Source organism: Lathamus discolor, chromosome 8 (assembly GCF_037157495.1).
Source record: "Lathamus discolor isolate bLatDis1 chromosome 8, bLatDis1.hap1, whole genome shotgun sequence".
Lineage (NCBI taxonomy): Eukaryota > Metazoa > Chordata > Aves > Psittaciformes > Psittacidae > Lathamus > Lathamus discolor.
Window position 1 is genome coordinate 5,691,435 of NC_088891.1, and position 72,089 is coordinate 5,763,523.

At 40.4% G+C, this 72,089-nt stretch overlaps 2 long non-coding RNA genes across 2 annotated transcripts; one reads left to right on the forward strand and one right to left on the reverse strand.

The window, feature by feature from the left end:
- Positions 1–8,955: 8,955 nt before the first annotated feature.
- LOC136019106 (uncharacterized) lies at positions 8,956–15,458 on the forward strand. Its single transcript, XR_010614746.1, has 4 exons — positions 8,956–9,131; positions 10,244–10,339; positions 15,114–15,148; positions 15,375–15,458. It is a non-coding gene; the product is annotated as an uncharacterized LOC136019106 (long non-coding RNA).
- An 11,387-nt stretch (positions 15,459–26,845) lies between these two features.
- Positions 26,846–32,545, reverse strand: LOC136018934 (uncharacterized). Its single transcript, XR_010614665.1, has 3 exons — positions 32,397–32,545; positions 31,201–31,272; positions 26,846–27,057 (listed from the first exon to the last, which is right to left on the reverse strand). It is a non-coding gene; the product is annotated as an uncharacterized LOC136018934 (long non-coding RNA).
- Positions 32,546–72,089: the final 39,544 nt, after the last annotated feature.

Here is a 72,089-nt window from a genome sequence, read left to right on the forward strand (position 1 = left end):
TAATTGTACTGAAACATAATCTCTGCAGGGCAAATCTGTTGGTCAGTGCAAACTTCAGGCCATGCTGTGCTGTATGGGTCCGACGCTTTGCTGCTTTCCAGGCTGAGCCTGGCGTTGATAGCTCGTGGCTGTGCGGTCTTGCATTCCTTTTTGGACTATAATGTGCATGTGTGTGTGTGTGTACATATGCATGTGTGTATGTGTAATAAGCAACATAGGGTAATCCCTTTCTGATGACAGAAGCTTCAAGTGGTTACAAGTAGCAGACCTGTTCTTAGATGCCTGAGGTAACTGTCTGTAAGGTGCAAGGTAAAGAAATAATTAATTACACTTACTGGTTAAAATGGATGAAATGATATATGATAGCGTGCTTCTATTGCAAGTGCTTTGATTCAACACCAGGCAGGGGTTTTGGTGAAAGAAGTGTCAAGACATGGAGTATTTTTCTGCAGTCAAAGGTTGAATTTAAGTAATCACCCAGTGCAATTTTACCCGTATCAGATGTTCACAACTGCAGTGCATACAGGGGGGAGGAAGAGAAGTGAAAGATGGAAACAGGGAGGAAAAACAACCCCTAAATTCTGAACGTGTAGTCTTGCTGAGTAACCACATTCATAACAGTGTGGGAGTGATTTGTTCTGACAACAGAAGTCTACTAATTTTGCTGAATTAACAGCACAACTAGCAGTGGGTGGAGGGGAAGAGGAGAAAAAAGAGAGGTTTGTTATGGACATTCTCAGGATTATTAATGACAAGGTGATATAAGAGATATGTGGTCTACAGTATCACAAAAAGTTCAGTTGCATCCTCCTGGTGTGTTGCTTGAGCAACTGAAAATCTGGAGCAACACGCCTGAAAGAATAAGATGCACATTTGTATTCTAAATTTAAAGCAGGCTTACATTCACTAGTGAAAGGAAAAAGCTTAGAAAAATCATCTTGGATTCCTTCTTCGCTCTAAAGCAGAGGGCATGTCACTAAGGGTCCTTAATTTAATGTAAACTCTTTTTTATTCCTCACATGTGGAAAGACATGAGTCTAAAATTATTCTCTACTGAAAAGATTAATATTTTCAGTGCAAACTTTGGAATCCACTTGGATAACCCAGAGCTTCCAGCTGTTGTTTATGCTATTAGTTAGAAAATCCCAGCGCCATTCTTTTAAAACAAAATTAATAATAATAAAAAAAGGCTCTATTGAGTTAATTTTGTGGAATTATGTTAATAAGCACAATTTGCACCATGCAGGTTTACTTTGTGGTCTGTGGTGAGTTTGTAGAGGTTTTGTGAGCAAACCCAAATGTGGTGACAGCAAAACCTTCCCAAAGCACAGACTTTTATGCTCTAAGCACAGAATTTCCTTTTGCGGTCATATGTGACGTGGTTTTTGGATAATAAATGTCTGTAATAAGGTTTCCTTAGGTTGGCTCAAAGGGCCTGTGCCTCTGTTTTTAATGGCTGTCTTTGGAGGCGTTTCAGTTATATATATTTTCTTAGAACTTGAGCACTTCTTAGATTTAATAACCTAGAGGCTGATCCAGATAATGTGTTGCTCACTCACCATTTCATACTATGAGTGTGGACAATATATCTCTGTATTACCTTGCCTCTCTATTAGGGGACACTTTTATCCAACAGGGGCAACTGAGAGAGGTAGCTGAACAACATCCTTGGCTTGAATGCCAATTGCATGTGCAGGTAAGAGCAAATCTGAACCTCTCTAACTTTTCCTCATCAATACCAGAGGTCCCTAAAAAGGTGGAAGGAGCTGGAGCTGCTCCGCTCTCCGCCAGGATGGCAATGCAATGGGAGTACAGCCACCATCACTCAGGCATTCTGCACCAGGAGCATATGTACAACAGAAGTTTTCCAACTTCATATTTCATAATTCCATCCTCCTCAAATCTAAACTGGTGAAAGAAGAAATATCCCCCTCCTGACAGTCTGGATCGTCTAAACGGATACTATTTTTGTGGTGGAAGGGAGGGCAGAGGAAGGAACCACATTTGGTATAAAAAATGGTTTCTATTCCTACATAATGAAAAAGCAGATGAGGTACTGATTTAAAAGAGAGAAAAAAAAAGCAAGCTGAAAGGGGAACCGACATGTTGCCAAATTCAAACCTACCGAAAAACCCCAACAAAAAGCCCAACCACTGAAAAAACATGCCTTTTGTAAGGCACTCTTTGTCACAAATCAGTAAAAGTTGATTCCTGTAATGAATTAAAATATTCCAAAAGCTTAAAGCTTCTATCACAGTTGACCTTTAAGGCATGTAGCAGCAAAGAAGTTAATACACTTTGCACATGTTGCAGAGCAACAGGTGGTAGAAAAACCCATGCGGGCTCCTTGCATTCCTTACTTTTCAAACTGGTGGCCCCTGGTATTCTGGGATTTACACTACCTCCCCCAGGCTCTGACTGACAAGCTAATCGGTGTGCTGGGAAGCCCTGAGCTATTGATTCCACTGTAACAGAACACCTCCCCGTCAATGAAACTGCAATGAAATGCTTCAACAACGAAGAAAGGGAGGCATTAGGCTGTTGAGCAACTGGAAGAAATTTGCTTGTAGGTAGTGCGGCAGAAATGAAAAGGCTCTCGGGGGCACAAGCTTGAAAAGCCAGGTTATTAAAAAAGCCACAAAGCTGGAGTCTGGCTGAGTGGAGAAAAATAGTTATGGCTCAGTTAGGCGTATCTAAAAGGAGGAGGGAGGGGAACGCAGCTTTCAAAATTGCGTTAATCCCCCGTGTACTTAATTTCTTTTCTTTTATGGCAGCTTGTAGTATAGCAACAAGTATTCAAGCAGTTAATAATTTTAAACAGTTTAGCTTTCCGTAGGCAATATATCTTTAGCCTTAATTAAAGTTTTATTTTAGTAAGGGGAAAATATTAAAGTGACATTCTGATCATCCTCTAAGATGGGAAATATATGATAATATGAATATTTTATTAGACAAACTATTATTAAGCAGCTGGTGCAAAATTGTAGTCACTGATTAGTTTGGTTTGTTTGAAATGCAGGCCACTACTTCCTAATAATGGCCCAGCAGCTTTCCACTCATAGTAACGACTGCTGACACACCAACTGCAAACACAAAGGTCTTAATATCTTGTATGAGAATCCTAATATCCCCAAACCAGAATCAGATTCCCATAGGGTCAGTCCTGTGGAGGGTTCCCGTTTTGGAGTAAAATGCATGCCCAGCACATTGCCTAGGCATGTCTGTCAGGTGGTGGGTCTGTACTTGAATTAAGTGACCATGCTTTTTGCTTCAGGAGAGCTGAAGGGATGGGGATCAGAAGGTGAATGGTCTTGGTCATTTTAATTGGGGTAGGAGTCAAAGAGGAGCTGTCAGAGCTGAGCTTTCTGGCTGGAATTTGGATCTGCTGTTAATTCAGGAGCCAGAGTTTGCTGACCTTCAGGCAATGTGCATGTCCTATCTATTTACTCAGTCTTTTCCTGAGTGAGCTGTCAGGTTTTCTTTTGGAAAGTTCTCTCCCTGCTGTGTGGGTTGTGGAGTACAATAAAAAATGTGAAGGCCTTGATTGCAAAACGGTGCCTTGCTTAGGTGGACGGATTAATTTCTCAATGACAATAAAATGGCTGACGTTGTACATAAAGTGAAAATGGCAAAAGTGGCCTTTCCGGTAATTTCCTGTCCCATCAATTATTGCCCGTTGTAGGTTCAAGAATTTTGCCTTGAACAAACAATGGAGATGGCTTTTCTGCACGCTGTTCTTTTGTTGATGGCGGTAGTGCCATCTATCTGAGTCTACCTATGAATATAAATGTATATAGGGGCTGTCTTCTGTCTTCGTGTAAAGGAGTGCTCTGTGTGGATGGGATGGGGAAGATGGATGTTAAATGTTAGGCTCAGTTTACTTGGTATCTTAACCCATGTTTTAAGTATATGTGTCCCAGGTCTTCCACCCTTTGCCCACAGCAGCTGTGCTTGAGTGAGTACTGAGCATCTCATGACTTAGAAGGGCAGAGCTGGGGGGGCAATGCCTGGCTGGCTCCAGAGTCACAGTAACACGAACAACATCCATGAAGTAAAAAAGGGAGTCAAGGAGGCAGAGAAAGTATTTAAAGAAAATAACCCTAAAAATTTAAAATCACAGAAACCAAGCTTCTACCCCTACTGAAGCCAATCAGAATATTGACTTTTGTTTCAGTTTGACCAGAATGGGGAAAAAAAAAATAAAATCCTTCTTTTATTAAATATATTCTGCCTATCTGTGCACATGCACAGATAACGGGTCTTTCCTAAAGCTGACCCGTATCTGTTTGCCTTAATTCTCTTCTTGTCCTTGGATAAAATTCCTCTGAGGTTGACGGACATTCACCAAAACCTTGGATTTGTGTCAGCAAGATTAATTAAGCCGAATCCAGAGATATGCAGCCCAACACAGAGGAGTTCTGTTTTACATTTGTGCAGTCTGGGCCAAACTCTCATGGACTTTCCACTCATCAAAATCAAATGCTCCTGCCATGAAATGTATATGAGCAATATACAGCTCAGCTGAATAGCAGGCCAACAGCTGTAGACCTAACTAATAAATTCCCTGAATACCACGTTATCAATGTTTGGGATGTTCTTCTAACCCCAGATATTCTTACTAGTGGTATTTTTTTAGATTAATTCGTTTTGGTCTGATAGATTTTAAATTTTAGAGACTTAAGCAGTTATCTGACGATGTGAAAAAAACAATTAAGAACATAGAATGTCCATTTTTAATGTGGGAATTTTGCAGACGTTTTACAGCATTTGTGTTTTATGCTGGGAATGTTACCTAATAGAAAAAATAATTTTAAACTCTTTCGTTTCACCAGTTAGACACTTGTGTTTTACAAGTAATTTCCCATCGAAAAAATTTTAGTCTTGATCTTCTTTTAAGGGTCCGTAAATCATGTTTCTTCTTGATGTTCAAGAAATTGAAACATTAACAGCTTTGAGTCTTTTTCCAATCTATAAGCTATGAGTTTATGCAGACTCTAAACTGGACAACACATGTCTAGCTCATACCAGTTACTGATATGGAATCTAATTTCTTTCTACTACTTTGCTTTAATATGAATTTATTTTACAGATTATCATGAACAGGAGCGGTAGAGGGTGGAGGTGTGGAGATAGGGAGCTCTTTTCAACTATTCACACAGAGAAATAAAAAGAAAATAATTTCCCCAAATTATCTAAGTCAGGAAGTTTAAAAATAACCAGAGATGGCTGGAACACCTTGGAGAAGAAAATCAGATCTGTTTATTCCAGATGATTCTTAATATCCTTGTAATTATTGACTATTATTAGTGAAAATATAAAAAGCAACTAATAGAAGGTAAAAGCCTCAGAAATGTAATGCAAATGAGGTTGGTTTCTCTTCAGTCAATGGGCTTTTAAGCTTCCTTCAGGCTTTAGAATTGCAGAGAAGTCAGTACTGGCATGGCTTATAGCGGCTGTTAATGCAACACATGCCTATCATTTGCTGTTGACAGGCATTAATAAAAAACTAATCTGAGGAAATTTTGACAAACCTACATATTATGCAATCTGGTTTATGTTTTGGCATGTGGCAGGCATTGGTCTAATACAAAGGAAACCATCATGTATAAACTTTACTGTCATTGTTTCCACTGTAAAGGCTATTATTAAAATGTATTTATTTATTTGTAAATGTTTGATCTTTCATTGCTTCAGTACTCAGATAGGTTTGCTTTGTGGTACCATGGGTGCTACTTTAAATAGTTCTTTTACAGAAGCAAGAATCCTGACCAGCAGTTACTGACTCCAGGTAAGCTATAGGGAAATTCAGCTCTGATACATCCTTTTTCTATCCAACACTTGCTCTTCTTTTTCCCAAATGCTGGTTTCTCTGCCACGCTTTGAGTAGTCCCATTCTTTTAGACCTGAAATCTTTGAGGAAACCTCTCCTTTTTTCCCCTCTCCCTTCTCATTAGGGAATGAAGCTTTTCAATAACATGAGCAGAAAAACCTACCACTCCTGTAGGGTAAGTTTTGGCTTTCTCTCCTCTCTTTTTGAGGTGCTTCTCTGGTGTTGATGTTGATAATCCACATTTGGTTTTGTGCAATTACACCTTCTGCTGAGTTTATCTGGAGCTGCTGGGAATACACTGGTTTTCCCTGCCTCCCTGCAGACACGTTAAACCTTATTTACTAGTTTCACCCCATACAACAGAAAACATGTGTTATCTCTTAAGACACCATAAAGTTCAGTTATACTTGTAATTTGGGCTGTGATAAATTCTTTCTTGCTAGCTTCTCTCTTTCTCCTTTCATTTTTGTCATTGCCTGAAGTATTGTACTACTAAACTCTTTAAAATACCTAAAATATGAATGTGTAACGGAACTTTAAAAGGCACAAAGGACAATCAATAATATGTGGGTGAGAAAAGGGGTAAAAGAATTCTATAGATATTCAGGCTGGAATGTGAGTGCTAAGAAGTCTTTGGATAAATTCAACACAGATTTGGCCTGCAGCTCTAAACTGGCAATTCCAGTAGAAGAGCAGACCTCTACCCTGTGGTAAAAGAGGTACAGAATAATGCCTCTTTGAATTAGTTTCAAAATGTAGCTGTGATGCAGATGAATTGCTCCTAGGTGCCGAAGTGCAGTGCACCAACATAATAGCATATTGTTAAGTCACACTGCCATTAAAGGATATGGTTATTAATCAAATTAAGTCAAAACACAAAGCAAGTACAAATTAGTATCAGATGACATGTCTCACTGTGAGCACAGAAGAAGGAATGGAGGGAACCTGCCATTTTAAAAGAACACAATCTTTCATAAAACAAAAACAGAAGGTGAGGGAATATCCTATCACATAGAAACTGGCAGCTGGTATGTGCTATCTGGACAGTATTTGTCTTTAAATTCACATGACAGTCCTAGAGTGCTGCAGTGTAATCGGTCTCTTTCAGAAGCTTGGGCTAAACTTTGAATAGTGTTTGTATTTGGAGATGTGGAAAATGTTTACCCAGGACGATGAAACTGCTTGAAACTTAAGGGGTCTAATATTTAGTCACTTTTTCCATCCCGTACGCATCTTGCCAGTGTAATTTCCTGATCTCCAGAAGCAATGTTTCAGTTCTCATTGAAAGATGGTTTGGGGGTGGAGGGAAATTTTATTTGCCATTTCAGTACATTCTGTAGAAACCTGTCTTTTGGGGGTTGTGAAATTGATCCAAATATTGTGATTTGTGCATGTTTGTCTAGATAGCCTTTCACAGCGGCAAACAATTCACTCGTTTTGTGTGACTCTGACAACTGATCACACATGAATACATGGATTTACCTATTGTTACAGGGATATAAGTCTGTGTATCTGTTCACAAGTACCATAATATTAGCTTCAGCACTCCAAATTCTTCCAGTTATGGTTAAAATTTGTGAGTAGTTTATTGAAAACAGTGATACTTATAGTGCCTAAAGGTAAGGTAACGACATTCAGCAGTGTTGTAGGATTAGGATTCTGCATTATGATGTGCACCCTTGCAGTAAATTTAGTTTCTTTATGGATCATCAGAAACAGACATAAAATGGAAGCACAGCCTTCCACACAAGAAGGAAAGAAGACTTTTCCTTCTCTGTTTTGAAGCCATTGTGTCTGCTCAGGCATTTTTTACATGGCTATCACAGGATAATCTAACTTTAAAATGATTCTAAATTCTGCTTACAGATAAGTTTGCACTGTTCATGAGTGTTGCTTCAATTTGGAACATATCTGGTAGGTGGCTTTGTGGGTTACCTGTCAACATTCAAATGTGTTTACTTCATTAATGGTTCCTGAGTGTGAAAGTTTGTTTCCCTTCTGCTTTTGCTTCCGGAGTCTATGGTTTCCTCATCATCATGACATTGCCAAGCATGGTGCTAATGTACTACTTCTGCACAACAGAATGTCATCACATGGGATTACAGCCTCAAACAAAAGTCACAACAGCAAGGCACTCAATCTCAGGTGAATTGCTTAAACAGTGCATGTTTGTATTAGCTCAAATGTTAATATAGACTGCTCTCTGCCATTTTGTATTTGTTATGGGCAACACCACCTGGAGAATATAACTTTCAGAACTGTACAAAGAATAAACATGAGTCTGACTCAATTCCTCACTAATAAATGCACTGAGATGCCACATAGTTTGTTATTAGTCTACTTTAAGGTATCACTATTTAGATGAAGGGGATACCTACAGAAGCTGAAAATAGGGACACAGAAGAAAGTTCTGGAGGGGTATCTGTAGATCAGAACTATCCCACTGAGCTTAGTTGAATTAGCTGAATTGCTAATGAATGCCAAATCATCTTCTTCAATAATCATTGCTTTTTGGTGATAAAAAGCTTAAAGGATATCTCAAGGATGTATGTGTATGTATAGTGATGAATAGAAACAAAGAGGATGGCATTTCAGGGAGGTTCTGCTTGAAATCTTGGAAAGACACAATCCTAATAAGCTAAGCTCTAGTAATCTTTGACCCACGTAGGTGCTTTATGTTCTTCGAAGGTTAAATCCTCATTTGCTTATACTCTGGCTAAAATACAGTATGTTGAGCAGGGCTGGAAAAGCTTTTTAAGGATGGTATGTTAGGTAATAGTAAAGATTTGGAAATCTGAAGAAACAAAGGGCGAAAGACTCCTGACAGATAAATGCAGGTCTCTGCACGTAGAGAGGCTGCAGCTTTAAAACAGACTAAAACCTAACATGTGTACTTCACTTAATAGGAATGGGCTTAAAAAACACCTAAAATTCTTTCCTCGTTTGAGGCCTGAATGGGAGGGTAATACAGCAATCATTATAGGGTGTTAAAAACAAATCAGCCCTTGTGTAATTGGGTACAGCTTCCCTGAAGCAAGTAGAGTTTGCACCTGTTTGAACCAGGGCTTCATCTGGTCTGCTGAAGGTGAGTTTGAGGCCCACCAACACCTTTCAGATGGATCTACCATAAGTCAACAACTGATGATAACAACCTCCAACCCCAACAGCAAACAATCCTCATTCCAGAAGAAGTGTTCTTAGCCACAGGGGAATACTGGGAAATAGAGCTATTTTGAGAAAGAATGGGCTTTCTGCAAATAGCTGTGATTAGTTCTGAATGCACACTCCACCAGTGACCAAGGTATGGCAGCCATCTTTTTCTATTGTATCTATAGAGATAAAGGGGAGATACAGGAAGATTATACAAATTAAGGAGGATGCTTGTATCGTCACATATTAAGGCGGTAATAGATTTGAAGAGCTATTCCTGACTGTGTCTAGATTAAGCAATTCTGATGATGAACCTTAGTTAAAAACAGTTATCGAGATACAATCAGCTTTACACATTACATATTCCAACCCCAAAAAGGAAACAAAACAGAATCAAAGCTTCTAATCAGTTTATGATCCAGAGATTTTGCCAGCCAAACTTATTGGAAGAAGTAATGTAAACAGAAAGATGCAAGCAAAGTCAGTTAAGTGGAATTTAAGCTGTCAAGCTACAGTGTAGAACTCCATTACCATATCTCCTCATGTTGGGTTTTTTTTTTAATAGTATTCTCTGAAAAGCACTAGATGTAATAAAGTCAATTTAAAATTTGTTCTACCAATCTTTTGCATCTGTAATTTTCCCATTAAATGTAAATGCCCATGAGGCATGCTATTTGCATTACATTGCATTTACAGTCTTTAAAACAAACTATAAATCCCCTCCTTGTTTCATGTGATTGATGCTGTGTGTATAAATACCACCATAAACCTCAAAGGGGGCTAACAGTGACAGTAAATTAAAGTTTTCAAGTCTGGCAGCATCTCAGCACTTCAGCCCTTGATCTTAAGCAGCGTTGTTAACCCCCGCCTCATTGCCCTCCTGAACTCACCGTCCCCCTGCCTCCCCCTTTTCTTCTTTTCCCTCTTTCCTTATTCTATCCTTACTCTGATTTCCTTGGGAAACACCTTTCCATCCATAGAAACTGAACCAAGGCAGGAATATGCTGTTAATTAAAAAGCGGATGCAGCCTTTTGCCGGATAGGACCAGGTCTTTGCTGTCTTGGTCTACCCGAGTTCAAAACTCTCAGGCCATCTTGGCTTTGTAAACAATAGTCAGCCACAGCTTTTTTGATTATCCGGCACCACTCCAAGAATCGAATGGCTTTGAGGGCATGTATTCTTTCTATGTTGGGTTTGGGTTTTTTTTCTCCTATTTTTACTTCCCTTCTCTTTTTGATTGCCTTTCTCTGATTTACTTTCAGGCCATATGCAGAAGAAAGAAATTGAGAATTGAGAGAAACCTCCTCCAAGATATAGGCATGCATCATTGTGTCATCATTAAATGTTCCAGTTAATAGGTAACTTCAATTTTCTTTATCAAGTTTTGTTATAAAATCAACATCCGCTTGATCCTATTGAATCTTGGCTTTAGAAGATAACAGTTTCTCCTGTGATGTCTGCCACTGTTTAAGTAGGAGACACGATTTATGCTAAAATTATCCAAAGGATTGCTCTGTGGGCCAAACACAACCTCCTCATAGGTGAAGTGTAACACAGGCAGTGGGGTAATCCTCACTTGCCACCACTAAGAGTCTAGTTCTCTATTTTTCACATGAGAACCAAGCACCAGCAGCTCAGCACTACATCCTGCAGTCAGGCAGAAATAATTAATGTTTTTCTGTTTTCTTAGAGAAAATTATTAATGAGAGAATATTGATGCTATCATATAAAATCTGTGGGGCAGAGGGAATTCTTTTCAGATCAGGGAATGATCTCAGGGGGAGAGAAGGCTGTGGCAGCTCTCCTATCACTTTTTTCTTCCATCCTTCATACTCAAGGGGTTCTCCTGTCTGGGAATGAAATTTCTATCTTCACTATGGCTTTGCAAGTTGCTATCTTATGTAAACCTCTCTGATATAACCTTTAGAAGTCAGTGATATCCAAAGTCCTATCAGCCTTCTTCATGTCAGGAGGAACATTACAATCAAAATGCTTTTCCTGCAGAATTTCTGAAGAGTGTCAGGTTTTGGTAAAAATTAGGAATGGGCACGATCATTTGTTTCCTTAAAATGGCTGGGGTACATACGAATATAAAAGGAATGGAAATAAACTAGAAGTTTTGTCAACGAATTTGAGTCCTGAAATAAAGTGATGCCATTCAAGCTGGGTTACCTTTAAAACCAATTTAACAGCTACAGAGGGTGTAAGTCATTAGCATTTTTTTCCTGGGGACAAGTATGTTATGTGTGTCTTTGCTGAACATCGATAATGTTATTCAGCAATCTGCATCAAAGTATGCAGCATGACGACTCAACAGGTGAATGCTGATGGCTGTTTAACTTCCTATAACAAGGCTCCCTATGGGTTTTATCTTGGAATGCAGTTACCCATAAGTCTCATGGTAGCCAAAGAAAACCACAGTATTTCATTTCTTTTGACAAAGAGGTTTAGAGGTGCCTAGAGCACGTATAGCCAGGCCCAGGTTTATTTGTGCATTTGACGGATATTGAGTAACATTTCACTGAACCTTGCCAAGTTTGGATTTTATAATGAGCCACCAAGCTAATCCTAGCTGCTGCAACTTAGGTTTGAGTGCCATATCTCCTTATTGTCTTAGGTCTCTGGTCTGTAAGGCTGATGATTAAGTGTTTTGGCTTCTCCATGCTTTTGCTGTGAAAGAATTCCAATTAGCAGTCTCATCAGCTATGGGGTGCCAGGAACTCTGCACATAGTGATGGCTAGTAGCATGGACACAGAGAGAGGTATCAGCCTAAGAGGCATTTTACATATAAACTTTGAAAAGGATGGTGGTATGGAAGCATTTTCTGATCAAGTCTCATTATCAAAAGAAGGTTAAACTAATGCTCAGATAATGAAAACTGTTAGAAACCTCACCGTTTTCATTCTGAAGCACCCCCTTCCTAGCCCTTTATTACCCATCCCTCTGCTCCCTCTCTTTTGCTCTTTAATGTTCTTTTGAGTTACTTGGACACCCTGCTCTTTCAAAGTTGTTATAACAGTTTGACTGCAGTCAGCTGCATGACGCTTTCAGCAGTGGTCTGGGGACATGGTCCCTAATCTTATGAAGAAGTCGCTGAATGGCTCTTTTAAGCATCCCTCAATTTCCTTATTAGAGGGAGTTCACTCAAAATCAGAAGCTCAATGTGTGTCTTGCAGGTCAGAGAAATAACTCAGGACCTTCCTTCTCTTAGAAATGAATCTCTTGAGAGTTACTTTTACTGCAATCAGACTCAAATTTACAAAGCAAAATGAATAAAACACAATTCTGATAGTACTAATATATATACACATGTGCATCTATATATTTTAAATACACTTAAATTTCATTAGCAATGATTGTTTAGAGAAACATCATTACATTCCTGGGCTTGGGAGCCTTCTCCAGGGTTGTGAACAATCAAAGATTTATTTGAGCCTTCTGCACACTGGGAAATGAAGACACAGAATCTCATTATCATGTCTATTAAAAGGCAGAATCTGGGGTACATCTAAGAAAAGATGTATTACTTTTTAAACTGCACTGCAAACTGTGAAGTACTACAGGGACTTGAACTATTTAAAAATACTCTGGGCTTATGAGTAAGAAAAAATAGGGTCTCTTTACCAAACAGTATAAAAATATCACACCATTAAGTTCTGCTGTTATTGCAGTCTTGGAAATATGATTGTATCTACTTTTCCTTGAAGCTGGTTGATCCCTGAGTTTGATACTGGGGTCGAAGGACCATGGAGGGCTACCAGAGTGAGTTACTTAGGGGACAATGCAACGGGGGGTATGAACAATGACCAGTTAAATTCTAGTTAACCCCAATTATAAACCTTCACCTTTGTTAATTAGATTAATTCATCAGCAGGCACTATGCTTACGGTGTGGTGGAGGTGTGCGATCCAACGTTTTCACCATTTATTAAAAGTTAAAATCTTTTATGTCATCGGTCCGTTGCTCACAAATGGCCATGCAATATATTACAGTAAAGGTAAAATCAGGTTAAGTTTACCTATAAATTAGAAGGTAACATTTTTTCCAAGGATCTTTCTTAGAAGTGAAAAATTTGCCTTGCAAGCACTTTCTGCAGTTATTAAAGTTCTCCAAGCTATGAATCTGAGAGCTTAATTAAAAGCAACAGAGACATGTCCAAGGAAGGAAAGGAAAGGGCTGAATGTCACTATAAGCAATTTTCTTAGATTTTCAACATCTCATTCTTCCATTGATCTGTGTCCAAAATTTTCCGTGCATTGTTGCAATGTCTTAACACACTGACCTCTGGAGATCAGAGTCCATTCAAGGTCTGTTTAAGGCAATGGGTGATGGCTAATGTGTTGCCTTCCGGAGCAGAAAGGTTGGTTATACTTTTTGGTGTCCTGGTGGTCATATATCCATGTGGACTTCCCATCAGAGAAGAAAAGGTCATTTTACTGCAGGTGTGGAAAGCAAAGGGCAATCTTGAACAGCACCTGTTTGGTCTGTGTTGGCTTGATAAATCTTTTTCACAAATGTGAGAACCACTGACCATTTTTCACGCTAGCAAAACCCATGCAATTAGCTTGCGTAAACAGAGACGAGTTTTGATCTCGGTCCCATATGCGCAATAAATTTATACTGATCACACTAAATTCAATGAGGGTAATTCCTAATTTATATTTGCAAGAGAGCTGCATTTTGCCCATGAAACACTTTTGACAAAACAACTCAAAGTCATTTGTAAGTCCTGACAAGCTCTATAACATCCCTTTGAAACAGATGAATGCTGTACAAATGAAGCATATTTATGTATCTGCAACTTGCAGTTGTGTAAACTGAGGCAGGAAAGCCCAGCTCCTGTTGATGTTATAGTAAAATTTCCCATTTAAGTGAAAGATCTGTACTGATGATATTCAAAGGGGCCTGCAAGAAAAGTGTTTACTAAAATCAGATATTTTTTAACCTATAAAAATGCTTCTATAAGAAATGGCTACAAAAGGAAAGAAAACATGAGCTATGAGAGTGCTGTTTCACTCTCCATCAGTGTCCAAACACCTTCCTGTGCCTGCGAAGCAGGATTTTCTTTTAACCCTGGTTCTTTTCTAATTGTGTGTGTCAACACTGGATGAAGGTTTGCATTCTGGGGAAGATCTTCTGTTGGTTAAACACCTGTGTAAAACAGTGCAGAAACCTTTTCGAGATTTGTTGAAGAAGCCACATTTTGGCTTTGGAAGAAGGCATTAAATGTAAAATCATCTGGGATTTGCCTCTGAAAATGTGTGTTTGCTTAAGAGATTGCTGCAGTAGATTTCTGGCTCTTTATATGTTTCAACATGCCTCTAGTTTGAGAGGATCTGGACTAAAGAGATACTTAAAGGTGAGCATATCGTCTTCACAGCACCAAAAAGGCAGGGAGCAGCTGAACTGGAATAAATGCAGCAATAACATCTTCTTAAAGCTGTTACTCAAGGTAAATAGGAAATGGGTTTAGTGGTAATTAAGACTTTGTAACTGCTGCAATTATTCTGTACCAAAGATCCAGAAAACTGTCCCTTTTTCCATCCTCTACATAGTGATACTGTTACGTTTGGGTGAAAACCCAAAGATTTTATGCGGCAAGTAAACAAAAATTCCAGATTATGGAAATTAATGACAGCACACAATGCTGCCTTTCTCAGTGCTCAGACTCAACTAATTAGGGATTAGATTATTCAAGAGCAGCAGATCAATTAGGATTGCTTTCTGGAAAACAAAACCCCACAGTGAAATATAGTTACCTGTTGAAAAGTGGAAGAAATCATGCCCAAGTACAATGGATGGATCAAAGCACAATACTGCACATTGACAAAATAAATTATGAAAACAATAATCATGTTTATCCAATCTCTTTGTGTAAAACTGTTATTTTGATTCCAGTGCCAGCTGTCTGAAACTTTAATTTAAGTGCTTGCTTGAGGCAAGACATTTGGGATACTAGTTTAGAATGTTTTATAGCCTAAGCAATATGTTTTACTAACCTCAAATACTATGATGATGATTTTAATGGTAACTATAATATGTTCAAGGGGGTTCCAGGGTGATCTTTGATTTTGCCAGAATGCTTGTGTGCTTAATGAACCCTGAAATTTTTTGGTTCTATTTGCTGCCAGCTCCCCAGGAGCGATGGGAGACTTCTCTGCAGGAGGTGAGTACTTTGTGTTTTAAAGGGAGACATACTAAGTAACGTACTGCACTACCGGTGTCAAACATGTGTGTGTAATCTGGGGAAACAGTTAAAAAACTATCTCTACATTTCAGTAATACAAAAATGCTGAGAAAAATAGATGGTTCATAATTCACTGAACTGTTAGCTTCAGTGGTTGGTGCTTGTTTGCATGCTGAATTAAAACACAGTATCTCTTTACTTGTAGTGTGAGACTCTTCTCCAGAAATCTGAGGTCCTTGGTGTTTGCTCCAGAAGCGATCAAGACTGCATGGCAAGGGAGAATCCGGCTGAATCTGATGGATAAGTAGGCTTCAATTATACGTGCTGGGAGTGAAATGGCTTTGCTCTTGAAACTGTGGCTCTCTTGTTGCCCCCACACAGCCTCTTGTCTTTGTGCCTCAGTTTCCAGCAACACAACAAGGCTAATGACACTTGCAGGGGACCAGAGAATCTCCTCAATCTCTGTGTTCATTTCTAGCACTAAATGCACACCATAAGGTTTGGTGTGAATAAAAGTTTTAGAAGGATTCTTCTTATGCCCAGTGAGTTTTCTGAACCCACTGAAGTGCATGATAGAAACGTATTCAGTGTTTTTGTCTACTGGCTTCTAAAATACAACGTTGGATAAAAACCATTAATGAGTATCTTTTAACTACAGGAATTCCAAATGAGTGCTATAAGGATTTCTTCAGGCTAAGGGTAAGGTTCTTTTTTTTCTCTCTTTTTTTTTTTTTTTTTTGCTAATTTTATTTGTTTTGAATGAAATATATAATCCTTTTCAATGTGGCTTTTGGCACTTCAACACATGGGCTAACCCAGGAATTAATGGCTTATTGAAATAACAACTTTGAAAGGGATTTTTTTCAAAGAATGAGAAGGATTTCATTTGCTGCATGCTGGCACACTGATTCATTCATGCTTTATCAGGGCAAAATGAATGTTTGCCCTAATGTATATATAATATATATAACTATACTACATAATTATGTTTTCCAGCAGGTTACCTGATTTCACTGTTTCAAAGGTAAAACTAATTCATTGAAAATAATCAGTCCTGCCTTTTTCATTTCTAATTTTGAAATTAGTATTCATTTTGAAAAACTATGCTCTTAAATCATTTTAAATACAAAGCAATTCTTGTTCAAGTATTAATAAAAGGAAAATCTGGGCCTGGATCTCATGGGTCTAATGCATTAACTGCACATGTAGCCTTCACAAAGCCATTAAGCCCTAAACTAATCCCGTGTTCCCCAACCTACACCCTCTGGGCCATTTGCAATACTCCAGGATGATTTTTTCTGGCCCACGACTTGCACTCTCCCTCAGTTTTTCCTGACAGCTCCTCATGGCTCAGCTCAGAGCTATGTGTGTTGTTTGATACGATTAGCAATCAGATCTCTGTTCCTACCTAGCAGCCTTTTCTCTGTTTAACTTGTGGTCTCAGTTTTCTAAGTTTTTATTTGCCAGTTCCTCTCTATTACTGTATTTGAAATGAATTTTGCACTCCGAAGAATGTTTGTCTTCCTTGTCTTCTACATATACAGTATTTGGTGAGTTATTTACCCATTGCATATTCTTTTTACCAGGGGACATTCTCCAGGAAAGAAATCAAAACACGAACTTTATAGTGTAGGTTATGCAACTGCAATAGAATAATTGTAATTCTGAGTTAATTCATATAACTTTTTTTACTGATATTTTTCCCCTTTCTGAGTATAAGCAATGAACCTGAAACATGCTTACATAGTTGGATGATTTCATTTGGAGAAATTTGGGAAAGTGTTTTTGTATTCTTTTATTTATTCAGTTTTACTGCTGGTGACAATGTATAACCAAATGAGAGGTTATTTCATTCAGCCAATTTGTTTTCTCTGATGCAGACTGAATGTTTCTAAGTCATCCTGAACTCCACTGAGTTTGACGTCCGTCAGACAACTTGGGTCATTTTTATTCCATTAGCATGAGTTTCCATTGCAACAAATCCTTTCCCTGCTCAAATTTATGTCAGAGATAATCATCCAGATCTTGTCAGTTTTTGCTATTAACAGGCTGAATGAGTTCTGATATTAGTAAACATTTTATTTTCTTGTACATAACACAAAGAAATACTTTATTCTATTTCCATCTAAGGCTAGCAGATGCAAAGTGGTTTTGTATATTTAGTTTAAATGGATTGACATGGCTTTTACAGCTGTAAGTCCTGATTCATGATCTGTGGTGTGGAGTAAATCTATGAGGTCATCAGAATATCACTGTGGTCTAGATTTTTTCCACTTCTAAGGCAGGAATGCTGCACACCAAGAGCAGACAACAGAGACATGTTCACAGAACATTTTCAATATGCAGAGTGATATGCAAGTAGAAAGTGTCAGTATCTTTTTCCCAAAAAGCAATTTCAATAAATTATATCAAATTCCAGTACTCAGTAGATCACTTGCAGCCTTAGTCCCATGTGCAAACATCCAGTTCTGTGTACAAACAGGTGACCTCTCAAATAGTTGACTATATTGACTGAGGTGCTGGAGCATGTCCAAAGAAGAGCACATGGAGCACAAGAGTTCTGGAGCACATCTTATGAGGAGTGGCTGAGGGAACTGGGGTTGTTTGGACTGCAGAAAAGGAGGCTCAGGAGAGACCTTATCACTCTGTACAACGACCTGAAAGTAGATTGTAATGAGGTGGGGATCAGTCTCTTCGCCCAAGTAACAATAAATACGACAAGAGGAAATGGCCCCAAGTTACACCAGGGAAGGTTTGGATATGAGGAAAAAATTCTTCACTGTAAGGGTTGTCAAGTATTGGGACAAGCTTGGACAGTGCAGTGCTTGAGTCACCATCCCTGGAGGTATTTAAAAGACATGTGGATGTGCTGTTTAGGGACATATGCTAGTGGTGGACTTGGCAGTGCTGGGGTAATGGTTGAACTTGATGATCTTACAGGTCTTTTCCAACCTAAATGATTCCATGATTCTCTGATTCTGTACATTTTGAGACAGAGCAAAGAAATTTAACATAGAATGTAAAAGCTGTGCTTGAAAAGACCTGTCAAATGAGAAAAAAATAATCAGTCTGGATGAGATGCATAGGAGCTTAGACCCAAATGTACCAGCTCAGACCAGAAATATGTCTAGTTCCAAGTGTGTTGTCTTCTACAGAAGCCAATGAGAGGAGAGTTAGAAACATGGCCCGTGCAAGTCTCGGAGATTATGGTTTGAAATAGTAAACATTCTGGAAACGCAGAATGTCCAAATAAAATAAATTCATCACTTTGATTCTAATCCCCTCTAGAGACAAAGGGAATTAATTGCTCCATCTATATTCCACTTTGGACAGATTCCTTGTAATGTTTGGGTTATTATGTGCGTCTGTAAGTATGAACTTTTCCCTTTGTGTGGAAAAAAGCAGAGAAGTCCCATCACAATGGAAATCAGGTAAAGTATGCAGTGAAAAGAAACCGGTAACATTAGACTCAATGCTGCAAGTCTACAGCATTGATTGGACAGTCTTATTTGGCCTTGAACTGACAACTCCCATTTAAAGCAGTAAAAAAGCCTTGAACATTGTATTTATTCATTAGGAAAACTCCAGTTATGAGCCTCTTGGTAAAGACAAAAGGAAAGTGTAATTTTAGAAGATACCTCATATTCAAATCCGATTCAATATATATTAAATCTATGGGAGTCTATGACACAGCAGGAACTAATTGAGATTCTGCAATATGCAAGAAAAGAAGTTCCATTGCATTTTTATATAGTTTTCACTGTGTGAAGAGGATTTTGAACATTGAATTCTGGCTGGGAAAGCCTCTCAGCGCAGACATTAATAATAATGCTGAAATCCACATATAGTATTTCCTGTTGCATCTCAATGACTAGGTTTAATTAGTACTAAGTAGCCACGAAAAGAACAGCAGTAACATTCAACATACAGTAAGGTGTGTATACAGTGGGAAACCCTCATAGTCTAATTGTGATATGAGAGGTAAGACCACCCATGAGCACTGGAGTATTACATCCATCAGTATGGTACAGGTTCCTTGTTATCCAATAAGAGTCCTTCTTTTTATCCTACTCTTATAGATTCAATAATTTTGCCTTTACAGTTTGTTTCATTGAACAATGAAAATAGATGAGTTGATTGTTGCAAAAAACATGTATCTTAATACGCATTTTATTCTTGTGCCTATATATTTCTGCAGAAAATCCGTTACAGATCATAAAAAACATTTCTTAAATAAAAACACATCTTAAATGCACCCTGTGAGTGCAATTAGAAACATTTCCCATCATAGAGCAAAGATAATGTTTCCTAAACGCTCTTAATTTCATACATCTGTTATGCTCTGTCATGAATTTTTTTCTCATCCAAGACAATTTTTGAAGGTTTCTGCCAATGTAATTCAACTTAAAGCTTTTAATGTCAGCTCAATGGGTCATGCCACTTTCTCCACATTTGTATTAGGCTTAGGGAAGGCAGAAATATGATGAACACTTTTCAGCAGTAGCTTATATTCATGACAAATGGCCATTGCATTTTTTCTCCATTATTTGTTGACCATATTTTGCAATCACTGGTAATTTTTTTGTCTCTTTAACGTATACACACGCATGCATACAGGCATGTACACTTCTATTCAGAATCATTTTATGCGGCATTTTCTTAGGCCACAAGTCATCTGTACTGCTTTTAAAACTACAAGGTGTCTTCCTCATTCACTTGTTTTCAAAACAGGTCTGTAATGATTTTTGGGCTGATTGCTTAACAATAACTATAGATTAATTTTTGACATTGCCTAGAAACTATGTTCAAAGGATCTGACTTGACACTACTATTCGTTTTTGAAAGCTACCAGTTCTACTGGCTGAACAATCCTCAAGTTCTGGAGTAAGTTATATTTGTCAGAAAACCATAATATCCTGGATATGACTACATTTGTTCTGTTTTTAATGCAGTGTTACTGTGGAATTTGAGCTCATTTGTTGTGCATTAGCTGCTACATCTGAATAATCACATTTTGACTGAATACCAGGAAAATACCCCGAAGCCCTAGAATATTCTGTGCTTGGGGAACAAAAATTTGGCATGAAGAGATGGTGATTCAGGATTCCCTGTTGCTAAGAAGCCAGGTTTCCTCAGTGTTTGCTAGTGGCTACTGAGAGAAGAGAACTCCAGGACTGCTCCACTGGAAGCTCTTTGCAGCCTTTGCCCATTGAAATTACAGAGCTTTGCTTTCCTAAGCCATCTAATTACAGTGAACCGTCACCATTATCCTCACTCAGAGACAGTCTGTCTCATTCATAATATCACATCTTCCTATATCACACTGCTCTCTTGACCGTGGTGATAAATGCTGAGAGTCCAGATTCACTACCAGTAACTCCTGGGAGCATATTTCAGTCATACTGACACACTGCCTCACTTTTGCTGGAGTGCTGCATTTGAAAAAGCTTTCCAAAATAAGGGTGGATGTTTTTAACAAAGGCCATGACTGTGTACATCTTCCATTACACCAGCTTTGGTAGGTGCATCACAGTCTCATGAATGTAGGCTTATCCTCAAAAGCAGGTTCACAGACCTCTTGGGAACTAGCTATCAGCTTCTCAGTTGGGTTTTATTTCCATTAATTCTCAAATGACTTTGCAGTTGTCATAGTTCTGAAGTAACAACGTACTGCACCAATGGAGGACTGAGTTAACAGAACTGATTTATGGAGCCAAGGTCTATGTTTCAACATGTTCTTTCATCCTCAGATGGGGTGTAGAGTCCTTGTTTCCTCAACAGCAGTTTGAAAAGTTGTGGAAATATTTTGTTTATGCGTTTTCAATTGAAAGGAAACATTTTGACATTTTTGAAACAGAATTTCCTAGTTTGCCTTGAGTGAGATGGCCCCAGCCGCTTCGTTTTGTGACAGCAAAATCCTGCAATGCTGTTTTCCCTGTTGGTAAATTGCCTCCTAGGATTTGTAAGTGGGAAGCCTGAGGCTCCATTTGTTCCAAAGAAAGCAAAATGAGAGAAGAACATCTCCTGCGGAGTCTCTGTGTTGTGTGACACCCATAACGGGCTGTGAGATGGCTCAGTGGGAAGTCTAAACAGTATTAGTGCTCTAGGATAATTCAAATGGCTAAATACTCTGAGTGGACCAAGAGATGCATAGAGGTTTACTTTCAAAAACCTTCTCTGCCCCCATCCCATCAATGTATCCTCCCACCCACACATGCTTTGATTTTCTTGAGAGAAGAAAGTGATTTTCCAAAAGGGAATTCCAACACAGGTCTTGCTATAAATTGCTTCACTGTCACCCTTCCTGGTCTGAGGAGGATGAAACACATCAAGATCTGCTAGCAAAATAAACAGTGACTGTTTTCCCAAGGGAATTAGTGGGCAGGGAAATAAAACCAAGGGGATGTTTTACACTTTCAAACACCGGGGGGAAAAGAGTCTCAGAAACAGTTAATACCATTAGCAGAGCCTGGCCTTATAGCCAAGGGAGACGGTCCTTTGCCTCATGACTGCACACCAGCTCTAACACTGCTACAATTGATCAGGAAAGCAGGTTTAAACTATCAGTCTCAGGCTTTTCTAATTATCTTAAAATAATCGTTTAACCGCTTGAAATGAACACAGTCACAAAGCAAACCTTCCAGACTGCTCACCACGCACTAACAGACAGAGTAATGACCCTAGAGAGCAAGCCAGATCTTCTGATGCAGCATCATCTGCTCTCAAAGACTAAAGTGACGTGTCCTCTGCTCTCCACGTGTTCCGCGGACCGGGAATGAAGCCACATCACTTCTAACACAAGCCCAAAATGACACCTGTTCAGCACAGGCGCCACAGAGGGACTCTCAGAGCCAGTCCCTTGCAGCTATGCAATCAAAGATCAGTTTTCAATGAAATATTACTTACTTGAATCAATGTTGTCTTGATTCTTCGTGAAGGGTGCAGCAGGCATAAAATGCGATATTGATTTCTGAGATGTAGCCTGGTCCTCTCTTCATGGCCATTTCAAAAAATGCAAAGTATTTCTTTTCTTTCACACCACAGATCACGTCATCTTTACAAACTGGAGGTCAAGGCCCTTTTATGTTGCCTCATATTTATCTCCTGTCCTTTTTTTCCCCTGTCCTCCTCTCTTCATCTCGCAGTTTTTCTTTCTCCTCCTTGAGTTTTTATTGCCTCTTCGGCTCTCCTCTTAGCTCCTGTTCTAATTTCTGCCTTTTCCCCTGCTCTCCTGAGTGCTTTTAGATTCTGATCTAATTTCTCATGTCTTCTCCCAGTGCTGCTCTCTCTCCTTTCAATCTTTCTGACCCTCACCTGTTCTCCTTTCTGCATCTCTGACTCCAACTCCGCTGCTTCCCTTACGATGCTCTAGCTCTGGATTTTCCTCCTTGTCATTTCCCACATTGCTCTTGGGCTGTTTTTAGCAGTCATTTCAATAAAGTTTTCCCTGCAGTACACACAAATACAACGTCCCAGCCTCTCGTAATAATACATCTTTTTTTCTAGGTTGCCTCCCATTTCCACTATTAGCGTGCATATCTTTTTAATGAAACAACCAGGAACAAGGCTTCCAAAATCTGTAATCTGTTGCTGCAGCCTCCCGTGATAGACAAGGGTTACTTCTTTTTTTCTTCTGAAGCCAGTGTGAATTTAAGTCTATCCCACTGGTTTGGTTTAATTCATTTAGGAGCTAGAGAAGGGTCCAGATTAGAAATCATGACGGCAAAACTGTCTCTGAGCAGTCTATGGCATGCAGTAGGGAAGAATTAATATATTTTGCAGTTATATTTTGAAGCAGCAATTTTACATAGAAAAACTACCATTTCCTGCATACACCACTGGCTAGGTTACCAAAATGAATATTTTAACTGTGAAAGTGCCATGGAGGCTTGAGCAACAGTTAACAGGGGCTGTGTGGGAAACAGACTCTAGTGCCAGCACTTTCCTGATGCTCTACATGGGTCTCAGAGGAAGGCACATTATATCCTGAGTATCCCAATGATGTTACTAAGCAGCTCATCTGTTTTGCCAAGATTTGCAAACAATTCTTGCTTGGTTTGTGAGAGCTGAAAAGATTGCAGTGCATAATGACACCTACAGATTTTCTGGCTGATATGTTGTCTGTCATCCCACACCCTTTGAGCTGACCGTATATATGGTAACAACTTGATATCATAATTGGATGAACCCAAAGCTTAGACTTAGGTCTATGCTACAAATGTTTGTGGTTACAAGCCTGAAATTCTCTTTCAATTACTTTGCAGTTTATTTACTTAAAACATACCCTGAAAATACTTACTGGCAAATTCATTCATTAAGGTCAACATAAAGAAGACACGTACACACTGTCAACATTATTATTTTCAGATTAGAAAATAAGCAAATAACAAATGGCAACATCTCATGTACTGTTTTGTATATAGTTATAGATATTTACATACAGGTCCCTTAAAAATTATATTAACCAATTTTCATTTCATCCCTGTTTAAGTTCAAGGATCCTATTTATACCCCTTTGTGTGACACCCGCTCCATCCAGCATGGTCCAAGGAGTTCTGACATCTCTATTTTGTATTCTGACTCCTTCTTGGTTATGATAGCAGAAAGCAGTATTTTCTACCAGTGTACAGGGAAAAACACCATTACCTTTGTGTTATTCAGGTGTAGTTAAGACTGTGGACATGAGTCTTTTGTGCGGAGCAAAAGCCCTCATGCAGAGAGTAATCCAGGGTACCCTCATTGGAGAATGTGATCCAAAGCCAGTTAAAAGTGCCATCTAGGGTCCGATTACTTTCAGCTTGGCTTTGACCCAGGAACATGCCCTTCTTCTGAACAGGAAATCAAATTTTGGAAACAAATAAGAAAAGGATGACAAATGATTATAGCCTGTGCTAATTTCCATTTCATGCAAGTGCTATGGAAATCAATGGAGCAACCCCTAATCTCAGTGGCAAAACTTCAGATCTCACACAGCTCTCCTGAAGTTATCTGGGTTTAGAGCAATGTGGCCTGGCGATTTGGTTTATTTTTTTGTTTTATTAAGTCACAGCAGTATTTAGCCCAAATTAGTATATCCTGCAAGATGAAATGTGAAACTATGGCACAACACACATTTCTCTTTCAAAGCTGTGTTTGGAAGAACTTAAGAACTTTGAACACTTTAAAGCTATTAAGTAGTTAGCTTTTGAGTTAAACATGCCTCAGTAGTGACGCTGACATCATAGGAATGCAAGTCTTTACTACAAGTCCTGTGCTAAGGCTTTCCCCCTGTTCTCCCATGATGTGCATGTCCAGTGTATGATTTCTTGTGATAGGCTAGGTAGGAATTCACCCAGCCCTGTGTCACTAAACTGGAAGTTGTCTTCAGGAGGGTTCTGCTGAAAGCAATGTCACTTTTCAGAGAGTCTTTTCTGGAAAATACTTTATTTCACTATAAATGCCTTGAAGGAAGAATTTAAATTCAGTAGAATCTAATATAACATGTCATTTTATATTCCACCATTCCAGCAGGCAGAGGTAACACAGTTCAGCGAAAGAACATGTTCCTTCCAACATGCTGCTTAGCTGAAATGGTGTGTACGTTTTATGTATTTTCTCTTTGGTTTTGTCTTTAAAAGATTCTTTCAATTTACAAGCTTTAATTTTTCATTAATGTAACCACTTTTGCTTGGCAAATAGAAGGCTGAACAAAATTTGCTGCAAGTGTATTCCTAACTGATTCAGAGCCAGTTGAATGGCTCGGGAAAATAGTTTTGGAGCTTTTGCTATTTGGGCTAATTGGTGGGATTAGTCGTTAATATCAGCTTGATAATAATGTGTACCTTAGACACCTGAAGTTATTTCTCTACTATGGTAGGTTACCTGAGATTTTTGAAACTAATACATACCTGTAGACACCTTCAATTTAAGATAACATTGGAAATTATTCCAGGTCTCAGGTGCAAGTATACCTGGATCAGATGGTTCCTATGTGTTTAGTCAAAATAAATTCCTGGGTCTGTACAAACTCAGACTAAAAGAAGTCTGGAGATAGGCCGTACATAAATACTTTATAGAGTATTGTGTACACTAATTAATAAATACAATTTTCTAAGAGCTTTCTGAACCTTGAATAAATATTGCTTAAACAAACGGATGCAAATTATTAATAGAAACTGTAATCTCCCTCTCTATCTATTATTCTTATTTGGCCCTAACTACTTTGATAGCAGAAGATTAGAAGAATAAAACAGGTTAGCTTTGCCAAATAAAGTGTTCAAAGCACCAAAGAAATAATTTTAAGACTGAAGCCCTGTACAAATCAAAGGATAACTAATCTTCCACTGCCCAAACCTTGTTGTTTAACTTCTTATAGTAAAATCTGTGCCTCCCACTGTTAGATATTCTTGCGGGACTGCAATGTTGTTTTATGTATGCGAACCAACCTTGCAATATAAGGTGACAAACAAAAAAGATGGAAAAATATATAAAATGGAAGAAGAAAAAAAAAAAGGTCTACTTGCCACCTCAGGCTTTAAAACTCTTCTTACACACTTCAGCATAAAGTCTATTAAAGCGGAATATAGTGGAAATACAATATACAGCAATGAATGTCTCCAAACCAGCAATTTAGCGCTAAAGCTGAGGGCAGTTCTTATGCACCGACTTTTAATACCGAGACGATTTGTGGTCTCACAAAGTTCCTGCCTTGGGCAAGAATTGTGCTGTGCTCTAATAGGTCTAGTTTGTTGACTGTCAGAATAATGGAGAAATTGGTAGCAGAGGGCCTGAGCGCTGTAAACAGCTGAGATAATTAGAAGGTCTGTCAGGAGGAGAATAAGGCTAAAGTAGTTTATGTTCTGTCACCGGGCGAAAGTATTCATTCAGGAGGCTGCTGGAACAATGCAGGATATGTTGTGTTATGTCCTAGCAAGCTTGTCCGGAGGTGGGAAAAGAGTGCTTCTCATCAACTTAGCTTCCTCTACTGTCTTTCCCACTGCAGGTTTGCAAGAGTTTATATTTCTTATTAATAAAATAACATGCCTCTCAAGCAAAATGCTGAACTGCGTTTTTTAAGCCAAGCTGCTGGGTTAATAGCAAGCTTAGAGTCAAACAGGGCAGCACAGTGGGGCTGAGGAAGCTGCAAGGGCTGAAGAAAGAAGTGCCTTTTCCCAAGCAAAAATAAAGAATGCCACCACCTTAACAGGGGATGCTCCTGTATTGATGGAACAGTGCTCCAGAAGCTGTTAACATGAGAGGTCTGATGCCTTAGCCAAGAAACTAGACAGCAGGGAGTCAAGCAATCTAGAAATTGCTGTGACTAAGCCATTTCTAGGCAACAACATGCCTTGGGATGAAGCAAGCCAAAATTTTCAAGGCTGGTTTGTGGTTTTGTGTCTTAGTTTAGGTTCTAACTTCTGGAAAAATGGAGGGCAGCTCACTTCTGCATAGAAAGACTTGAATGAGTTCAGAAACTGGGGAGTCAGAGGTGATTGCTTGAAATGGCTGCTATTTCAACAAATACCAAAATAGCGTGAGTTCAGGAATTGGTAGGCTGTGAAGTTATGCTAAGATTAAGATATGTTAATGCTTAATAACAAGCAAATATTAATAAGTTTTGAGTTATAGAGAAACAGGGGGGGAGAGGTGGAACAGGCCCATGGCCAAGAGACCTTTGTCCGTCTTTCTCTACCTTAAGAAAAGTCACACATTAACTTTGCTCCCATGGGAGGATCTGTACCTCATACCGGAGAAGTCTGGGGATCTTTAGGTGTCAGATGATTTTCAAGTTGTTGTTTATAAATGCTGCCACTGATTTCGTCTCAGAGGGTTGGACTGTGGAAAACATTCTTGCATGCTGTTTTTATTTAATGTGGATCTCTCCGAGGATTACCCACATTTTCCTGGATCTGTGGAAAAAGAGAGGCTAGACACTCAGGCTAGGACTGGATACTTTTAAAACTTGGACAGTTCAAAACCACTTCAGCAAGGAATCTTAAAAGGACTTAATTCCGCTCAAATATTTAGACCTTTTTCTCACGCAACATCCAGATCCCTCCTACCCCACTGCATTTTAGCATAAGGGGCAGATCCTTGCCATCAGTTTCTGCCCCTGCTTCCCATAGTCCTTTTGAACACCTGAATAGCTGTTGCTTTAATAATTCGGTTATCTTTTTGACAGGACCGGAGGAGTCTTTTTTAAGCTCCTGCAGCACTGTGCAACAGCAGGCAGCAGACAGTGCATGATTGCACTGGGACTTAAGAGCAAACTCCAGCTCACTGTCAATGGCTGTGTGCCAGACAGCTCAGCCTGCAGAGAGCAAAACCTTTCAAAAGGCTGAGCATTTAAAAGGGAGACTGTCAACTTCCCTCTGAACACTTAGTGGGGGGATCGCCACAGAAAAAGGGAGCATGTCTGAAAATTGAGGTGTATAGGGACAAGCTGCGCAAAACGGCTAATTATCTTCCTATTCCCCTTGCATGCCTATTAAAGACCACCAAAAATAGCATCTACTTAAGGATAGGGATTTTTTTCTTTTCCATGCGTTAAGTTAAATGGGCATCCTACCTGTCATTTGGTGAGGTTGAATTGCTAATGGAAGAATGGAGCTGGCCAGAAGCCACCTCCTGACAGCGAGAGGCAGGTCTGAACAACAAAGTTTGGATCAAGATCTAAACTTTTCTCACGTCCAAATATGCTTGGATCCAGGACGCTGGCTGACACCCGTCCCTGCTATATCTATTCTGTGATCATGTGTGAATGGCCCTATTGCTTCTCACTACACTTGATGTAATCAGTTCCATTTGGGCATCATTCTGCAAGAAAATCTGTTGTCATGATGGCAAATGTGTGATGCTTTGCTGGATGAAGATTTGCTCTTAGCCCTCACAAGACATCAGTTTTCACCTGGAAACATACTAGTTGGGCTTTACTGACGACAACTTCCATATTTACAGTTCTCATTATTAAGTCAATTTTAACTCCAGGTTTAAATGGGGCATCCTTTCCCAAGCTGGTATCAAGATACTATACACTTGACAGCCTGTGTGCATGTGCAGCAGGCCTGATTCTGACTCTTCCTTCCTTCACATCTGGTTTATGCCTGTGCGATCCCATTGACTTCAGTGGAATTGTTTCTGATCAGAATTTGATGAATACCATATTTTCCTATGTATCACCCACGGATTATCTATAAAAACCATGATTCGTCAGCAGTGTCGTTTATACACATATGTAAGTAATGCAAAGGGAAGTTTACTCTGGGGCCCCCTCTTTCCCAGTAGCCCCATTGCCTCCAATTCCTCTCCTGTTTACTTCCTTTACCCCACCAAATTATCTCCCTGCTTCAGATTCCTCCCTGTTCTGGGTTCTCCCCTGTTCTCTTTACCTCTGATTCTGGGTGGTTTGTGAAGAACCATCTAGGGGTGTATTTGCAAGAGCCAGTGTTTTTAAAATAATACCCAATATATGCAAAGAACGACACTAACTTTTTTTCCCTTCTCTTTTTTCCTTGAAAAGTGGAAAAAAAACAAATTGGCTGGGTCAGCCTGAAGGGAAATTTCAGTTTTCTGACTGAAATTAAATCTGGAGGGAAAAGAAAAAGTGTTAAAAAAAAAGGACAAGACTTGCATTACATGAAACATTTCATTTAGTCGACAGGTATTCTTTTTTTAAAACTTTTAACATGTAATTAAGTTTAGCTAAATTTGTTCTAAAAACGTCCTTCTGCAATAAAAAATGAAATTATTTGTTTCAAGAACATTACCAAAACATTCTGAGTTTTCCTTTCCATGCCTCCCAATAAGTTATTCCTGGAGTCGAACACATATTCTCTGACTATGTTTCTCAGAAAAAATAATGCATTTAAAATCTACTGTTGATTAACATGAGGAAGGAGGTGAATCAGAACCTATATATTTGAGGAATCATTTACTCACCCATAAGGTGGGAAAAATGAACAGAGGTGAAGGGCAATAAAATCAGTAATAATTTTTGGCATATAATATCTTTTTTGGAAGTCACGTACACAGCTGTGTGATGAACTACAGATAATGTCATGTATCTAACCCAGAGCCATAGAGCAAATCACTGGCAGAACCAGGAGTACAAACGTACTATGTTTTGTTCCTTGAAATGGTAATAACCACTTGAAAATGTCTGTTTTATAGAAATATGTGCATGCATTCTATAACCAAAAGTGTATTTTCACTTTGCATTGTGATCTTTCCAATTTTCTTTTAAGTGAAGGCTGTGTGTAGCAATCATGGTTGGATGTCCTCTGTTGAACTTCCACCAGAAATGTGGTCTCATTTCTTAAGAGAAGTATCCAATTACTTTTGGCCTCACATACACTTCAGTTACTGTCAGAAGAAAAATGCAACAAATAGTGCTATGTAAAGAAAACAAAATGATTATCCTACAACCTAATAAGCAGTTTCAAAGGGCAAACTACTTGCACCCTCTGTAATTTTTTGCCATTAGATAATTAACATCAGAAGTATTAATGATCATTTTAACAAATTACCAGATAATTATAATGGGTTTCTTCATTTAGCCATATATATTGTACAAACCATTCTAAGACCTGCTTATTAATTGAATATCATAGAACCATTATTTATTGTCTTAGCTAAGTAACAACCCACACTGGTAACTAAACCTATTAAACAACTGTACTGATTGTAATCAGTTGTTAATCTTTCGTTACCAGAGCAATTCTTAGTGGACACAGCATCACTGACCAAACTCAAATTAAGGATCAAGGGAAAAACTGTAATGGGTAACAATATTCACTGGGATCACAGACCTAGAAATGTCACATCCCTGACTCGTGTTAACTTCAGCCAGAATGAAAACTAAGAGTGGAACAAATGCACTTAAGAGTTTACAGGGCCAGCACATGCTGGTGGCAATGCTGCTTCTCAGATTAATTAATTTCATAACATTTCCATAATACAGTTTTACTTAGTGTACTTTTCATAATCTAATTTTAGTTGAATTGCTTTGCACAATCTGCTCAAAATGTGTTTACGATTCAGAATTGTTAGAGTCCCCTTTTCATTTTGTGCTCAGCTGCCTTTGTAAAATCTGCAACAGGGAATAAAATTGGTGAAATAAATTAAGAGAATCCTGCCAAAACTGTTTTTCTTACTATCCTAACATTCAAACCAATTCACTTGGGCCAGGTTTGCAGCACTTCCCATGGATCCTCTCTTAGAGGTTTGTGGACAGGAGGACGGCTGGAAGAGTGAACTTCAGGAGTACACCACAGATTTTTCTGTGGGAAGAGGATTTTGGATTGGGGGGGGGGGGGGGGGGGGGCAGGAAAGCTGATTCCAAATTACCCATTTCCAATTTGGGAACAGATATGGCCCATGTGACCTAAGCATCTTGTCAAGACAGCTTGAATCTGAAATAGTGAATATGCATGTGGATGAGCTACAGACCCAAAAGGATTCATGGAATGATAGGGTACATCTATCTGAATAGACTGAAATTCACCCTTGAGCAAGAGGCCGGGAGAAAGCTCTCAAAACTTGGCTTGTATGAGATACAAGTCCCACTTGTAGCTTTACTATAAACTCCCTTGGTCAGTATCAGTTGTACATACAACATATACATTTGAAAGAATTCATGATCCCCTTCTGACAATTCATGAAGAGGGAAATGATTTGGAATAAATTATTCATTACAGAACTACTCAGCTTTGGTAAAAAAAATCTGCAGGTTAAGGGAGAAAAGGAGCTATTGTAGCTGCAATGGTGTGTTGCAGCCATTTTCAACTCTGGATGCTTTAGCTTTGTGACCAGTTGATAATATCCTGCCATTTTCTTAATTTCTGTGCCTTTTGTCGATTCCTGCAGGACTCTTCCTCTTGAGAAACCCTGCCCTTCACAGGACTCAGGATCCAGAGGGACAAAGCAGGATTATTGCTCTTTAAAGAAAACATTGTGTTTCCTTTCCTATGAAAGAGTGCAGTTCTAGCTTGGGTTTCCTCACACCTTGATAATCCCTTGTACTAATGCAGTTTTCTGCCCAAGGTCCATCATACCTGCAGTGCTGCTCTTCTGGATGTAGTAAAAGCAGAGAAAAATGAGCACCTAATGGCTTTTCAACGGGACCTCTGAAATAATTAAAAAGAAAATATAAAATTCAGGAGTGGCTCTCATGCTGGTTGGGTAAAAGACTTAACTCCCTCCCATGCTTACTTTTAATAATCACTGTAGGGATCTGAGTGATGGAGCTCAAGGTTGAATAAATCAGTGTGAAGTCTGAAGAGTGAGATCCTCATCCCACTAAGATCTGTGGCCCAACTTACACCCTCCAGGCAGGGTAAGCTGGCACACCAAATATCACTGGCCATTCATTTTCATGGACATAGGACTTTTTTAATTAAAAAGAAAGATTTTTTTTCCCTGCTACTGCCATTTTCAGCTGCCTGAACAGCTATGATGACACCTTACGAAGTTGCCATTACATTAGTGATATTAGTATTAATCACACGTTGCTTGATACTGTAATTGAATGGTTTTTACGCAGATGATATTAACTGATAAAATATGGCATCCTCATGAGAAAACATTACCTTGAAATATTAGCGTTATAATATGTTAATTTCTATGGAGGATATGAGTACAGATATATGAGGAGATGTAAATTTCCCAGCACTTCTGCTGACAATTTCCATGTCAACATAATTCTTAGGAATTCATACTCACTATTTTGTGATGACTTATATGATGATGTATAACAACTTAAGGGGTTTTTAAAATGCAGTATTTTGACTAATGCAGTTTTGTAAATAGCATGCAGGACTGTTTCTTCCTTTCATTTCTGGGAAGGCTGACGCAAGCTCTTGGTATCACCAGGAAGTCACCGACCTGAATATCGAATTCTAAAGCGGGTGCTCAGACATATCTGTATACATTGCAGCTGCATGTTAGCAGTGGGAGGAATGGTTCCCTTCCTAAGTATTATAAATTGAGGCTAATACATTATAAAAAAAGGAGAAAAAGGATAAGCGGTTAAAGGGAAGTTCTACACATTTTGCAAAGCTGTTGGAAACTGAATTTCAGTCTGAAATTCATGACCAGTAAGACGTAGTCCAGACAATTTATATCATCTGTAGACTTAATTCTGATCTATCTTATGGGTTTTTTTTTGCTGCAGGGTCCCCAAGAAAAGTTGAGTCTGACTGCATGCTTATTAGGATATATTGAAATTAACTGTGTCAGGGCCTACACTCACCCTCAGCTCCTGGATGGAAAACACAAGGTCCACAGCATGCTGCATCATTTCTTGTTCTTATTTTGCTGGTGAGTAGCTTACACCAACACAACTCCACTGGCCTTGCTGGTTCCTGACTTAATGCTGGTGCTCTCCATGATTCCCTTGAGAAACAAGCTGGAATAACAAGATGAGAGCCTTGTTGACGGGCACCCCAAAGACAGGCATGATGACAACAGTTGGGGTTCCTGCATCCAGAAAGAGGCAGCTAACCTGGCCTCCTCTCTCTCTTAGGCTAATCTGAATTAATTGGTGCTATTTGTGCCTTTGATACTCAAATGCAGAGCCCGGGGGTGGGAGTTCTCATGAAACAAGTGGCCACTTGGGAGAGCAGTCCCAGGTCCAATCATGTCATGGGCTCATTTGTCTCCCACAGTAATTCACTACTCACTTCAGTCACTTTAAATGTAAAACAGCTGCTGCTGCTTAGCCCTCTTTTAAGGTACCTAACTAGCAGCTTTAAACCAATCCTGAATGGGTCCCATCCCATAATAGTCTCTCACACAGTGGTCATTTGGAAACAATTAACCCTTGATTCAAGATCCTCTTAAAGAATCCTTTTCCAGGCCTTCCTGTACTCTGCCACAGCCTGTTGCATTGCTGCCTCTTGGATGGGAGTAGTTTCATCATTTAGGACTACTTGGCCTTTGCAGCAGTAACCACCTATATGGTGATTTGGGGGGGGGGCATAACATAATTTCCAGGGTTATTTTATGGAGTTTCCTTTCCCCTCCATCTGCACTGAAGAAAATTTAAGATACCAAATCAAACAGAGTGGTGTTTTATTAAAAAACAAATATATAGTTTCCTCTCTTCCCTTTTCCCCCCCATAGTACCTGGGGGTCTTGTTCGCTTTGCACATGTTTGGCACCACTGCTACCCCTTGCCTCGCTCGGTCCCTAGTGATACGATGAACTGGAGATTAATCTGTTTTAAGGAGAAGCATCTGGCTTCAAGCTAATAAAATATCAATTTGTAACAGGGAGGAAAAGGCTCAGCAAGAGGTCTGCATGCTTAGGGCTTTGAGACCCAATTTGACTTGGGAGTTTAATGCCACTTGTGAATTTTCAGCTGTGCTCTGAGCACTTCAAAACCTTTCTCCATGCGGCGGTCTCAGCTTTCTCTGAAAGCCTTGTACTTTCAGACCGGTGGCTGTTGTTGGGGTATCTCCCAGCTCTGAATCTCCCCTCCTAAGCACCCCCTACCTTTTCCTAATGGCTCCGCGGCCAGATGTGGTGGCCCCTTGCTGGGATGTTAAACTGGCAACACCCTTGATCCAGGCAGACAGACGCTCAATAGCCAACTTCTGGAAAAGCTCCCCCCGCACTGGCCGGCTCTGACACAAACCAGCTGAAGACATTGCAATGCCAGAAAGTGTTACAGCTGGGCTGCCTGACAGATTGGCAGCACACACGCTGATTTGGGGACCATATTTGGGGGCCTGCAAAGTACTCACTGTCCAGGCACCGAGCCACTAATCACAGTTTACATTAGGCAATCAGATACTTTTCAACTACTGAATGATCTGCTCTTTCCCCCCCCTTCCCCCCTTTTTCACCTTACGGGACCCTGTGTGTATATACAGTACCTCTGTGCTCCACATCTGCACCGTGTTTTAAGCCGTATCTAATGCACAGCTACTAACGTCAGCTGAGGCAGTGACAAGGAGGCCAAATCACTGCTGATCTGATTCCTCCTCCCCACTCCCCGAGCTTGATTTTTGCCTGTTCCAGTGCTGAACCACTTGATTATTTTAACCTGGGAGGTTATCTAGTTATGGAAAAATCCTATCGGACTTTGTACATAAAGAAAGACTTTATGTCAAGCATAGGAGTCTGTTAGCCCGTAGAATCCTGAGTGGTTTTAAATACAACTCCAGAGATCAGATTTTCAGTGAAAACAATAGATTTTAGAGTAATTTCTGGCATGCTGCTATCTTAATCACTTTTACATAGAAGTGTTTCATTAGGAATGAATCTATGTCATCCCCATATGCCAAGTCTGATTTCTGCACTGGCCCAGCCATGATGCTGTAGATATATGTTCGTGCATGATAAGTGTGCCATGGCTGGATGTCTAATGAATATGGCCTCATTTACAACGAGAAGGACTTAGACCTGGCTAAGACCCAAAGTTTCTATTCCAAAGAAATACTGACATTTTGCAAAACCTGAGTCTCTGTCAGAATGAATAGCTGCGATTTTTATATTTTCCAAGCCAAAAAAGGTGCTCTGAAAAATGTGTACTGTATTAAAACATTAAATAGCAGTTAGGTGCCAATTTAAGAAATATATATAAACACAGAACGTGAAAACTCGTATTTTAATATAAACATTGAACTGAAATTAACAGAAATGTTTTGATGTTGGTGAAACGCGATATCATAACTTCTTCTCACCAATGTTTTTTGCCACAGCTGATCCATTCCTATGAAAATGTTTTGATTTTAACAAAACCGTATGGTTTCCACTGAATAATTATTTTGAAAGGAAACCAAACCAAATGTGAGAGGTCCCCTGACTTGTCCCATCGAAGAGGAAGTTATCACAATTGATCTAAATGAACTTCTAACTCATGTTCGCTTGCAGAGAGTCAATTCCTGAGGTTCAAGCAGAGCAAGAAGGGTGCTCTAATGTTTTAACAAATGTTAAACTACTTTTTAGAGTTAATATTATCCTCTTCCCTTTTTTTTCCTCAGTCATCTCAACCAAATATCACTTTGCCAATTATGGCTTAATTTCCCTACCAAAGAAGTGGAAATACTGATGTTTACTCACTTTTCTTCAGGTCTTTGCTTAGGTAAAGCACTCATAAGCACCAGTTAACCTTATTATGTGTAAAGACTGCTGAGGTGAAGAAATGGGCACCCATACTGTTGTGCTGGATACAAGAAAACAAAAGGGTTTTTTTGGAGCCAATTTGTAGTTTCAGGGGTCTGAGGCAGAGCTGAACCTTGCTGTTTATTCCCTTCCCTGGTGAGTCTGGGATGCGACAACTGACAGCCAACAACCAACCCTGATGACAAATTATGAGCTTTGTGAGAGGAAAAGGACGTCGATTAGGTAAATATGGTGTGTAACTCCGGCAAGGCAGCGCGTGCATGCACACACACTTAGAGTCTGAGCGAGAACAGAGTGGACTTGAGAAATGTATTACGCATTCAGGCAGCTTCAATGTGCCACTAATAAAATTAAGTGTTGGAACATAAATGTTTTAATTTTAGTGCGAATGCTCCAAGCAATACCCCCTCCTGCACCTTTCTTTCCCACCCCCAGCCTAGACTAATCCATTTAGAGACAAATTTACATTTTATTTCTCCAAACCCTATTAGCATTAATATAAAGGTCAGCACTGAAAAGGCAGCTTCAGAAGCTAATGTGCCAGTGTGCTGTGCTCTGTGACCAGATGAGGGCACGTGGGTCTCTCACCCACGGAGTCTGACAAGAATCTGTAATTTAAGAGGGCGGTCCTCCTCTCCAAACATCCCCATAGCTCATGGAGATGATCAGGTCACTCTATAGAAACCAAACGGGACTTATTTTCTTGATATCAGGAGGAGGAGAGGGGGGAAAAAATCACTCTGTGAAAAGCCCTTGGTGCCATGGAAAAGCTATTGTCAATATTTATGGGCTTTTTGGGAAAAAGCCACTCCATTTAGAAATGGTTTAGCTCCAATAGTGACATGCTTCGGGTGTCCCTTATCGTAGATTTGATTTACAGGTTAGGTGGGGCGCAAACAAAAGCGGTGCTGGCTGGGAGATTTGGCACCTCTCAGCCCATCATTGCCTTCTGGTGGAGTCCAAAATCTCCATCAGGAGTATCCCCGCTGCTGAGTGATGATTGCAGAGCCCTGAGGAGAAAATCATTCTGGTTTCAGAAGTGCAAAATGTCTGTACGAGAACTGTATGAGCTTGATGTGGTTTGTGGTTTGGTTCCAACTGAGAACCCTGCCCTGGGAAAAAGCTTAATAACCCGGAGTAATCCCATTGAATGTACTGGGCCTTCTTATGTGTATAAAATTACTTACGTGCTAATTTTTCAGAGGATCAGAGCCAAGGATCTTGACCATGCCCGCTGGACATCTAATTGACTCATGGCTTTGTGTCTAAATCATGTGAATTTCATCTCAAGTTTCAAACAGATGTTTGGTCTGAAATCCTAAGTCTTAAAAAGGAATGAAGTCAGCTTCATCTCCTGGATCAAGATCCTGTGAAATGCCTATTTTTGTATAATCACAAAGCAGACGCCGGGGTAAAGCAGAGTGCTCTAAATTAACGTCATTCCTCCAGGCAAACTGCATCATGCATTACAGTGATTCCCCCCGCCCCCCATATATATCTTGGGGTCTTCCTCCTACTGCTGCTACTACTACTAATCCAACACTAAAAAGCCAAATATTTCTTTTTAAAAATCCCTAAAAATAATAAATCTCAAGCCCTAAAGAAGCTCTCAAGCCACTCTAGGCTGAGCTAATTCACAAATAGACTGATAGAGCAGGTGGACATGCCAAATGTCATTAAGTTTGCCAGAGCCCAGCACTGAGGAACACAAAGGTGAGAAGTATATTCCCCAACAAATGACCCCTGACCGGGAACTCCCTGCTACCAGTCCCTCTTGCTTTTAAATTAAACCAATAAGCCTACTTGAGTGTCTAGCTTGTTTCATTTGATTCCACTCCAGGGGAAAACCAGCCTCTCATTTAAGCTTTTAGAGTTGTGAAACCAAGGTGTTGGAGGCTCCTGGAGCTCAACATGGAGAACTGAGGCAGGAGATCTGAATCTGAGCTTGCTTGCTGCTGCTGCCACGTTGCATGGTCAAATTGCTTCACTCTGTGCCTCAGTTTCCTTCTCTTGTAGATGTGCATGCCTGAAAAGCACCTTTAAAAACTCCAGCTGGAAAAAGGTGTAGTGTGTCTTTTGGTTGTACATTCACCAGTGTTTCTCTACCTTCCTGCGTTCTCAGGGTTGTGTAAGTGATGCTCATGTGACTTTCTTTTCAACGTGCTCAAACAGAACCCCATAAATAAAGAGCCAATAGAAAAGCCCAGATGTGTCTCCATAGGTGAGGGCTGAAGGAATGCCATAGTTTCCATACCATCACATAGGCAGACATTTGGAAGATTAGGGGCTGCTGCATGCATCGCTGGGGATCAGCACAAAGTTATTTGCAGTTGTTTCTGTAATCATGTTGCTCGGGGAGAAAATTCACAGTATGTCTTGCTGCCTGCCTGCCTCCCAGACATGCACCCTGCCACCTGTGTGCAGTGCTGGAGTAGTGTTAATGCCCTGTGCTGTGCTAGAAGCCATATAAATTAATTGACTGGCTAAACACCTGCTCTGTGTTTGTTTGTTTTTTCCCCCTTCCTTTATTTGCTTACAGTTCTCTGTTTAACTGGATGAGATTTCTTTTGTTTTCTTTCTTTTCTCTTACTTTTTCCTTATTTTTTTCTTTTTCTTTTTTAAACCGTTCAAGACTTTTTGATATGACCATGAATAGTTTCCATGCACAGCTAATATAAAGCTGGGTATTTGTGGACTCACTTAACATGAGTCAGGATGGAAAAATCAGGGTCTCTAATCCACACGTTCAAATTAATTGACATAAAGATTCCATTCCCAGGCTACAGAAGTGAACCTTTAGTGGCATGCACTTAGTACCATGGCCCCCAGGAAGGTTTCCTTTCTTCTAATTTTTGGAGGAGAGACCAAAAAAAAAAAGATATTCCAATTCTCATTCTTAACAAATCATTAAATTTGTGCAAGTTTGAGAGCTGATATTTCCAGCTTCTTAGACATCAGAGACTCTGAGGACAGCCTTTGATACCATGGGAAGCCAAGTCACCTTACTTTTGTTAGCTACTGGCCTATTTGTTGCTTGTTTCACTGAGCAAGGGAAAATTGATTAAGCTGACTCCAACCAAGACCCTAATTTTCTCAACACATTGAGAGGCACAATTCCATGAACTTCAACAGTTAAAGGCCTTACTGGTTCATATTGTCATCAATAAGACAATCAGGTCTTATGAGAAGGCGTGTCACCTCACTGTGCATCATCATGTAGTGAAGTTTGAAGGATTTTATTGTGTCTCAGAACTTTGCTGGTGTACCTGTCAGAGCTGAAAGAGAAGTTTGCATTAGTGATTCATAAATATAAAGTATCAGGTAGAAGTGCTTAATTTGACAGGGGAGACAGGACTTTCACTGCTATGCCAACATGATCAGAACTTCCTTTTGTTTTTAAATGTCCAAAATTTTGGGCAGGAAATCTCAAGAAATATAGATTTTCTTTGGAGATACCAGTTAGTCTTTGTTTTCCTTTGGAGAGGCCGCAGGAAAGCAGTTGTCTTATGGATATCTTTGGTCCTTCTTTTGTCTCAATTGAGCCCAAGACCCCAGTACCTGACTTTTGGCTTTACTGACTGTGTTTGCATAGTATGGGGCAAGTCTTCTGATCATGTAGATTATATAGATCTGTTCAGCTCTACAGAAGTCAACAGATCCACAATAAACTTGGAAACTCTGAGCTGTGAATGTGTCCCCTAATGCTCACTACAGCTCTCAAGGTCTGGCCCAGCTTCACTAAGGGCAAAACTAGGAACAAATGGTTTTTTTAGGCACCAGTTTATTAGCTGGTTGTTAAAATCCTGTTTGGGAACTTGGAGGGAAGATCCGTGTGTTCTTAAAGTCAAAACATTTGGAGGTGTCCTGAGGGCTTCTTTCTGAAAGAGGTTTGGATTGCTCTTCAATGTAATTGAAGCACCTAGAAGTGACTTTACATCTAATTTAGATCAGATGGGGAGGGAGGAAGGAGCAGCCCTCAGCAGTTGCATGCAGGCAAGGTGATTTTTGATTCACTGAACCCAAACATATATGTTTTAGTTTAATAGTGACCTACCCTTGTAAACATGTGTACAGGAGACTGTGGGTCCCCGCAATGACATCTGAGGAGGGATAATGTAGCTCTAGAGAAATAAAGAAAACCAGACACCTTACAGTGAGGAAGACATCAAATTGAAACTCCTTAAAGAAATCTCCCACTTCCTATTTGCTAAATCACTCATTTTGTAAATGTCTTTGTTGGTGGTGCTACCACATATAATGTGATCAATAGTATTATTCTCTAGTATTCCCCTAGTTGACTGGTTGAAGAAGATGCCGGGCAAGAGAGAAAGGGGGTGGGATATGGAGTGAGGGGGCTGGGAGGAGGAAACTGTACTTGATCCTTATGGAAGTCAGTTAAAATTAATTGGAAAAAGCTTTTAAAGACCTAAGATGAAGACCAAATGTATCTCAGACCTGCGGCCTCATCCCCGACACTGAATGCGAAGGTCATTGCAAAGCTGTAGATTTATGCGGAAGGCTTGGGTGATGGAAAATGAGACAAAAGCATTTGGATTTTATTATTCCATTTACTCTGACCCTGGGCCATAAAGGGTTTGGAGAGCCTGTTTTATGTATTCAGCTGGTTGCCACACTGACAAGCATTTGGAGCCACTTAAATAAACCACCCCAACCCACAGCTGCAACAACACCATATCAAATACAGGTTAGAGTTGAAATGTAGAGCCAGCAGCACAGCGTCTCCAGCAGGTGCATGCAGAGTGTTTTTTAACCCCCTTGGTTTTGGAATAGTTCCCTTATTTATCTATCGGCTTTGATTTAAAGACCATTTAATCACCGGTATAGATTCCAGGTTAAAGTGTGCACACATACACACACACTGACACATGTAATAGCAGGGCAAGCCACTTTCTACTGCTTCTCCTATTTCCTGATTTTTCAAGGGACTAACACAGAGCTTGAAAACCTCACGTTTTGGGCCAAAGCTGGGCAATTCTGCCCTGCCTCTTTCCCTGGCTGCTCTATACACACACTGAGTCTCTCAGATTTCTGACAGGCACTGCCACTTTGGAGCAACAAGAGACAGGCAAGAGTAATGCATTGAGAGGAGGGAGAGGGAGTAAGAATTTTGCTTAGAAAGAGGGGAAAATAGAGCATGTGTTTGGACTGATGACAGCAAAAGTAGGTATCCAGCCGTGCTGGGAAAGGGGAAAAGGCAGACAGTTGACGGCACATCCACTCACTCAGAAATCAGTGGGAAACCTAATATCAAGTTTCTTAATGTGTCTTAGATGCTGTATGTGTAACATGTTGAGATTCTCCAGTGGGCTACAGGATGTGTTGCACCTACATGAAGGTGAGGAGTTAAACTCCAGTAATCCAAACATTCAGATTTTCTAAAGAACTCACTTTCACCCTGCCTGTCCCTCTTTTGTTCCAATTTTCCATTAATTTTGTGTGGTTTCTCATACTCTTTCTTTCAAATATCAATATCAACTGTGTGGATGCAAGTTCTTGTGAAAACTGCTACATTTGCTCACACAAGCCTAGTTGCTCATTTATTAGATTTAAGGAAAGCAATTCACCTTTAAATAGGGATCACAACTATTCAGGGCAAAACATGTAATAGCCAAGAGAGTTTAAAAAAAATGGCTAAGGAGTATGTCAAATACATTTGAGTAACAAAGCAATTCCAATCTCTTCTCAATAACCCACTACCTGCAGAAAGAGGCTAATTTATGTGCTGTGAATTTTGCACCCAGCCTCTTCCTAGAGGCTATTCTTTCAGGAGAGAGTAGAAACACGTGATGGCTGACACGAAATGTTGGAAAAGATTGCACTGCAATAGTCTGTATTTTCCAATCCTGGCTAGATAAGCAGAAGACAATGGTTTGTAGGACTTTTAATTCCCAAATTCACATTTTTTTGTAGTTTATTTTCCTCCTTAGCACAGTTCCATAGGGATCAAACTGAATTCACTTAACCAACACCTCTAGTCATGTAGTATTAAGAATATTACAATAAAAGCTAGAGTAGCCAGGACATCTTGAAGTGTTTTAATTTATTCCTATTTTGTGTGATTCATATTTAATTTTGAGTGTCAGTCCTTGCCTAATCTACATAATAATCTGGAATAAAATAGGAACTGATAATGTTTAGCGAAATTCAAAGCCTCTTTTCAAATTAAGCATCTCTCATGAGAGGGAAATGACAATAATATCAATTCTCACTTTCATAAAGGAAGATAATGCAGTCAGCCCCGTCTTAGCCTTGAAGATAACGTTACATGATAGACAGCTCTCCTTTGCAGTGGATGTAAGCCAAACTAGGAATGACCAACCTGTATGCCCTCCTGCATTTGGAGAGAGCGATAGCCTGAAACTTTGCTTGATTAAGCCATCAGGCATCTTTCAGGGTGTGAAAGCTCTCCTTATTTTTTAGAGCTTGTGGTGTGGCCACAAAGGTGAGGATGTTCTTACATGACTCTTAGATATCTGTACCACAGCTGTCCACACCTGAGGTGGTCACCCTCCACTGAACAGATATGGGCCACTAGGTCTCATCCTGAAGTAGGCAAAGCAGATGAATCGTGCACCAGAAATGCCCTTTCTCTCCACCGACTGCAGTGGAGTACGAGCACAATGAGATCAGATGTAGACATCTACCTTATAGACATGTAAAGTTACATGAGACAAACCCCAGGCGTACTCACCTTTATCAGCTCTTTGACATGGCAAAGGCCTGGTGTCGCTTTTTTCTCTTGCTCTCTGCCTAGAGCAGGCAACAATTTTGTCTCTTGATTTCTGAAATGCTCTCATTTAATTAATGTCACTGGGCTCAGCTAAGAAATATGTGAGTGAAATATAATTGTGTGGGCTAGAAAGAGAGTTGAAGGAGATGAACTGAAGGTCTATCCTGGCCTTAAGCTCAAAGAAACTGAACCTGAGCCAAATGTTGTGCAGAGCTGTTATCCGTAACATAATCTGAATGAACTCTTGATCCAAACCATTCAGGGGAGCCCAAAACCCAAGGCTCAGCTTTTTATTCAGTAATTATTGATGTAGTCTCAATATTCAGTATTGGAGCAAAGTAATTTGCAGGCCTAAACTTCCTACATCTGGAAATGTATTAAAAACGATGCCTATTTACTTATACATGATAATTAATCTTACTGGATTAGGAGGACCTGATACTTTAAGTGCTTCACTGAGGAGATTCCTCTGTGTTTTATGGACATTTAACACTAGAACTGGTTGGAAACTGGAGTTTTTTTCCATGTTAAAATTTTCCAAATGTTTGTTGCAAAATGATCTGACAAACAAAAATTTGTAATCTTGAGCAAAACCCACTTCAAACTGAATCATTGTTGGATTTGAGGCTTTCTCACTGAAATATTGAAAACTTTCTATTTAAAGCAAATAGCTGCTGCATAAAAATGTGCAAATCCAGTCTTCAATCAGATAGTGTTGTCTGCATTTATATAATGCTAGCAATAGTTGGGATAACTTACCGAGACTAATAATTTACATAGTCAGACCTGTGATACCAGCTTCCAGAGAAAGTGATCTGGAAAAGCTTCCCTTTTCCTTTGGCTGTTAGAACTTGAAATCTTCCATAAGACATTTACATAGTCCAAAGTAAAGAATGAAATGATAACCAAATCTGGATGGTTTCCAGCATCCAGAATTGGTTCCTTTCTGTCTACCCTAATCCCCTTTCGGCTACACTGATAAGGGAAAGTGCTGCTACAGAACAAAACTGGCAATCCTATGCTGTGTGTCTTCAGCCAAATATTGCAAAGTTTAACTGTGATATCCATAATGGTCACAGAAGCAGGTGAGAAAGATGGGAAGAATGAGCTGAGTCCAGCAATTGCCATATCATTGCATGGAAAACTGGGGTTATTTGGCTCATAGTTGTTGCTGCTTGTCCAGTGTTACATAAGTCATAAAGCAAGCCAGCATAAGAACATAGTATTTGCCTGTTTAATGCAAAATAAGCACATATGTAGTGATTCCTGCTGATCAGTAGCTTCCACTGAAATTGGGACAGTTGCATTTTAATTGACTTTTTCCCCTACAGCATTGCATTGGGAAATCAACTCTGATATACTTGTAGCAAGGTGGAAAGCAGTTGAGCTCGTGTCAGATTTCTGTAGAGATCAGATGGTATTTATTTGCTGTGGTGCTCTCTTGGGCTAGATTCAAACTCAGGTTCTGCAGATTACAGGGAAAATCTTTGGAGCCTCAGATGGATTTCATGCCGACTAAATTTAGAAATATTAGCAATTAAACCTGAAGCTGGGTTCCTATTTCTTGGCGCTCCTAAGAAATGTTGCATTAAGGCGAGAATGGGGTGAAAATAAGAGCTGGTGGACTAAGGGGGAGGATAAAAGATTCATGAATATTTCTGCTAATAAAAAGTGCTGAGCTTGGCCTATTTGATTCATGGGGTCATATTATGCATTATTTTTGAGTATTCAGATGACCTCCAGGAATTTGTAAAGCTTTCATAAAAGTGGAGAAAGTAGTATATTTTAGCCTGAAGTATGCTTTTAAAGAACACTTATGGCAATCAGACACAACATAATTCCAATTCTAGAGAAAATATTGTTTCTTCCAGTAGTAAATACATGGGCCGTATTAACATAGTAGATACTTTAACAATTTCAGTTTTTCTACAAGCAAGTGCACTTAATTTGTTTTGAGGATCTTCACTATTTATTATCAACGTTCATATAAGAATAGGTTGTAGGCATCTAAGAAGGCAGAAGTGATACCATACGAGCTGGAAAGGCAGCCACATCACTGACTCGACCAATAGCCACAGCCAAAATGCTTTTGAATGCCCCATCACTTGTATATTATTTCTGCCAAGCTTTCACGAATGTTTCTGAATAACAAAAATGTTAGTAGCAAACCAGAAGCTGTTTCCAAGCTGTGGTGCTGGGAAAATAAAAAGGGGAAAAATCATCACAGATATTACTCAAAAAAATAGAAAAAGAGAATGGAGGGAGGAGGAAATCCCGGCCCAGTTGTCTGTCATGTAACTTTGTGAAATACTTTTGCTGTTTTTAGGTCCTCCAGCCAAATGCAGGCTCTGAACAAAACCCAGCCCTGTTGAGCAAACTGCTTCCTAGCTGCAAGCATGGCGACCATTCCTGCAAACAAAGAGAGAGGAAAATATGTAAATTTAAACAAATTCACAGTTCTTTTTCCACAGGAAAAAAAAAAAGCTTTCATGTTATTTGAAATAGCCAGACTGCTAGAGTAATGTTCTTACATATAAATGGAAATCCTTTTTGATATTTACACTACTGATTTCTGCACTTTCTTTAATCTCTGCTTTCAAATTAATAGACAATAACATCAGATTCCTTCCTTGGCTCACTCAGCACTTGTGCATATTTACCCAAGTGTCTAGAGTGGAGATTGTACACATATCTCTAATCCACCTGCCTATGTTAGTTAAAAGCCCAGATAAAATCAGCAGCACTTAAATCTTAACCTTTTAAGTCTGAAATGTTTTTAAAGTCTGGGCTCATGGCAACTCCACTGAAAAGGGGGGAGGAGGTGGAAGTTGAATGTAAAACATTTCACAGCTTGAACTATTGTTTCTTTCCAGTGGAAACTAAGCTCAGGAGTCCCGCAAGAGTGTTACTCTGAGAACATTAGTAATGCTGACCAGCTCATAAACTTTGCAGCCGTGTTGAGTGCTCCTAGCCTCCTAGAGTCAACTTCATTTTCTGTCCCATCAATATACACTGTTCCTGAAAACCCTAGCAAGCAAAAGAGAAACATGAGGAGTGTGAGCTGTGATATCTGGCACTCTCCTTCCCCATCTTTGCCTTTTGTTTCAGTGCTTGGCTCTGGATCCTTTAGAGGCCACTGAGTGATTTAACACCTGGATGGCCCCGGGACAGCAAAGATACTCTAACAGCAGTGTTGTGCTCTCATCTTAAATAGTGTCAAATCTCTTGTTGGCTTCCCTCAGGAGCTGGGCCTGAGCGAACAGATGCACCTATTCCTTAGAGAATGAATAGTTTGTTTATGTAGAAGAGATGAATGGGGCAGTAAGGCCGTCTAGGTCAGTTATTTAGCATGAAAAAAGCTATCGGGATCACCCTGTGGTATTGCCCAAGGAAGTTTGGAGCAGCTGAGTACAAAGGTGTACACACATCCTCCTCCTCCAGAGCTCCTCAGGGAGCACTTTAATTAGGAAGGAGGGCAAATAGCTTGGGATGCTGTGTGTGGAGGTATGGAGACAGGCGGTCCCAGGCATGTTTCCAGGGAGGCAGCTTTGCTGGCTTAGAAAAGCAGGGGATGGCACTGCAATCTGTGGGTGTTTGCTGGGCATCTCTTCAATCTGTTGCACTTCTCCCTGTGTCACACATCTCCTACATCTGGGCCCAAGCATTAAGGGTGCTTTTTTTGCTTACTCCCAAGCTGACAACAGGGAAAAGGGCTAGCTGGGAACATGGACGGGGAAAGTATGTGTGCATCTTTCTTTTTGCCAGTCTCTTTTTCTCTCAATCTACCCTCAACAAGGGTGCCTATAGAATATAGCATAATGCTGCATTGTTTGGTTAGGGATTTAATTTCACTCCATCACAAGCTACCATTGGAGCCCCTGTCATTGCAATTTGTCACACTTTTTTGTGTGCTATATCTCACTGAAGTCACATCTCCTCCAGCCTGTTGCATAATCTCCTAGTCTGGAACAAAGCTCTCCAACATAATGAAAGAGGTGAAATCAGGAAAGGGAAAGTCAATGGTTACCGTTATCACTATAGAACTCGCTCCCACTGGCTCTGCAGGTTCAGTCACACCACGCAAAGCAGAGTAAGAAGGACATGCTGTGTGTGTGTGTGTTTTTTTAAGCCCATTTATTGAACCTACAGGCAGCACCATTGGCTGCTGAGAGATGTAATCCTATTCCCTCCTGCAGACCACCAGCCAAAAAGAGGCTGCGGGATGTCCCACTGGCCCACCAGGGAGTTGAGAGCCTCCAAAATAGATATCACAGGGAAGAGAGTGGGGAAATCAGTTTGCTTTAAAAGAGGGGATTGACTCGCATCTCAGGCTAAACCCACAATAACGTTGTGCTTAGGAAAAATACCTTGAACAGTCAGAAAGAAGATAGAGAAGTGAGCTTTAAGGGAAAAATGAACATCTGCCAAAATAAATGGGTTTGTTTTCTATAGGAGGGTGGTCAAGGACTCTGTTATGTGTTGAAGGCTGAATTTCAAAATGTAAACTGACTGTTTAAAGCTTATGGGGAGTGATATGGTAGTCCATGAAGCTGCCTGTGTGCTCAGTGCTATATACCTTGTTGCACTGCTTCAACAAGGACTTCAGTTTCTTACCTGAGTTGCTCCTGGGGCACTATTAATGATGTCTTCATGCTCCCACTCGGTTGAAAAACTAGAAACTTGAATGAATTTGAGATTCACTTACGAGGACATCATCAGAAATGGAATGTTGATCCTGAAAAGGCAATGTATACTAGAGAGAGGGCCTTCATGAAGTACTCTGCGGATGTTGCTATTGCTATCCTGTGGAAGAAAAGGGAGCAGCAGCCTCGAATAGATAGCTAACTCACAGAACAATATTATGTTCTTTCTTCACTCCTGTTGTTGCTGTTTTTCCTGCTCAGAACTTGTATAAAACCTGGGCATTCTTCCTCAGGGGCTGATTTACACACCATGGCTCCCAGATTTGAAATATCTGGGAAAACACTTTAACAGGCTGGACTCTGCAGGCAAACCCCTCTGATTTGCAACGTCATCTTACCACATCTTATAACAGGATCATTTTGAAAGTGTGTTTTGAAGGCTTCCTAAGAAATGTAAGTGATGTCCTCAAGTAGGAATTTAAATTTCTCCAAGAGGGACAAAAGGAAAGAAAAATCTGAAACATTAAATATTTGTGGCCCTGGGTAAGTTCTTGTATTCTAATTTCTGCTAAAGGTTTGTTTTCTGTTCAACAGAAAAATTGCATTTTGGCTGAAACTTTGTCCCTGATTTTTGATCGGTTCTGTCCTTTCACATTAAATAAAGAGAAAGTATAAAGTATTCACAAGACATGTATCAATTTGACACCAGTGTAACATTTCTTAAGTGGCTCATTCAGGAGTGAAGCCCATGACTAACAGGCAAATGGCAGCGAGATACAAGGAAAGATGGTTTTACAAAGGAGAGCAATAAGAAAGGAAAATGTTACCCTGTTTCCACCGTGTGTTTTATAAGGAAGATCAGGCTAACAATGAGTCGCTATGGAAAGGATTTATTGGGCTATGGAGCTAAAAGTCTGTAAAGATTAAAATTGTGACGGGGTTTGGACGGGGAATTGTATCTGAGTTTAGTTTTATCCAGCACACTGTCCAAGTTATTAATCCCCTTGTGTTTTCTAAGCTGGGTAACGCATTGTCGATATGCTCCCTGGGCCAATTTCAGGCATGCCGGCCCACAGGCTGGTGTAATATTTCTTCAGGCGAATCACTGGGTGGTCTTGTCTTGTCTCGTGAGGAGTGAGAAGCAGATAGCAGGAGACTTTCAAGATTGCTGTTGCAGGCATCAGTCTTTGAGTGGAAAATAATCCACCTGGAAGGACACTGCCTTTGCGAAGAGGGGCGGCCAAGCGCTCCGATCGGGAGATAAGTTACACGCTGAAATGTTTGTGCTGAAGGTGCAATTTGTCAGTGAGAGGCAAGGCCAGCGGTTCAGGCTCTCTGGTGTCTGTTAGCATCTGCCACTCGCATCCACTTGCAGCTCCTCGGGAACCGCTGAGCACTAGAAAGCAGCACACTTCACTGCTGCAGGAGCAGGTGACTGGCATCAGCCTGCAGTTAACCCTCGTGACAAAGCCCAGAGACGTGTTGACTAGCTGCAGAAAGCGTCTAGTGTCCAGCTTTCTTCAGTGATGGCCGTAGGATCTCTTGCAGTGTAGGACACAAAGGGAGCCAAATAGGGACAATCACATGTGAAAATAAGTGTGCAGGGGAAGCACCATGTGATAGCCTCATCTCAGTGTTGATATCAACTGCTTTTTCCTAACATAGTGAGGATGCTCTTGGAGGAAGGAGATATGCCTTGAAAGAGAAGCAAGGAGTTTAGTTTGGGCAGTTTGTCCTTACAAGCAGCGAGTACCTCCCATGAATGCTGTCAGAGAAGGCGAGATGCCCTTGAGCAGCAGGAAGGAGCATTGACTGACCCAGTGTTTCACAGAAGCCAGCGGAGCCCTTTCGTGCTAATCCCATAGTGTCTCTGAACTGCTGAGGAGGCTGATCTCAGGTCTTGCCCCCGAAGACAAGTGCTTCAGGTCAGATTCACTGTAGCTAGAAGTTTTTGCAAGTGTATTCCCCCCTGGTGCTTTGTAAACCAGGAGAGAATATTGTGTTTCATGGAGGATAGCATGATATAACCACTAGGCATTAGATGTAACAGAGAGGAATTTGGCGAATTTGTCACTCTTCTGCATAGTTCCTCTGTTTTTAGTTTTGTTATAGCAGTTTACATAGGGTAAGGAGATAGGATGGAACTAAAATCCTTTTATAGTTGTTGAAAACCCTTTTTTACAAGCAAAGGAGTTGAGAGGTTCATAGCTCAAGCTTGATTTGGATAAAGCAGCCTGCTATACTCGTACTTCTGTTAGGGCAATGAGTCATGAGATTTATAAGACTTCCATTTCTCACCCAAGCTGGAACTACTGTTAGGACATTTCTGTGTGCTGGTTTGGTGCTCTCAGCTCTGATCCTATCTGGAGCCACTGAGTAAAAGGCACATGAGTGGGAAACACTTAGTGGAACTTTTCAAAACACCGAACCACACCATCAGAGATTGAGACCTAAGGGTTCACATGATTAGGCTTAAGCTTGAAGAACAAATTAGTAATTGCTCCAAAAAAAAATAATCCTGGACTATCAGGATAAAGGCACTAGAGGTGACATATTGGCTACTCTAGAAATCAAAGGCTAGAAAAGACTTAATCATTGAGTTTTGTAAGAGAATGAGCATTGTGCCCTAACACTTTTGTTGCCTGTACTGGGTTTTGGTGTAACTTGCACAAAAAATGCGTGGATCTTTGGCAAAAAGTTGTCTTTTATATTGTTGTTGTACATGTGCATTAACCTCAATCTACTGCTATAAATTAGCCAGTCTGACAAACATAGGATCACTAGCTATAGCCCTTCAAAGGCTACTTGTAAGTTGGAATAGCATGGTTTATTCTATCATGTCCACCTTGAATAATTCCATCCTCTGTTAAAACCCCTCGCTGAGGAGAATTCTCCATTAGCTTTTTAGGGCCAAATGCTATCATTTTTTGTACTGCCTGGATAGTGCTAACTAATCAGAAGTAATGGAAGAAAATCTTGGCCTTTACTATGGAATGATCTCCAAAACACTTTGAAAAATCATGTCAAAGAGAAAGGTTGAAGCCTGATTAATAAACATCTGGCAATGAATGTTACGTGGCTTTCAAGTCAAGTTGCTGCTTCTGTGTAACAGCATCACTGTGCCCTCATCTGGATGGGCAAGTGAAAATGGTTTGAACTGAACTTTTTGTTTAAGGGATACACTTCATAAAAGGAAAGGCGGCAGAAAACTTCGCTGCCAATCAGCAGATCTTCCCAGTGCCATGACCTGGTACTATTTCTAGGTGTTTTATGTGGTGATAATGACAAGGATTTGTCTGAGGTTTTGCTCAGGAACTTGGTTGGGTCCTAATGGCACTAAATTCCTACCATAGGATTTTAGGCCATGCATTTCTCCTCTGCAAAAAGCAGCTGATACGACCTAGCAGATCACTTCTGATCAGGTATTCAGTAGTTTTTCAGCAAGTTCTTGTAAGTGCTTAAGCAGGTTAAGCACCCAAATCCTATTAATTTAGTTTTGAAAAGCTGGCCTTTAGTCTCTCTTGCACATATTTTCATAGGTATTTATGATCCCAGCTACCTCTGAGGATTTCCCCCTCTGTGCCCTCAGCAAAAGATGGATAATAGCACTGCCTTAACTACAAGGGGTGTTGGGAGGATATGTATATTACAGATGACACAGAAGTCATTTAGGCTGGTTGATCTCACAGGTGTATTTACATGGCCAGATTCTCCTCCCATGAACTCTTTCGAAATGTAGTGGTAGTAAAACTGGTGTCGCCAGAGAATGAATCTTACAATGTGATATTCTGTTCAGAGGATGAATGAGTGCAGAAACTGAGTGCCCTTCTGAATGAGGGCTTGTTTCTGTTAAACAAGTGTTGAGGTACATGTAGGATGGAAGCCCTTCTCCTACTGTCTCGCCATGACTCTGGGGACAAAATGAAGGCTGCTTCTTGCAGGAAACAGTTCTACTTCCAAAGCCACTGCCTAAAACAGCTGACATATGAGAATTAATCTGGTATTCATCTTACCCACCTCTTTATTTTTGAGGCAAAATAATCAGAAACACTTTGGTTCTGAAAGATGGGAATTTACACTCCAGCAAATAACTGAACATTAATGACATTCAGCCTGTATGGAAGCATATATTTTATAGGAAACCACATTGGTTATGCTTGAGAAATCTTTCTAGGACAGCCATTGCCCTGAGACTTATGCATCTGCATAAAGTCTGCTACATTAGAAACTGAACAGAAAGGCCGATCTCTCCCACGGTCTTAAGTTAACACTTTTCCTTTTGTCTGGGGCACCCTTTTTTAAACTTGAAATCCAATTGGCCAACAATTAAAGCCAATTAGCACGTGAGGAAAATAAACCGCAGACCCCACTTCTATGTATTTCACGGGCTGTTAGAAAGCCTAGTTAGCTCAAGGCATTAGCATAGTTCAGTATCGGTCGAGGCACACAGCAGAGACTAGTTGGCTTAAAGTATTAGACGATGGCGATAGCATCCTGGCTGAGCGGCAGTGTTATTCTGGGCTCACAGCTGCCAAACATTCTTGACAGGAGATGAGGCAGATGTCCAAGGACAATCAAAGAGAGAAGAAAGTTTAAGCCAACGTTTGCCTATCTCATATTCACTACTTGATCCTCTCCTCAAAGACAAGGCACAGCTGTTGCACTTCAAGGTCTATCTGGCTGAACCCAGCAACTCCTCCCTTTCTCTCTCCTGGCCTGCCTGAGCTTTCTGTGTGTCGGACTTTGGCAACCTACCAGACCTCATTAACTCCTAACAGTACAATTCATGACATTAAATGGGTCTTATTTAATCTTTTTGTATGTGTGCAAGTATCTGAGAACAATTCTGCCGCATACTAATTGCATGAAAATGTGGCGGATTATAGTTATGTGAGTATGGCCCACCAGTCTACAAGGGATCACCCTGGGCCACAAGAACAAGCACTGTAACATTAACAAGGTGATTTGTTATAGCTGCGATGGCAAAGGTGATACAAAAACAGCAGACAAAGGTGTTTCACAGACAAAGGCATCAAGAGGCTCAGTCATTTTGCTCTCACTGATGAATAAAAATACAAGAACCGTTGTGATAATGAACACAGTGAATGATTGCAGATGTATTAGTAAGAACAGAAGTGTCATATCTATAGCTCCCAGCTCATCACAACAATTCATCCTGCTCTGAGCCTGCTCTCTGCAGCCGTCTTTTTCTGGCTGATATTTTGTTTTGGGCAGGGAGTGAGCTGTTAGCCAGATTTTGTGATGCTCAGGTCAATTCCTGCTGCTCCTTTTTCTTTATCCTGAGTCTTACAGCAGCTGCTATCTGACATGACATGGGACAAGCATCTACCATGTGGCCATATGAGATGGGGATGCCTGCAGTTCAATTCCAAATAGCCATATGATAAAGGAAAGGCCAGTGTGAATAGCCTTCAAATGCCTCCTTAAGGGAATATATAGCATTTTAGGACCCCCAAATTGGATGATGCTGGCCTACAGGAATAGGCTAGGACATGGAAAACTTGGGCTCTGCTACTAGTTTAGTCTTTAGCCTTCAGCAAATCATTTACTTTCTTCACGGTTTATTCTGAGCCACTACATGGGAATAATAACATCTAGCTACATTTGAAAAGCACTGTGAGACTGTCAGAGGAAAGGAATTGGCTAACTTCAAAGTAATACTATTATTAACCACATACAGGCACAGGCAGAGTTGCAACCATATGCAGATAGAGCATAAGATTAGGGCATACACCATTTTGTTCCCAAAAGCAAAACAGCAATGAGTTGAAGTGAGGAATGTTAGCAACAAATATTTGTATGTTCTTAATGAAGCAATTTTCCCTCTTCCACAAATTTAATAAAGGATCAAAATTCTGGACATCTAGCAGTCATAGAAAATGTGTTACTTACCTATTATTCATTCTACCTAGTATTATTATCGCCTTCTGCCCTTGACCCATTGATTTGTTTCATTCATCCTTTATAGTTTGTTTTCAGCCTCGTGAACCGTACACACAGGCAGAGCAGCAGACACACTGAGGCCACCACATGCTTGAAGCTTAGAAGTGCTGGTTTGATACGAGCAATATATCCTTTCCATGAGGTACAGGCACATGACTGAGATGGTTGAATTACTGTGGCTCCACCAGCAGTAGCCCATTGACAGCAACCGCGTGCATGTTCTTAAAGTACCACAACTTGTAAGTTAACACATTTGCTTAGACCATAAAAGTGGTTCCCACGCCTCATCTGGCAGGCAGTAACTGGTTAAATTGTGGTAAGTGGATCACTTTCAGTTGTGTGACTATATCCATAACATGATCTGGGATTTCAAAGGAGCCTTGGGCAATCAACATCTCCCACTGCTTTACCGTAGGCTTTGCGTGTCTTCATCCTTAAGGGTCTCAGTTATAATTCCTAGAATAAAATAATGTCAAAAACTATTTTGGCTGTCTCCTAAATGTAATAAAAATCTATCCCTGAAGAGTCATCAGTGCCCGGTCTCTGTGTGCCAAATTTAATTTTCTGTGTAGGGAGGAGGGGAATGAAAACAAACAACCCCTTAGACAATGACATTGGGATCTGAATGTGCTGTGCCTCCTGAGCCATCCAAAATCAAACACAAAAGGATGCAAAGCACTTCCAAATGCCTTCCCTTCACTTTTCTTCTCACAGCAACTCCGATGGACTAAAGCCTTTGGCTGAGAGCGAGCTCATGACCACAGCAGAGATTTGGCTGCTCTCTCACTCTGGCAGCTCTTCTCCACCTCCCTCTAACCCTTGTGCTTGCAGCAGTTTAGGCTTTTGGTGGCTAGATGTCTCTGAGACAGCAGTGCGGTTTTTGCCTCTTTATCATGGAGCTAATGGGCTATTTCAAACTCATCAGGAGCTTAAGAGGCAAATGGGAGGAAGCCTGTCTGAAGAAGAGCCTTGTGTGTCAGGGTTTTAGGGGTAAGGCAGTGCTTCTGTTCGCTGTTGTGGTACTGGAGAGAGGATGTCAGACATCCGTGTGACGTCTCTGGGAAGTATCTGGAGCTGTTGCATGCCCAGGGTCTCAGGAAATATAAAAACAACATCATGAATTAAAGGCAATGAGAGCAGCACTGCAATAAAACTGATGCATTTGCTACCCTGACAAAGAGGCTGGAAGAAACTGGGTGCAGCATTTTTGCCCAACTTACTGAGGGAAGACCAGCTTCACAGCTACTGCAACTCTTCACACAAGGCGAAGAGGATTTTGGCAACTGGAGCCCTGTCCTCTTACATTCATTAAACCCCCCATTTATTCCATGTGATTTAGTGCTATGAGACACATTAGGAAGCAGCGGCTAACTAGTGCTTGAAAAGTTGCTTAGGTCTATGCTGCTAAAGATACTTAGGCACCTAAGCTGTTTCAGAATGATTTTTCAAAAATGCCAAGATGATTCATTCCTATTAATTTCAAGAAGAGGCAGTTAAATGGTGCATTTATTTGTCAGTGCCTAACTGCTTAAAAATTGGATGGTGCTGACTCTGAAGATTTAGGAGCCCTGGCTCTTCACCAGAGCCAAAATCCCATGAAGCAATGATCATTTTCCCTCTTCAAAACTCCCTGTATTTTTGGGGTTGCTTCCTGGGTCTATCCAGGTCTACATTCCCTGACTGCTGCTCCCACTTTAAAGGGCTGTATTATACTGCTTGAGGAGGGTTTTGCTCCATTCATATGGTTATACTACAATTAAGGCCTTTTAAATGTAAAATAAAAAGGTGAGGTTGAAGTCGCCCTGCAGCTTCATGTCTACCATCCCTCAGCCCGGATGTAAACCCCTGTGAGACAGTGAGGGTGGCCCGATGTGGTCTGATTTTAATGACATATATTTTGTAGAAGTAAAAATTAAATAGTGACACTTTTTACACTCAGCTGGAGTTCCAGGGATTACCTGATGTATATTATCTTGTGTTTTTTTGTGCTGTGCTTTCAAGGCATCAGCAAGTATCTAGTGTGCAGGGACAGCTTTGGAAAGGGCAGAGCTCTGCATACAGGGCATGGTAGTGTGGAAAGGATCAGAAGAAATCTCAGCTGCTGGCTTGGCTGGGAAGCATTGGTTAGGGGCTGCAATTCTCTCTAGCGAGTGCCCAGGGCTGGGAGCCAGGATTCTGGGGTGGGGATCTGCTAAGCTATGTCACTCTTGTCTTGTGAGGGCACGACATGAAATCAATTCTTCCTGCACCCGACAGGAGGAAAGCACCATGACAATCACTGCAGGAGGGCATACATCCTGGTCCACTGGCAGAGAGGCTGTCTCAGGTGTCTCCTCTGCAGAGACAGCAGGGAAGGCAGCCAGGGGTAGATCAGACCTGCATTTGGTTGCACAGAGTCGGTCAAGCAGAGCGAAACACAAGGAAAATCTTTCTTCAGGTCCCCACTGAGTTTGCCCTGACACTACCTCACCTTGTTTGAGGGAGGTGAGAGTCTGGTTACTACGAGCACTTTTTGTTCATTAAACTTGAGCTGCAAGAACTAATTTGCCTTTTGGGCAAGCTTGCTGAATACAAAGCTGCGTCTTGTCCCGCTCGCACGACCTGCCCGTGCGGGCGCTCACCCAGCGCGTCAGGCTCAGGCAGCACTTCCAGCACGTTGGAGGTGGCAAAGGCATCACCTTGGCTGATGAGCAAAGCAAGATCCTGGTTTTCCTGGCCCTGCACAAGAGCTTTACTTTGAAACAGAGCAGCATTTCACATTTGCATTGCTATCATCTCCCTCACCTGAACCTGGCTGGCACTGATGCAGGTCACAATGAAGCACAGTGTGTTTTATCACGTAAGTCCTGCTGCTCCTTTCAAAGCGTAAGCCTTGGGATGACCCTTCCTGAGGAAGCAAAGCACCCTGCAGAGCCACCTCTATAAGGGTCTTCCTCAGCAGCTAAACCCACTTTTTATAGGGAGCCCAATCTCGGGCAGCCCCAGCCTTTTAATCCCAGAAGGCAATAACTTTGAGACCAAGATCTCTCACTGCCCCGTGGAGAAAGAATAAAGGAAAGTTTACAAAAGGCCCATATGTGGTTGAGTCATTTTAAGCAGCTCAGGTAGAGACACACCTCTTCCTTATCCAGAAACCTCCTCGGGGAAAGAAAGAAAGACATATGTTTGGCCTCTGCAGCAAGCTCTTATCTTGGCAGGAGAAAGCTATTGATGTTCATGTTTCACATTTCTGGCGCCCAAAACAGGTTCTGATGTTTAAAATGAGGCAGTGGTGGAACCTGTTTTAAATATGTAACAGTCTCGGAAAGGAGCAGTCTAATCACTTCATTATCCAACACAGCAGAAAATGGTTTGAAACCCAAACTTGGGAGAGGGGGGCTTAGAGGGACCTTCCACAAGACACTGCCAGCATTAACCCTGGTATTTATTGCTCATTTTAACTATGGTGCACAGCAAGCATTTTCTCAGCCTCACATTGCAAGAATATATAATTCATATGCTTAATATTTAGCCTCGGCTCTCCTTGCATATGTTACAGTGCTGGAGACTGTTTGTGTGTTTGCTATATATCAGTTGACACCTCTGTAAAATCTTTATATTGAATGCCTTTGGCAACTATATGCCAAATAATAGCATTACCATTTGTAATTTTCTTAGCTGCAGCTTTCCTGTAAGCTTTGCTCTATGCATTACAAGTAGGAAGGATTTAAAGAGCTTTATTGGTTCTCAAGTCTTCTTAATGACCTTTCCACACTTTTGTAAGTCAAAATAACTTTTTTTCTCTCTTCTCCTTATGCATTTTCAAGTAAAACTGCAAAAGCTCCTAAGAAAATAAGAGAGAAGTAGATAACCGCTGCCTCTGCCCCCGCTTTGACTCTGTTCCTCCTTTCTTACTTCCCACCCAGAGTCTCCTGGTGTCACCCTCAGATTTTGTTGACTCTTGTCTCACAGATGCTTTTCTTCCCTCACTCTCCTTTTCAGATCTGCTCATTATATTAGCTATGCTTGAAAGAGAAATAGAAAAGACCCTGGTGAAAGATCGGGACCTGGTGGTGCTAAGCACTGTACAAATACCACAAAGGCTGTCCTTGCTTTAGGACTCGGCGTGTAGGATTTAGACAATATGCCACCAGGGAATAAATCAATAAATGGGAACGGGAGAAGATATGTTCATACCTGTTAATGATTATATGAAGCTTCAATAGCCATGCTATTTGCTTCTTTCATAAATTCTGATTGTTTTCACCTGAAATATCTCAATGCTTCCCTGAATTGCAGGCTTTTGTTTTGTCTGTCCTGAGCAGCGTATTGTCCACACTGGGCTGTGAACTTCTCAGAACTGGGACTGTATGCTATTCTTGTTTAGTTAGCACCAGGTACATTTACAGGGTTGTATATTTGCTTAATAAAAATAAATAACCAGCTGAAGTTCCAAGCTCAGAATTACTCCAGACACAGCATTTTCCTTATTGCTTTGTCTTGACGAAAACAAAGTACATTTTATCCTACGTTTATCATGTAGCTTATGTGGTACTTTTCATTTTGATGTATGGCACACTTTCTAATGTGTCTCCTCTCATGTCTCTTTATTACTAAAGTGTTTCGGTGGAAAACTATATTACAAACAAATAAATAACTTTCAACTACTGTCACTAGACCAGCAAGAGAGCCACTGGCATAGGCTACTTGGGTCCATTCATTACAAAGCCTTATTCAGGACTTTATGACTATCTTTTTCTTTTAATGAACTCCTCTCGCTGCTTCATCCTAGCAAATTTTGCTCTCCAGCTCTTCTTTTCCCATATCCCTCCAAAGGGATGTTCAAGCTGGTTCAATGCGTCTCAAAAGCAAAAGCAAAATCCAGTTTAGTTTCCCCCAAAATGAAAGGTTGGATCTTGGTGACAGGAGGGAAAGGTGAAAAAGCAGACAGGCAGTGGATGAAAGCTGGGCTCTTGGCTTTTATCTCTTTTTACTGTTTCAGGGAAGGACATGAACAGTGACTGCTGCTGCTATAACCGGTGATGTTTTTTCCTCCATCATGATAGCTTCCAGTCCAGACGCCAACATCTCCCTTGTTCACATCAGTGATGAGCATGGTTTTCCAGGGCTCTGAAGGCAAAACAGCTATCAGTCATAGTGTGGGTTGGTACCTTAGCCCAGGCTCAGCTTGTAATGACTCACTGCTACAGAAACCCAGATTCAGCCTCAGTTTTGATACAGGTAAAGGTAAGAGTTTGGAAATCAATGCAATTGTGGAGTGGGGCTTGTTGTGCATGTGCCATGACTGGTGTTGCTTGAAGCCATTACCTAGGAAGACCAAGGAGAACAAGTTTAAATGCATGAAAATTGCTTTGTCCAGTTAGGAAAGAGAGAAAGGCAAAACCATGGCTTAAAAAGAGCACCTGCAAACCTTCATTAGTACCACAAACCTGTTCTTGGTAACATAATGAAGGAGCATGGGCAGGAGGGTACAGGCTGCCAGCACTGCTACAAACACAAGCAAGCTCTGTATTCAATAAGGAAAGGATCTCACCCCACCCCCTGCTCTCCACCATCACCTTCCTTCTCTAACGCCACGAATGTGCCTGAGGTTGTTTTACACGGGCTGAGTTGTACATGCAAAACTCCACGACAAGCCTATTAAAAGTGTGTTAAATTACAATACTCCTGTTTAGGTTCCTTCACCAAGATGTGGACACTAATTTATGGCAGCTGCTGGATGACAAACCTATAGATGAACTGAAGAAACAAAGGAACTATGCAAAGGGAAATGGAGAGTATGGCATGGTAATTCCTTTGGGCAGGCCTGAAGCCTAGGAATATTGGTTTGTTCATTTGTTTTTTGATCACTTTCTATGAACATGCAGTTAGAAAATAATTCTTTTAGCTATGTCCTTTCTGCTCCCTGCCCCAGCCTGATTGTGTGAAAAAGCAGCTTTGCCATAAACAGATTTTACTATATCAGAGTCAAATTTTACTACATCATTATAGGAGTGTTCCACTGGGTAATATGAGTGGCCGCCCTATCAGAAGACCAGTGCTAATGCTGTAGTGAAAACATGCCATCACACTTCCCCCATAAAAACTTTTATTGTATCCCAGTGCACATTAAAAACAACACTAACGGCATTAATACACTGTAATTTACTTTTGTATTATGGAGCAAATGACAAACCTAGTGCTAATGAGGTCATATTTTCCATTACCCCAATGCAAACTCTTGGTTAATCCAGTCCTTGGAGATTTCAATTTGGAACTCAGGCACACTTGTGTGTGCACATGCACAGGCACTGTGCATGTGCTGGTAAGGGATGCTTCCATTGTCAAATGTGTTGACAAGGTTTGATTTTACATGAAACTGCTGCTTTTGAAACAAACACCTATTTTTAATTGCTCTGACATTTGCATTTTGTTCACAAGGCAGTCCTTATCCAAGAAAATACACAAGTATACCCATCACCTATGGCACCTGTTGTCTCTTTTACTTGTGAAGCCTCTTTCACATTGTGGTGAAAAGAAATGCAATTCTTCTGTCCTGCAGAAGATGAGGCTGAATGGATTCTTTAGGGATTGCTTATATTTCAAGTGCAATTATTTAAGAAGCTGCAAGCTTTCCGTTTTATTTTGTCATGAGCTGAATGCTAGAAGAAAACCCATTTCTCAGGAGATATGGATGATTCTTTAATTCTAAACTTCCTGTGGTGTTTTCTTAATGATGCTATTAAATGATTAAGTTTTGCTTTTATAAATTAAATCACCAAAATGAAATCATTAAGGCTCTCTCAGTATTATTAAGCATAGTTATTTGCCATCGTGCGTAAATTCACTTAAGTAATCATCTACACTATCTGCTTTAAAATTGTGTTGGCAGCACCACAGTTCAGCATGGTGAATGGAGATAGCTCTCCTTATGTCAGAAGGCTCAAAATACACTAATGAGAGCAAAGGATGTGTTTATATGAGAAAGGCAAACCAATGCCAAAGGCTTAGTGAATGACAGATCACACAGCCTTGCACTGCAGCCAGCCCCTGAGAGACACTTACTCTACTCTGGGGCTTACTGCTATGCAAATAGTAAGGTGGGGTTGCACACAGGTGCAGCTTCTTCCCTCCTAAGTGAAACAGAATTGGGGGCTCCATTGGGTCGCACTAGTTAACAAATTGCCTTGTCTTTATATGCCCTCCAGTCTCTTCACTTCTTTTTCTCTCTGTGCCTCCTTTTTGCTCTCTGTTATTTGTTCTTGCCATGTTTTAGTCTCTACTCTGCTGATGAGTTAGCCTGTTGCTCAGGGAGAAAATTGATCTTCATTCTTACAGAAGTTGCAAGATAAGTTATGCTTAGTTCAGGCTAGGATAAGGAATAGAGGGTATGAAGTATATAGACTTGAACTGCAACTGCAGAAACTAAACTCTCACTGATATTTACTTTTAAAGCTGCTCCCTTTAGAGGTTCTTAAAACCACTATACATTTTTAATGATGTCTTATCAGGAAGGTCTTCTTTCTGGAAAGATTACAGAATCTGGAAAGATCACAGAAAAAGTGACTTAGGAAATAGTTCCAGAGTAGAGGAAAAACTGTATTTCATTATTGTGGACTGTAACCTGTGGATGTTGTAAGGATAGAAGTGGTGAGGCAACCTCATGTCATGATACAAATATCTTAAATACTTTTTCTCATAAGACAGGAATTATCCATAGCAAAGCAACTGAGAAAGGTGTAGTTTACAGTGTTGCAATGGGATAACTTCATTTGTTCTCTTACAGCTGTGAAGGGCCAGATTCCTGCCCTGGCTTCACATTGAGCAGGTTTTGCTGATGGCTGTCCCTTTTCTTGTGACTGGAGATAATGGAGATAACAGGAAGGCTCAGTAACTGAGTTTGGCATGTGGTCAGAAGCGTTTAGTTGGAGAGAGAATGTGCCTCTAGAGCAATCTAACCTCTCTCAGCCATGGCAAATATATATATTTGTTTGAACTTAATGAAATTGTGACATATAAAGATAGGGAATAACAATATTTCCCCTCATGTCGCAAGCAGGGCTTATTGCTGTTCAGTTTCAGGCTTCAGCTAGTAAATATTCCCAGACTATACTGACACTTTACCAGCTTGCTGACAAATAACTCGGTAAGTAAATATTTCCTATTATAGATTTAAAATATCTTCAGAAAATGACCAGTAACTGATTCTCAGGAAACATCTCTGAGCCCATTAAGTCCATTTGCCTACATTTTCAATGGCAGAAGCTGATAAAGAGTTGAAGGAATTTCAGAATGAAAAAAGTCATTCTGAACAAGAAGTGTTTCAAACCTATTGAGTGCAGCTTTTTGCATCCTTAGATTAATCTTTCTGTGGCTCTTTCTTGTCTTCGTGGTTGGTTTAATGAACCAGGCAGGTATTTGCAGAATGTTTTAATATTGAGAAACCTGATTTATTTTTTTTTTTTTTGCCATTACTGTTGTATAATTGTTATTTCTGATGCAGAAATTTTGGGTGTCATATGCCTCATCAGCTTAAGATCCTTCGCCTTAGTTTTACCTGTTTTCCTTCTGAAAGGCGCTTATTTATTCGGATTTCTCAGGATGCCTAACATCCAGAAGTAAAGAAATAGTTCTCAGCTGATAGTAATGTTAATAAATAAACCCCAATTTGCATTATATGTATTTATATATGTTTATTTGGTACTCATGCTGTTAACACGTATCTCTTAAAACCTTCAAATACTCTGAAATATATGTAGTGCTTTTAAATTTGATGTGGAAGCATATTAAAACGAATGAAAGTCAGTAGTAAATCTGGGGCACTATTATTGAAAGCCTGATGCAGATACCGATGTTGCTTGCAGAGAGGCCTTTCTGTCTGACTTGGAATAGTTTTGGCTGAATTTTCAATGAAAGAGTTTAAACTGTAGAAACAATAAATTTTTTTTTTGACTTAACAGAAAACATTGTTATATAGACAAATAACTGGCATGCCAGTAAATAAATGGAGCACATTTTCCAAACATCCATAGATGCCTGGGCAAAAGCCATTTTAACAGGAACAGATTTTTTTGTGTGTGTGTACAGTGGCTCCTGTATAGTGCTTGGAAAATGTACCCATATGTCTACTCACAAATAATGTTCACCTGTAAGGAAATGCACACCAGGTTTATGTATGCTGTTGAGTATTCCCAGTCCTACCACTATGAATAATGATGCTTACATGGCCTCAAACATGAAAAATACTCATCAGAATGCGCTGAAATAGACTGATGTACATATTGTTGATGTTATTATTTAAAGAAGTATTCACAGGTGGAGTTAACAGTGTCTCCCTGCCTCTGGAAGGAAGAGTTTTAGGAACTTAGCAGAAACCCAGTTATTCATGTTAGTTAATACTGGGAGTTTGCCCCACACTGTGGGAGAGTGACGAGGCTGAAGATTTGGATTCCCCAGGGTGGGCAATTGTTCACTGCTTGTGAGCCAGGTTGGAGGCAAGCTGCAGAGCCTTAGGCATATAACTTGACTCTTTTACCCCATTTGTAATACCTGACTAGGTGTAATTATGTATCTGTTGCTTTAGAAGATAAATCAGTTCATATTTGCAAAGCAGGTGAAGGGGATGGGGGAAAAAAAGCAAGTTATCTCTGGTCTTTTCATTCCTCTTTTTACTAACTGCCCCTCGAAATTGTTTTCCTCTGTTAGGAGAAGAATAAGAAATGCAAGCTGGTGCTCCTGACATACAGTGTTCTTTTGAGCATTGAAACACCATTGACCTTTTTAGCAAGGTTGGCTTGTGTGAGCCAAAGTGATAGAAGAGAGACAGTGGGACAGTTCTGCACCAGCTACAACAGGTAGCAATTTGGCTTGCTGTGCCTGCATCCAAATTTTGTCTGTGGATGCGAACCCTGAATCACATGTTGCTAGGCGGATACTATTTTCAAACGCTTAAGGAAAGCTTTTGAGTGTAATGTGCACTCCTCTCCTTCAACATTTAAAGGCTGCAGCAGTGGGAGAGGCATGCGGCATATCTGTAAAAGCCTGAAAGCTGATGAAATCTCAGTTAGATCTGTTATCTCCCAATGCTTTAAAGGTCTTCAGCTGGGAGATTAAAGAACAAGGTTACTGTGACAATTTGTTTACACGCAGGGAGAGATTAAGATCTCGTTGAAAAGGAATAAAAATAACATCATCTTGAGCTGTCACAGCATGAAACCCATTGTAATCAACACTGGTCTGATTTCAGGGATAATTTAAGACCAATTTATTATCTTAATTAAAAAAAAGAATGGAGAATTCAGTGTTTCAGATGCCAGTTTGACTGCTAAACCACTATGCCTCTGGAGGATCTATGTTTTACACAGTTAGAAACTTTAAAGGTGTTCTGAATGGGAGGCCAAAACCAGATGATACAAACGTTTGAGTCTGTCTTAATAAGCATTGGATTAATTATGCAGTTAACCACAGAGAACTAACCCCAAAATTCCCAAGCACACTAAAAAAATAACATAGAATACATTGCTGCTTAAAGTCTGTTTTGACCCTATATGGCAAGGACTAGAAATTAAATCAATACATACGCAGGACACCCTTTAATTGTGTTTCATGCATATATTTTAGCTGGTTAGTTACAGTAATAAGATCATGTTGCGTATTTCTCATAATCGCTTGTCTTGAAATGGTAAAATCCCCGAGTTGCTGGTATCTAAGTAAATGCACAGGCAATTCAGAGTTCACAGAAGGCCTTGCTGTTTTTCACAGGCATTTGATATCAACCTCCACTTAAAAAGGAGGCTATTTCTCTGTTCTAATTCATGTAAAGCAGAATAATCCATTGCTCTTCAAATAAATCGGAGGCGGGGTGGGGAGAAGAAAACTAAATGAATTTGTCTGGCCTCTTTTTGTGGTGCTTTCGCACTTGTTTTTAGCAAACATTCAAATGGTTATTTCTCTCTTGCATGCTCGCAAAAAGCAATTTTAAACTTGTTTTTTATGACCATTCACCCTTGGAAGCTGATGATACAAGTTGCTATATGCTCATCCAGCTGGTGGAAGGAGATCAGGTGACTCATGCGACAGAGCTCCTGGCACAAATAACAAATTTCAAATGCAACTAGGGGGAAAAAAGGAAATTTACCACAAGTGTCTCTTTTAAACAGAATTTGAATCAAATCTGGCAAACTGGAATAGGGTTTTCAGGCTTCTCCCTCGGAGAAAAAGGTGGGATGAGGCAGATGAATTATTCACTGCTGTTTTCCCAGCTCTTGTGTCTTCTCAGGTCTAACCCACTGGACCACCACTGGAGAGTTTGTGACCAGTTCCATGCTTCTGAAACAGACTTGGGCATGGATTAATTAGAAAGCTGAATCCATGAGTACTACAGCTGGGAAAAGGAGCTAGCCAGTGATTTCTAATCTAAACACAAAATGAGAAAGACCCCAGGTGGTTTTGCATGGGAATCTGTTGGATCCCAGTGCACCAAGGTAGGTAGACACCCCATCTTATTCCAAAGATTAAGACTTCATAACATCCTCAAGCAAACTGCTCCAGTGTTTCACTGCCCATAGCTTTAAGGAATTTTACCTAGGGAATGATTCAGATGCTTAAACACAGGTCTCTACTGTCATTTAAAATCTCTTATTCTATCTTGCCAAGTCTACAGCCTCATCACAAGGATACAAGCCTCCCACAGGTCCCTTATCATGTTTGCCAGCCTGCCTTAGATATCCTTGGGACCCTACATTGACACTAAACATTTTTATATAGGCATCCAATTTTTTTCCCCAAACCTGAATTCTACTTGCTGTAAACTCATTTGTAGGGTTCTGAAAGGTAGATTATTTCCTTCTTTCATCTCTTAATTTTCTGAAGACCCTCAGTTAAAACAATTATGTTCATTCAGTCTTTTTCAGAGGCTAAATTCCATGGAGCTCTAATCTTTCTGCTCTCCTTCTAAACCTGGCTCCAGAGAGGACGGCATGGTCTGGAGGTCATTCAGGAGTCTGGCAGGGAACCCTTTTGCTTATACATGCTTATATCATGTTTTCTTTGTCCACAACATCTTAACAGTATTCCTCCCTCTTTAACTGGAGATCTGCTCATATCTTCGTGTCCTTTAATGAAGAATCACCACCTTGTTAGGCTCACTCTGTCTTGATGTACCTTACTCCTACTCAGACTGAAGTTGCCCATAGGACTGATATCCTATTGTTGGGTTTTTTTTCTCAGATAATTTTTTCCTATTTATAAAAACTCTTCGAATTTCTCTCCTCCTTTTCAGTGGGCTGGTTTCCCCTCCTCAGCTTGGGGTTCTCTGACCATTTAATACACATATTCTTTATTTCACTACTTTTAACCAATGCAGTCTGAGGACAGAGCCCTAGGGACCCTGCTCAGTATCACTTTGCATTTTGACCCCGATACATTACCTCTGCAATGGTTCAGATATGCTTTTCTACATGGTCCTTTTGTTTGCTTGTCCCAGTCAGGGAGTAATTTTCCTGGAGATCTGGGGAGTGGTGTAAAGGCGCAGATTTCAAAGCAGTATGTCACTTTACCCTAGCTGAGGATCCGTTTATTTCCCCTCTCCCATTGAATTCCTTTGTCCTGTTGCCCTGTGTATAAAGGCAATATGAATAACCCTGAGCCATGTGGAGGGGGAGGTTACTGTGACTCACACTACCATGCTTTTTTGTTCCCCCTTTGGTGCTGTATTGCCTAGTGCATGTCCTCACTCCTGGCTCTCACCACAAAAGGCAGCAACAATCAAGCAAACCTCCGAATGAGTAATCTGCTCACAAAGAGCCCTTTGAGCTCACAAAGTAGTTGCAGGGAGGAAACGTCCCACTGGGGAACCAGGTGGACAGCAAACATTCGCTTTCCATTACAAATGAGTTCAAGGGAAATGGAGTCACCCCAGCATGGGATGCCAAATCCGTATCCAAAGCTACTTCCCACCATCCAAGCCAAACATACTTCCCTTTCTCTCCCTCCCCATCTCCCCTCCTTGTTTACAAACACGTTTACAAGTACTTGATAGGTGACCTTATTTACTTAGTAACCTGTGGATTCATTTATCTTGAAATTAGCAGGTAATGAACTGGAAACCCTCAACAACCCTCCCACTAATTAACATGATAATAAGATTGTTTTGCTACAGAGGTACAATTAGCATGTATGAGCTAGAGGAGGAGAAAGATCAATAAAATGTCTGAAGGGTACTAGGAACCAGTCTCAAGAAGAGAACAAAAGAAAAGAGCTTTATGGGGTTACAACAGCAGCAACAACTTACGGGCCTAGTGCTTTAAAGATATCCAGGGCAGTGGTCCTCTTTCCATTAGGTTGCCTGCAAGTAGGCTGGGAGGAGCTACTTCTAGCATATACTACAACTTGTCATTCAGAGTAAGTTAAGGATTTGCAAGAGTATTCTAGCCAGTATGGTAAAAAATGTGGAGAAAAAAAGAAAGGTTGGAGAAAACCCCAAAATATATTTATGACATCTGTCTATAAATACAACATGTGTTGGTGAAAGGGAATGATGTAGAGTCATTTACAGCTCATAATCATGCAAGGACTTTCAGCATGTGTGCTGAGAAGCCTCTCTTTGCTCTTCAATTGACTTTAAGGATATCACTTGGGTAAGTAATGCTTAAACATAAATCTTTGCAAGATCATGCCTGTACATAGGGAATTGAATGGGAAATAGCAAGAAAAACTGTGCAACAGGTTTAATAGCCTCTCTTTGTTAAGTCAGGTCAGTTTGGCTGAAGGGAGTTATGGAGAACTCCCATGTAAAGCTGGTGTGCAGCTGGAAAGAGCTGACTTTGCCATCCACATATGTCTGTATCCCAAAAACCCTTGCTTAGGTGAAAGCAAGAAGCACCAAAGCAGGGATATTCCTTTTCAGAGCAAGGAATATGAAACAAATGGGAGGATTTTTCTAAGTTCACAGTTGCCTGCCTACTAATGTATTTCCATTTACCACAGAGTTAATTTAACACATCTGTGGCTGTGTTGTGGGGAGAGGAGAGATACACAGCTGAGATGCATGACACGGGTGGACGCAAACATGGCATGGGAATTAGTGGGCTGATGGAGAGAAAAGAGTATGGAGGTATGGCCTTGTTAGTCCCTCTGTATCCTTCTGTGAGTAAATCCACACCTAATAATTGAAAATAAAGTATGAAGTAGTACTGCAGCGCTTGGTGCACTGTAAGAAGTTGAGATCAAGAGCCAGCAACCTGTACTACTGCCATTTTATGCAGATATTGCTGGATAAATGAAGAAATCTCATTTTCAGTTTGGAGGAGCTTCATTTAGACCCCTCCAGGTCTCAGTGAAGCCTAATAGGATTCTTTATTTATTTTGTGTGTTCCCATAAGTATTGGCTTCTCTACACAAAGCCGTATTTTGCCCCAGATGACTTGGGAAATGAGATCATTCACAGTTGCTTGACGTAAATGGTGGGTGCTGAAGGCTCAGATCTGGCCCCAAGCTTTTTCCCTCACATCTGGCTTAACCCCACGTTTGTCCTCCCCATCTGTACCTACGCCTTCTGTCACCTCTGAAACTTTACATTGTGCAGCACATTTTAGCACAGACACCGCTGAGGAATTTGGGATAAGTTGCGCATCTGGAATACAAGTCTTCAGGTAGCGCTGACAACTGCAGTGAATATTTTACCATAAATACGATTTTTCGAGCGCGTGTTATTCATCAGTCATTTGAGTTCACAGAATATTGTCTCCCAGTATTCTTTGGAGTGCAAGAGAGGAAGGAAAACTATTAATTACTTTTGATTGACGTCTTCCATTTGTGTGTGTGTAGGGGAGGGGGTTGTTGTGCGTTTTGATTTAGTAGAGCCTCAGGTTTGAATTGGGTAAACTGACACCTTGCAATCTGATCTGACAGCCCTGCTTTGTGTGGGAGTTCATACGGCTCCAAAATTTCGGCTGTGAGACTTTTCTGCGTGAGCAGTCATTTTATTAGAAGTTTTGACACCTTTCCTAACAGGGATCAGTGCCCGCTGTGTGAACGGAAACACCAAAAAGAGCATTGTGCGATGCAGAGTGGGGAAAGGGAATGAAAGAAGTTCTGTAACCAAATAGTTGAAATTAGCTTCAGATAAAGATCTTTGAAGAGTTTACCTCACAATAATACTAGTGGGACATGGGGGGCCATCCCACTGTAATTATTGTCATGGGTTTATGTTATGGTTTGAAAATCACAGATGCCCACTCAGGTTTGTTATGTTTTGTTCCTCACTGAACCTGCCTGTTTTCTGCTGTTTATTTTGGGTTTAACTGTTTATGGTTTTCTCCTGTAGGAGGGCAGCAGCACCTTTGGTTTGTTCCAACTTTGTGGCTTGAAATTTGCAACTAATTTGTTGACGCCAGGCTTTGAAACTATTGTCTGTACCTGTATGAGGTACACCAGCTACCTCAAGAGGTCCAGAGCTCATTAGTGCTACAGATTGTGCCCACCTCTGCTGCTACTGATGGGACTGAGGAAAGGGGAGAGCTGAAAAACCACTGTTATTAAATGATTTTGTATTTTTGAAACAAATAAACCCTGGCAAGACTCACTAGAAGTGTCCTGCCTCCATGTGGGGTGCGTCTGGGTAAAGATAGTTGACCAAGTGGAAATACATTAAGACTGATTGCAGCAAGCAATGTGAGAGTCAAGGATCTGACTCTGGAGGTGAACTGTGCAGAGGCTGCACCTCAAAGAACTGATCCAGTCCTCAGCATAATGCGCAGACAGATCCTGCAAACCTGGTCTTCTGCTTTCATTTTGTCCTGTTAGCTAAAAAGCTGAGTTTTTTGCTTGCCTGAACATGAGCTTGGATGGGAAAACCATGAGAATCGGTTACCTCTGAAATTTCCCATCTGTCTATCACATCCCTGTCATACCCTTTCCATTGACTGGAGGTTTGTTGAACAAATTTTGGACTCGGGAGATGTGAAAACAAAATGTGATCAATTGTAAAACTAGACTGAGTGTTTTGTGGGGAGAAAGCAGGCTGATTACCCCCCTGCTCCTATTCACCTGCTCTCAGCTAGGTTGATAAATACCTGCAAAGCCCTTGCTAGAAAAGTTCCTAGGAGTTCATTGTAATGAGCAATCCTTCTGGCCTAGATTTGTATCTTCCTTGAGAATAGGTGTAATTTTAGATCTGCTTTGCAAGCTCTTTTTTTTTTTCCTTTCCCCCCTTTCTTTCCAATGCTTCTCAGTACAATAGGAATCTTGTCCCATGGTGTGAAGCCCCTGCAGAGTTATAAAATTGTGTCACCTTCCCTGCCTCTCTTATAAGTTACTCTAAGTGACACTATTAAAAAGAAAAACCACAGGATCTCCTGGGATCAAAACAATGTCCTGTTGTTATCTTAACACCACTCCGTTTGGCTTTTTTGGCTTTTACCTTTCATTTCCTACAGCTCTAAGCAAGCAGAGCTTGCCTTGCATTGTGCTTCATTCCATGCATGCATTTTCTCAGAGAAGATGCTTTTATTTCTGAAGAATATGCTGGGTGGCCAGAGGTTTCAGATTTCTTCAGCAGGGATTCATCTCTTCTAGGAAGGGGGGAGGTTGGACAGAACAGGCCAGCTAAGAAACTTTCATCTCTGTGCAAGAAGGGAGGAGAGACTTAGATGCTCATCGCTTCCTCAGATGAAGATTTAAGCTCAAGTATTAACTAATAAACTCCCTATCCCGTGGGAGTTGAGACGGTGCATGGGGGAGGGAATGGTTTGAACATGTGTGAGTTTCCCACTTTGAGCAGGAGTTTTGCTGGCCTGGAAAATGTAATGTATTTTTCCTTGCAGATGCTCTGGAGTGTGACTCACAAGCTTTTGCAGCTCAGATGGTTTTGCAGAATGAGCTACCAGCAACCCCTTTGTCCTTTGTGTGATATTATTGAATAAGCTCAAGGTAACTCATACCTTAGAGCAACTACTATTGTAAATTGCTGCAATTGGTGTTTTCACACTTGTTTCCCATCTGTTTGCAGCAACAGAAGTTATCTGTGCAAGAACAGATTTATTGCTGTGTGAATGCCCTAGTCCAGAATACATCTACATGTTAGACACCCTTAAGTCTATTTGGATGTGTGATGTGTTCAGTTGTATTTTCCATGTTACACATTTCTGCAATGTGATTTTATTTGTAACTTGAAGATCCTATTATATATTATTATAACTTGAGGATGGAACTCTTCCTAATGCTACCTTGTGCTTATTGTTTTTGACCCAAAACCCCACAGAGTGCCTGACAAATGCTAAATGGGTTTACCAGAGACCCTGAAGGTCATTAATTATAGTTATATCCGTTTTATACATATGCTAAGTGAGGGTTTCAGTAGTTTTTACTAGAGCATATGGTGACTTGGTACAGTGCATGTGTGGAGTGGAGACAAGCATCAAAGTTTTCTGCTAATCTACAAAATCTCCCAACAAACAGGGTAGTGTCAGCCTTGCAGCTCATGCCCTTGGGGACTGGGCATAGAGAAAAGTACCAATTTTCTTGGGAGGAATCTGAGATTACACAGCCAACAGTTTTACAGCAACCTGGAGCTGTATTATCCCATTGCACAGAGCTGTCCACAATTGAAAATGGGAAATCCCACCCTGCAGTATGTGTCCAGCGCTACTCTTTCTGAGAGGTATGCACTAAGCTATAGCCAGGAGCAGCTGCAAAACTCATGTGCAAGAGGGTCCTCAAAATAGGAATGATGAATCAGTCCCAATATTATTTGCAGTTTGGGTTTTGAGTCATGGTTTTTAGCCCTTCTGGAAGAAGAAGAACTCTAGAACTTCAGCATCCCCCATTTTGCCTGGCATGTTTCCCAGCCACCATGGTAACTGATGCCATAAATGGCATGAATCTGAAGAAGCAGTATGTTGTGGGCAATCTCTTTTTGTTAATGACAGTTTTAGCCTCTAAACTTCCAGTGTCCATTTCCAGCAATGGAAGATGTTGAAGTTGATGTGCAGTTCCTGGCTCTTGGCTGATAAACCCCCGTATGAAACCAGCCTTTCTAGCAGTCAAAGCAGAAAGGTGAGTGCAGTCTGACCCCTTGTTTCTACACAAAGACTTCTTGTGATATGCATCTCTAATATTTTCCCTTTTACCTTTGTGTGACATTCCTGAATGTTTTGAGGTTGCTTTTTTTTTATTTTAATTAAACATGACTAAACAATGATTCTCTGGGTGGGAATCATTCTTCCTAATAACCACAGTGCGCATACTAACTATACTGAAAATAAATCTTGTATCTGACTAGTTAAAAATTGCAGTGATTTGTTGATGCTTTTTACCTGTCACTAGTAAGATATAAATATAAATAAGTAGAATTACATTTAAAATATCCATCACTTCACATATGGAGAATGGCAATGAGTGGGCTGTAATAATAAAATATACTTTATAAGTGTCATAATCATTCAGACACCGGGAACTCATAAGCCACAGATCTGACATTCAGATGATGAATTGTGATTTTGTTTTAAAAGCCAGACATGTCAACTCCATGCGCATATTGGGAATTGTAGTTCAAGTGACCTCTGCTAAAACACTGACCTTAACAATGACTTTGTTTTACATTTCCCAGAAACTTTTAAAGTAGGTGTGATACCTTCAAAATGCAGTTGTTGCACTAATATTAATATAAAGTAATTTGAAATATTTTTGACACATTTGTTGTGGTCATATATTATATGACACAAAAATGAGATTCAGTGAATGGCTTAAAATTAATTCTATTTTGGGGTCTTGGTAACATCATAAACCCCTTGAGATTCACCTGTGTGATGTATAATGTCACTGGATAAGAAGATATTCTTCTAAAACTCCACAGCTCATCCATTCTTGCATGCAATAAATAAATACATTAAATATACATACGGATGAGTGTTTGTATTGGTACATATGAAAGGGGATTAGATAACACTCAAGGGAGACTCCATGGACTGTAGGGATCTTAAATCTGATGAAGGAAGGTTGATTCAGTGGACTTCAGAGACCTGGATCTGCACCTGTTTCTGCTGCAAGTTCCTCCTATCTGACCTTGGACATGCCATTTAAACCCAAATATTAAAGTATTTAGGCTTCTGATTCCTGTTGAGATGCCCAATTCATGCTGATTTCAGTGGGAATTTAAGATGTGAAAAGGACCTGAACACTAAAATAGCTTGAAAGATCAGGGCTATTTCTCTGGGTTTCAATTCCGTACTTTTAAGATGGAGATACTACTAATTCACAGGGACTTTGCTTGGGTGAGAGCATAAAGGATCATTAGGCAGCATGGTGCTGCAAGCTGTACAGATGTGTGAAGTTCTGTCACTGATTCCCTATGAATAGCTGCATACTCTATATAGATAGAATTATATCAAATGAAAACACAATTAAGATCCAGAATTGGAGATGATTGGCATAACAAAGCTGAGATTTACTGCTTCCTTCACCAGACCAGTGCAGGTTG